At 43.2% G+C, this 61,479-nt stretch overlaps 2 protein-coding genes across 6 annotated transcripts; one reads left to right on the top strand and one right to left on the bottom strand.

Annotated features, from left to right (window-relative positions):
- Nucleotides 1–3,855: 3,855 nt before the first annotated feature.
- Nucleotides 3,856–12,515, bottom strand: ARRB2 (arrestin beta 2). 3 transcript variants are annotated; one of them, XM_039869615.1, is made up of 15 exons: nucleotides 12,363–12,490; nucleotides 9,452–9,482; nucleotides 8,790–8,850; nucleotides 8,633–8,677; nucleotides 8,216–8,412; nucleotides 7,873–7,932; nucleotides 7,388–7,455; nucleotides 7,132–7,267; nucleotides 6,814–6,898; nucleotides 6,459–6,531; nucleotides 6,035–6,172; nucleotides 5,052–5,135; nucleotides 4,877–4,956; nucleotides 4,705–4,759; nucleotides 3,856–4,410 (listed from the first exon to the last, which is right to left on the bottom strand). In XM_039869615.1, exons 1-15 carry the CDS (start codon nucleotides 12,383–12,385, stop codon nucleotides 4,317–4,319), a joined length of 1,230 nt encoding a protein of 409 aa, XP_039725549.1. In that variant the 5' UTR covers nucleotides 12,386–12,490; the 3' UTR covers nucleotides 3,856–4,316. The 3 variants fall into 3 exon arrangements, with proteins under 3 accessions (XP_039725549.1, XP_039725551.1, XP_039725550.1); XM_039869617.1 differs by lacking the exon at nucleotides 12,363–12,490 and adding an exon at nucleotides 11,638–11,665; XM_039869616.1 differs by lacking the exon at nucleotides 9,452–9,482 and having other exon boundaries at nucleotides 12,363–12,515.
- A 3,059-nt stretch (nucleotides 12,516–15,574) lies between these two features.
- PELP1 (proline, glutamate and leucine rich protein 1) lies at nucleotides 15,575–35,233 on the top strand. 3 transcript variants are annotated; one of them, XM_039869608.1, is made up of 17 exons: nucleotides 15,575–15,660; nucleotides 21,794–21,858; nucleotides 22,239–22,344; nucleotides 25,366–25,515; nucleotides 25,751–25,822; nucleotides 29,847–29,906; nucleotides 30,216–30,366; nucleotides 30,560–30,689; nucleotides 30,850–30,937; nucleotides 31,366–31,454; nucleotides 31,535–31,651; nucleotides 31,791–31,938; nucleotides 32,079–32,238; nucleotides 32,890–32,945; nucleotides 33,109–33,315; nucleotides 33,450–34,931; nucleotides 35,091–35,233. In XM_039869608.1, the coding sequence occupies exons 3-17, from the start codon at nucleotides 22,291–22,293 to the stop codon at nucleotides 35,181–35,183; spliced, it is 3,057 nt and encodes a 1,018-aa protein (XP_039725542.1). In that variant the 5' UTR covers nucleotides 15,575–15,660; nucleotides 21,794–21,858; nucleotides 22,239–22,290; the 3' UTR covers nucleotides 35,184–35,233. The 3 variants fall into 3 exon arrangements, with proteins under 3 accessions (XP_039725542.1, XP_039725541.1, XP_039725543.1); XM_039869607.1 differs by lacking the exon at nucleotides 15,575–15,660 and adding an exon at nucleotides 15,674–15,956; XM_039869609.1 differs by lacking the exons at nucleotides 15,575–15,660; nucleotides 21,794–21,858 and having other exon boundaries at nucleotides 25,330–25,515.
- The last annotated feature ends 26,246 nt before the right edge of the window (nucleotides 35,234–61,479 follow it).

The raw sequence follows: 61,479 nt of genomic DNA, 5'->3' as shown, positions 1-61,479 counted from the left end.
CAGATTAGAAGGCTCCTAGAGAGATTTCTTCAAGGAGATTAAAGAGCTGAACATCTGTTTTGTTTTGAATGAATTGAGAAGATATATAAACTTCTGCAAGAGAGTATAGGGCAGAATTAGTGGTAATTTCAGAGAATAAGCAGATTTTTAAATGACAGTTATTCAGGGAAAATAAAGTTGTGCAAGAAGAAAAAGATCCATATCACATGACTTAGCTATGAATAACGTTTGCATAAGCATAATGTAAATACAGAATATTGATCTAACCCAGTTGATATAATTCCTTTGGGTGTATGAGATGCAGGGGAGGAATGGAAAGTGACCTATGTGGGGCAGAGGGAAGAAAGGAAGCTCAGTTTTCACCTTACACGGATGGAAGCCAGTGGATGGTGCTTAAAGCAAAAATCAAGAAGTAGCAAAATAAGCATGTTGTTTGGAGATATGGAGGAAAATACCAAAGGAAACATCTAAAGGAGGTGAAAGCCGTTGCCTCTGAGAAGGAAATAGGAGAGGGAAAGGGTCTATTCTTTATTGTAATAGGCCTTGTAGTCCTATTTGACTCCTTAAACTATGTGCATATATAACTTTGAAAATAAAAACAATAAAAAAAGAGAGAGGAAATAGAGATATATTTTACTGAAAGAGACTTACTCATGTAGGAGTGTTTTTTCTTTGGTTTCCTTCCTTTCTCCCTCCTTCCTTCTCTCTCTTTCTCCCTTCCTTTCTTTAGCGGAAGAGACTTATGTGGGTTTCTTTACCATGGAGGAAGAACCAGTAGAGAGAAGCAGAGGTTAAGAGAGGGGAGTGGTTTGGTGAATCGCGGTCTCAGGAGGTAGGAGGGAAGCAATCTGCACAGGTGGAGGGATTAGCTTTGAACTGGAGAAGTCATCTTAACCTTGGTTGTCTAGGAGAACTGTTTTAGATGTCAGCATTTGTCGGTAGGAGGTGGGAAATTGAAATCATTCATCCCTCGTAGCTTAATCTCTGTGCAAAACAAGATGAAGTCACTATGAGCGTGAGGAAGGTTTGGAAAATTATTGAGTAGGATGGGAGCAGGAGAGGTAGGTGACCAGGGACATGGAGAGGGACAAAGGGTTATCAGGTATGAGGGCTGAGATTAGCTGAGATTAGAGACCGTAAGTTTGTAGTGGCTCCAAATTCGTACCCAGAACAGTGTTGGCACCTAGAATGTGTTCAAAAATATTTGAAGATTGAACGAATAAATATGATTGTGTGATTTTTCTCTGGCAGTGCTCAGCAGCCCAGTGTTGGAGTGTAGAAGGGTGGGGTGGTGACTGACAGAGCCAAGGGTAGGGTTTGAGAGCAGGTATTGTGAAAGGAGAATTGAGGGTGCTGATGAGATAGTGGCTGATATGATAATCTTGAAGTTTAGTCTGGAAAGAAAAGAAAGCATCAATTTGTGAGGAAACAGAAGGCCAAGAGCTTTGTGACAAATCAAGAAGCCATAAAAAACATGATTCTAATAGACTACATTAAAATAAAAAACTTATGAATTATTAAAAATACCATAAGTAAAATACTTTGAAACTAGAAGTGATGGTTACACAACATTGTAAATGTACCAAATGCTGCTGAATTTTACACTTCAAAATGGTTAACTTTATGTTATAGGAATTTGACCTCGTTGAAAAGAAAAAAAGCTATAAACAAATTCAAAAAGAACAAACTGGGAAAGATGTTTGCAAAATATATGACAAAAGGCTAATTTCTTTACTACATAAAGAGTCCTTAGAGTACATTAAGATGACATGAATGCAATAAATCCTGTTCATTCTCACTCCTAAACAAAGAAATGCAAATTAAAGCTAGGATGATACCATGTCACCTGCTTGATTGGCAGTGATCAAAAAGGCGTTCTTTGACCCACCAATTCGACTTTTAAGAATTTGCCCTACAGACATACTTTACATGGGCAAAAGGACATGTCTTTAAGCATAATTATTATAATGTTTGAATTAACGAAAGAGTGGACATCCTTCCTGCCCATTGATAGGAAACTGGTAAAAATAAATGGCATCTAGGCAATGGCGAGCTATGCAGCTCTTTAAAAGAATGAGGTAGATCTCTATGTATTGTTAAAGGAATGCTCTCCCAGCTGCAAAAAGCATGATGTAGAAGTGTTCATAGTATGCTACTATCTGTATTTAAAATAAGGAAGAAATATCGTCATATGAATATGACTAAGTCTGAAGAATATCTTTGGAAGAATAATCAAGGAACTGATGATGGAGGTTGCCTTGGGAATGAGAAATGAGAGGCTGGGGATCAGAGGCAGGAGGGAGCTTCCTTTTGACTGTTTGAATTTTCTTTATACCACGTGCATGTTTTACTTTCTTAAAATCATTAAAAAAAAAAAGCTAAAAGAGAAAAGGCGTTGTTTTATCAAAGTGTGTACTAATTCAAAATCCAGATTTCATGGATTCTTCCTAGGACTATTGAATCAGAATCTGGGAAGGTAGAGCCTCGGATTCTGTCTTTATCTTGCCTCCCAGAGGATTCTGATTCACCTGAAAAAGTTTGGAGATCCATGGGCCAAGAGATCAGAGGTCAAGAAACAGGTTTACAGGAGTCAGAGGGATGCTGCTTATTTCTCTACATGATAAAGACCAGGCAGGATATATAGGATAGGCTGCTTCTGTGGAGGGGTAAACAAGGTCATTGGCATTTTGGCAGCACTTAAAAGTAATGGATAAATAATGATTTAATTACAAGTCACGAGCCATAACATAGACTATAGGCTTGTATGGGCTGCCCATATGCCTTACCAGCCTCATCTGTAACTACTTTGCCTCTGGCTCTTTGTCGCAGTCCTTCTGGCCCCTGTTCCTTCTTGCCTTTACACATGGTGTTGCTATTGCTTGGAATGCTGGAACTCCTCCTTATCTTCCAGTTCTGTGCTCAAAGGTCAGCTTCCTCCAGGGAAATCTCCCCTTAACCCCAGCCTAGGTCAGAACTCCCTGTCTCATGTGTTCTCATAGCTCTTGTACTTCTCCTTTGGATCATAGATACTGTGATTAATTAGGGAATGATTTAATGTTTGTTTTCATCATGACTATGTCTCTATACTATACCTGGCACATAATTGGGACTTAACATAAAGATCATTTATGGAATGAATAAATGAGCCTTAAAAGAAAAAGGAGAGAAAGGCTGGGCTGCAGGACTGGGAATTGGTGGCAAAGGCGAGGAATGTCGGTAGAATGTTACTAACTTCCTCCAGCTCAGCCTGGGGCTTTGGCCAAGCCTCAAGGAGTCTCTGATGAATGTGAGTAGCAGCTGGATGAAGCTTCTTAGACTTGCCCACAGCAGCTTGACTCTCTCTGGCTGCCTAAAGCCTTGGCTTCTTTGTTAGAATGTAAATACCAGGCTCCACCTAGATGCTGTGTGGCTCCTGGTAAGGCCTGTAGCTGTAGTCCCACTGAGTCCAAGGAATGACTGCTTGAGCAACCAAAAGGAATGGTGGAAACAAACACACTAGGTCACAACAGGTCACTATGCAGTCATGTTTGTCAGCCGCAACAGGGAAGGGCCTGCCCTGCCTAGCTCCCAAGAGCTTCTAGTCTTTCAGGGACGTGGGTTATTGTTTCCCCTGTAAATGGATAAATCTACTTTGTGGCTATACCAAACTGTACCCTTGAGTTCGGTTTGACCAAATCAAGTTTCATTGTTCACTTTGGTACACAGGTATAGCTCATTCAATAAACACTGACAGCCTGTGGGCCAGGGGTCATGTGGGTGCAGAGAAGAGATTAGGTTCTTACCTACAAGCTAACAGACTCATAGATGAGCACACTGTATACTCCTTAAATGCTATACAGAAAACACACACACCCATGCCTATTAAAAGGTTTATTCTTTATGCTCAGAGACAAAGAAGTGGCCTTGTACCCCAAAGGGTCTCATCTTGAAGGAATGGGAGGTAGAGATAGTGACAGGAGGGGGTGTTGGTATAAGGTTGAATGTGGGAGTTTTTCCTACCCCCTTTTCCTACTATCACTCCTCTTTTCAGTGTCCCCCCCTCCAAAAAATTTAGGTATGAACACAGCTTGCCACCCATTAGGGGGTTGGGGAAGCACAGCCGTAATCAAAAAATTAATGCCCACGTTCAACAAGAGATGGGTCCAGTGCGTATCTGGTGGGAATAGGAGAGGGAGGGAAAGAAGGGGTTGGTTGAGGAAGCTGCTGGATGGAGGGGAAGGGAAAAAGGCTTGGACCTATCCCCAGTGGCAGCGGGGATCTTGGTCCTGCCCCTACCTCTCCCAGCACCATCCACTCCCTTCTTCTAGCCCCCCTTCCTAGCAGAACTGGTCATCGTAGTCTTCATCCTTTATCCCCTTCAGCCGAAGTCGGGCAAAGTCCTCAAACACAATGTCATCATCTGTGGCATAGCTTGGTGGGTGGTGGAAAGGAGGGGGTGAGGCAAGGGCTTCAGACTCTCTTCTTGACCTCCCATTCCCCTCCAGAGACCAAGGTGTTAGAGTGGCAATGGGACGGGAGGTTTTTTTCAGGAAGGGACAAAGAAGGGGCATAATAGGCAGCTCACAAGACTATCATCTCGATTCGGTGCTTCAACAATCCCTTCCCCAAAAGAAAAAAAAAATGGGATAGAGGGTAGATTTGAACGTTATAGGAATCTTTGTCCAAAGAGTCAAAAGTAGGAAAGGAAGGGGATGAGGCTCTTACTTGGTATCAAATTCAATGAGGTTGGTGTCCACGGGCACATCTGTTTCAGGAGCAGCTGAAGGGAGGAGAAAAGTGGGTGGGTGGGTGGGTGGGTGCCAGAAGGACCAACTTTTCTCCACTGGCCTGGCTTCAGGGCCTCCCTTTGGAGGCTTAGGGTGGGTGGTACGCTCACCTGACTGGGGTCTAGGGAGGGTGATGTGGTCATGGGGCTTGGGGTGCATAAGAACAAAAGGCAGCTCCACGGAGACATCCCTGGGGAGGGAAAGAAGCATCATGAAGAGCTGATGACAATGAAGAGCTGGAGGAAGCCACTGTGGGCCCATCCCAGGCTGCCCCACCATACTTACCCACCACGAGACACCACCAGCTTCACCTTGACCCTGTATGACACTAGGATCCCCAGCACCTCCTTGTTGGCACCCTCTTTCACACTGTAGCAAAGGAGAGAAGCTGGACCAGTGCTCATTGCCCTGTGCCCTATAGCCCACCCTTGGGGCTCCCATCAGGACCCTGAGTAGGACAACAAACTTACAACCAGCCCCAGTGGCTCCAGCAGCATAGGCTGTGCTGTTGTCATAGTAAAGTACCCCACACCAGTCCTCTGTGCAGAACCCTCCTGTAGCTTCGCATCCCTCTCACGGGAAAAGCTGAAGTCCTTGTGACCTAACAGACCTGTACTATCTTGCTCTCCATTAGCCCTCCGACTCCACCTCCTACTTTTCTCCTTGTAGTTCATTCTCATCACCTTGGCCTCCAAGTCTGCTATGTGGGGTCATGCAGTGTGTACCCTGTACAAAAGTGTCAGTGGGGGTGAAATCCAGCCCTTTGTGAAACCCTTTCTCCCGGGCTTCTCCTGCCCAAAGGCACAATGGCACCACAGAGGCCAGCAGCAGTTCTGTGGGCCTCCTCACACTTCCTCACACACCAGCCTAGTCCACCTCTGGGTCTTTGTGTTTGCAGCTTTCTCTGTCTGCAACACTCTTCCTGCATGTCTACACTGCCTACATTGCCTACTCACAATTCACCTCTATATTATACCCTGCCACCCTATTCAAAGTTAACAAACTCTACCCCTCTCTCTACTTTCTGTCTCCCTTCTCTGCCTCGCCTTTTCTCAACACTGGTCACTAAACAAGCACCCTATATATTTTACCTTTTATTTGATTTCTGTCTTCCCTTGCCTAAAATGTAAGAGACTTTTTGTCTCTTCTGTTCAGATAAGAGCCCTGGCACCTAGGACAGAGCCTGGAACGCAGCTGGCTCTGAATGAATGTTTCCTGGGCTGCAGGAGAACCCACCCACCCTGCCCCTTATCCAGCCCCACCCTCACATGGTGCTAGAAGCCAGGTTGGTGTCCTCATGCTTGAGCTTTCCATCCAGGGCAAGACCACGCTTCTCCCGGTTGTCGCTGAGCAGTGGGGTTACAGTGTATACCTTGCAAAACGTGGAACTGGGAGATACCTGGTCACTGGAGGATGGGGACAAGAGAATAAGACTCTTGGAAGGGCCAGGCTGGGCGAGGGGGCAGCTCCTACCCCCATCACTAGCCCCTTCTTTCTGGGCATAGATCACAAATGAGTAGGTTTTGGCTCAATCTGCTTGAGAATATTCACAGCTCAGAGCCACCCGACTGGAGGGAATGTGGCTCCTTTGAAAATGGAGATAGTTCAGGAAGTATTCCACCCTCACCTCACATTCTCCCAGGCCTACTCTTCTCCCCTGAAAATGGGACTGAGGGCTCTTCTGATACTCACTCTTGTTCAATCTGAGCCACGGGACACTTGTACTGAGCAGTGCTGAAGAGGCAGATGTCGGCATACTGTCTCACTGTGGGGTTGGGTCAAGCAACTTTGCATGGAGCTTAAGACCACCGTCCCACTCCAGACCACGTGGCAAAGGCCCCAGGCCCACACCACTCCCGCCCCCTGACCCACAGCCCTCCCTGTAGCAGTAAACACCTGGCCTGTATCTCATTCTGGGACAGCCTAAATTCTTTGAGCCCTGGTAGGTCTCCACCACTGGGGTATGTCCTTGGACCAAGATCATGCCAGAAGCTACATGTGCAGCAACTCCCTCCCCCAAAACCACCTTCCAACCCCCACCTCCTACCAGAGACTTTGATCTTCTTGACGGTCTTGGTGGAGTTGTTGGTGACATGGACATTGACATTGAGGGGCTCCCCGTGGTAATACAACTTTTGAGGGGAGGAGGGGACAAGTTAATTGGTTGTTTTAGTGGTCCCATTATCGGCATGCCCCTCACACAGACACATTGCTTGGCCTCCTCCCTTTAAACCCAAGCCCACAGCAACTTTCCATAGCCATCTAAGGCAACCTCCCTGAAAACACCATCTTGACATGTGGCTTCACCCCTCTCCCCAGGATCTGGCTTGTACTGTAGCGCCTGCATCACCCTTTCACACCCCACCTCCTTGTCCAGGGAAGCCTCAAGGTGCAGGGACCGGTCAGACATGAGGAAGTGGCGTGTGGTTTCAGCTGAAGGCTGGGGGCCGGGTTTCTCTGGGGCAAACTGAACCTTTCGAATTACCAGCCGAACAGAGTTCCTGGAGGGGGAGGGGTCAGTCCTCAGACACCAAAACACCCACTCCCACCTCCCACAGGGGCTGGGGCTCCTGGGATCAGGGAGGGAATGGGTAAACCACAGGGGAGATGGCATCCCTTACCTTTTGTGGCTTTTTTCTTCTAGTGATTTGGCACAGAAGGCTCGAATCTCAAAGTCTACCCCGCAGGCCTTGGGAGAGGGAGAAAAGGTCATGTCTTACACAAGGCCACTGCCACCATCACCACTCCCTTCCTTCCCTCTCCCCTGGTCTTGGGCAGGGGACTCTTGCCAAGATGGGTCTTGGTCTGAGGAGCATAGGCCCTGGCTCTTCCTCCTCTGCCTCTCTGAGACCTGGCACCTGGCAGAGACTTAGTCCTGGCTGTAGAAGGTGAGCCCCTGTACCCAGGTACATGCAGGTCAAGAGCAGGAGGTAGTGTCACATGTGAGCAGTGACTATCCCATACACACCCTATGTCCGCTGGGGATATTACCCTACCTTTTGTCCCATCCTGGCTTTTCTTCTACAGCCCACCCCATCTTAGGGGCCTCCAACTCTTGCTGGACCCTGCTCTGCCCCATGAGCCCTCAGAACCATTCCTCCTATACCTTCCCAGTGTCCTCTGGGCCTGGCTGCAGGGTGACGGAGCAGGGCAGATTCTGGGGTATCTGTGGTAGAGGAAAGGGGAGGCTTCAGTTCTCTCAGAAGCCCCCAAATCTTCCTCCCAATCTCAACTTAAGAGGCTAGAGAAGTCCTGGGGATGAGAAAGGAAGAAGGGGCCCAAGGGAGGAAGCAGAAAGGTAAGGGCTTCCTGAATGTTGGTAACCCTGAAGGGAGGTGAGTCTAGGGTCCTTCTTTACTGTTTCTTCCAGATCTGCCTGTAACAGGTACTTCACTCCCCAAACACAGTCCCAGACCCCTTGCCCTGCAGAAGATGGGAGGCATCCTCACTGTGAAAAAAAAGGGGTGGGCATGTTGGCCCAGCTTCCTCAGCAGCCGATCCTGCAGGCGGGTGGGGGGCCGGGGTGGATTGGGCATTGGGGGGAAGGCCTGGTAGGTGGCGATGAACAGGTCTTTGCGGAAGGACAAGCCCAGCACATCCAGGTCTTCGCGGCCATAGCGGAAGGCGCAGGTGAGGGTCACAAACACTGGCAAGGGAGGGCAAGGTGGGGTGGTCAGGAGGCCCTCTTCTCTACTCCCCCCAGTACCTAACAGCAGCTGCTGCTCCTCAGCAGCATAAGAGTTGCCTGAATCCTACTCCTGGCTTCTTCCTCAGCCCTCCATCCCTTTGGGGCCCCTGTCAATGCCAGCCCATCTCCCTTCCCCACCTCCTCACTCCCCTTGGACCCCTGGAATTAGGGCCAGTACCTTTGCGGTCCTTCAAGTAGTCAGGGTCCACAAGCACCACACCATCTAGGAAAGAGACACATGAACTCATTTCCCATTGGGGCCTCTCCTCTGTTGCTGGGCCCAGGAACTTCTTCCCCTATTGGGGGACGAGATGCCTCTTTCTGGGCATACTTACCTACAGGATCCACTTTGTCCAGGTGATCTACAAAGTCCCGCTTGCCCAAGTACACAGTGAGCTGAGGATAGAGAGGGTCACAGGGAAGATCGGGTAGGAGGGTGGGCGGGCATCAGAGCCTTACACGGGGTTTCCCTGCCCCTGGTCTTCCCAGGCTGGGCTGTTCAGCCTGGGTTCCTCCCAGTAGGGCTGGAAGGGGAAGGGTGGCGGGGATTCCCAGACTATCTAACCTTGAAGTTTTTTAGCTGTTCCCTAATATCTTTTCACACCTCTGCCCATCAGTTGGGTGTGTGTGTCGGTTTGTGGGTTGCTGCCAGTTGGGGAGGGGCTGTAGAAGGCCAGGCCTTCAAGGGGCTCTAGGGTAAAGTCTATAGCCTGGTGGGGCTGTTAACTGTTCCCAGCCCCAGGTACCCTGAGTTGTTGGTTTCTGAGAGGGCTATAGGCATGGGCTTCTGACCCTTCCCCCAGGCCTGTCCCCACCCAGCCCTTGTGGCTGGCTTAGGCGAAGCAGCCTTTGCCACAAGGGGCTTCAGGAGGGAAGGAAGTTGGCTTTTAGCTGTCACAGGAAGTGGGGAGCTAGAGGTTGGGGAACGTCTAAGGGCAAGCTGGGCCTTGTAAGGGCCCAGGGAGGGTCAGGAAGAAAAGCACTGTAGGAGACTCACCTTGCAGTTAGGGCTCGACTTCTTGAAGACCCTAACAAAACAGAAAGGGAAACCCCACTGCCTCCCTCAGACTCAGCAGGGACCCTGGTGCCAGGACCTTGTCCCTCCCCAGCCTGAGAGGCAGAGTTCCCCAGGATTCCTGTCTAGAGGCTTTGAGGCTTTGCCCAGCCCTATCCGTCCCACTTTTTCCCAGAAGGAAAGGTAACCACGAGTCCTTAATATTCCCAACATGGCAGCCCTGCCTCACTAGTTCCACTCCTCCCATGGCAATGGCCACTGGTTCCCAAAGGAACCACCCTGGGTCTTCCCAGAGGACCTCCTCTAGGGGGACCTGAATGGGCAGGTTGCAGTACTGTCTGTGTAAGATGTAACCTGCTTTCCATCTTCTCAGGTCTCCAGCTCCAAAGATAGCTGGGGTACTTGGAAGAGAAATGACCTCAGCCTTTGCCTCTAAAATGGTTTCTACTATGGGCACTACCTAAGTGTGACCCTACTCCAACTGTCCCCATCTCTGATTTCAGCAGCTTAAAAGCCTGTTTGTCTTTCAAGACCCAGTTCAGATATCACCTCCTTTAGAAAGCAGATGGAGCCCAGACTCCAGTCACTCCTTTTTTGGGGGGTTCCTGTCACACCTTGTTTATGTTTTACTTGTGGTGATATCATGCAAGGGCAGTTAGCTCTGTACCGTCTGCTGCACTAGATTGTGAGCATCAGAAGCCTTATTCATTTAGGCATCCCCAGCACAATGCCAGCCATGTGACAACGATGATGATGCTAACATTTACTGGGTGAATACTCCACACCCAGCACTGTTAAAAGCGTTTCATGTGTTAACTCATTTAATACTCTTAAGAACCCTTGATGGGGGTCTTAATATTCCTATTTTATAGGTGAGGAAACTGAGGCACATGGAAGATCAAGTATTTTACCTAAGGTCACAGTGTAAATGGTGGATAAACAGGCACTCTGGTTCTGAGTCCATGCTCTTAGTCACTGAACTATTATACTATCCTGCCTCTGTAACTGACATCAAGTTTGTTGAATTAAAGGGGAGTCATTTCATAGTTGCTGAAACAATCTAAGCCTGGACTAGAGCCATTGCTAGAAGGATAGAGAAGTGTCTGGCAACTCCAATGCTCTGGCCACTTGTGGGCTTGATCTTTGCTGTCCTTACAATCCACTCCCAATCCACTCTGCTTCAGCAGTGATGCCTGGGAAGGGTTCCCAGATAGAATCTGAAATTCTACTAAATGGCCCATGCCTCCTCCAACCACACCACCCGTTTTTGCTATAACAACTTCATTTTCCTCTTCTTCCCAGAAGGCCAAGCTATCCAAAGGCCACAAGGCAAAGGGTATGGAGGTCACCAGGAATCCCCATCCAATAAAGGAGAGTAAATATTGACATGGTGGCAGCTAGAATAAGCACTCCAACTCTTGTCCCAACTTGGTGGCTGACTGCTATGTCATCATCTAGCTCTCCTTCCTCTTTGCTCTGGTTTTCCTCTTTGTCTCAGTGTTTCTTTCTATTAGGAATCCTGGCAGAGGGCTGCAACAGCCATAATCAGTTGGCCAACTGGAGTGTGGCTTTGGTTGATTGCCCTGGAGCAGCTGCAGGGAACTTGCCCTCTGGATTCTAACCTAGCTAACCTGCCAGGCTAGGAAGGAGTAGCCTGTGTATCCTGAGGCTGGCCAAGGAGGTGGAGTGTGGGGTGACCAGGGAGGTGCCTAGTGAGAGGGGGGCACAGAAGGAGATGCCTCCTCACACTTCCTGCTATTCTTTCCATTTCCTGTGGCCCAGAATTTGATGAGGGTGGCGGGAATTGTGCCAAGTCAGCAGTCCCCCTTTGGTCCATCCTTCCTCCTCCCTGAACCACATAACGGAAATCAGGGGCCTCCCTCAAGTCAGTGACTTCCCCTTTCTCTGGGGTGTTTAACCCCTAATCCAGGACACCAATCGTTCCACTGATCATCTCTCCAATACTGGCTGACTTGGTCCTCAGAAGCTTATGTTCTCCTACTCTACGGGTGGGGAGTGGTGAGGCTGATATGAGACTATTTTGCAGGACAAGTGACAGCTCAGGACCAGGCCCCCATTCCTGATCCCCTGTGGATAGAGGCAAACATCCCCATTCTTTTCCTCTTGCTCCAGCTCCCCAGGGACTCAGGCATTCGCCCAATGCTCACTTGGGGGTGTTGGGTCACAACAGGAAGTGGATTTTGCTAGAGATCAAAAAAGAGAACTCGGGTGTCAGTGGAAGGAAGGAGCCTCGATTGCACAGAAAACATCCGGGGAGTGGATAGCGTGCCCAGAGCAGATACTGCCTCCCCTCACCCCCGGGGAACAGCGGTAAGGCCCAAGCTCGGGGAGGGTCCCTACGCACTCTGCTCCCCCAAGATGAGGCGGTTGCTCCTAGCAACCCCCGGGGAAGGAAGAAGTTTGGAAGCGGCGTACCAGGCCTTCAGGACAGGTTGGGGCAGCCCCACTGCCTGTGGGGTATTGGACAAAAGGCTTTACAGTGGCTAGGCACGAGTTGGGTGGGGGGCGGGAATCCCCCTCTCAGCATCCACCCTGCCCATACCCGACCTCTAGGGGCCGGCCACCTGCTCCTTCCTCCACCCCTGCATCGCAGCCTGCACCGGAGAACCCAGTGGTCCGGCCCCCACATCCCTGCGAGAACCCAGACGCTGGTTCCCCGATCCCCATCAACATTCGCTTTCTGCAGGGGCCCTGGCATGCGTCCCCCTCATTATCCTCGAGGACCTAGGCATGCGGCCCCAGATGGCTGCCCCCTAGGGACCCAGGCGTCCGGCTCTGGATTTTCTCTCCCCGTTGTCCTTGTCTGCAGACCGCGCTGGTACCCGCCGGGAGCAGCCGCCCACGTCTCGCCGCGTGGCCCCACCTCCCTTACCTGGTCCCGGGTTTCTCCCCCATGGTGCGCGCGCCAGCCGCCCGCAGCCCGCCGGGTTCGCGGCTCGCTCGCAGCCTCTTAGCCCGCTGCCAGGTCCCTGCTCCTCCCCGCGCCACTGCGCACGCGCACCCTCCTCTCTTTCTCCTCTTCCCCCTCCCCTCCGGCCCCCCCACCTCGGATCTTCGGGAACCAGGGCCAGATGCGTCAGCCCAGATCCCGCGCGCCGCCGCGCTGCCCGCCCACTCTTCACAAACACGCTTGGTGATTGGCTCCGCCTCCTCCCCTCCGCGCTCCAGCCCCACCCCTCAGGGGAGATCCTTCCCCGGCGCGCGCAGTCCCAACTCCCTGCTCTTCCCGCCCATCTCTCTGCCTCTCTTCAACCCTAGGAACTGATTGGGCATCCTTAAACGAAGGCGGCCGCCTTTCTGGAGATTGGAGCCCTCTGATTGGCTCCCTACATTCAGGGTCTCCTCCCTTTTGTTTGTTTTCTCAGCAGGGGCGGAGGCGATGGAGGTGGTGGAGGTGGTGGGGATGGTGGAATGAGCTCTAGCATGGTCTGGAAAGGAAGGTGAGGGGATGCGCACGTGGGTGATTGGATGAGCGGTTCCAGTTGCATGATGCTTGCTTTTGGTGCTTGCTGCCGCCTTTGGCCCATCCTCCCGCTTTATTGTGGTGTGTCAGCTCCCCCTGGTGTCTGTCTTTGATCTTTGCAGGGTTACTTTTCGTAATTTCTCTGACTACTCGCCTCCATCCAACTCATTGCAGCTTCCATCCATCCATCTGTCCATCCGTCCCTATTTTGTGCTTGTCACTGTGGTAGGCGATGGGAACACACATGAATTAACATAGCCCCTCTCTGCCTTCCTAGTAGAGTTGAAGTATTATGATCCCAGGAATGCTATCATGATGGTATGACTCAGAAGGCAAAGCAACTATCAGCATTTGGCTGGGGTGGGGGTGGGGGGAATGCAGGCTGTTCAGAGGAGGGGACATTTGAGGACAATCTTTCTGAATGGTGGACAGAAGATGGAAAGGGTATTTCAAAGAGTGAGAAAGTCGAGGTACATGTGTTCTGAAGTGTTTGTGGGATTAGACAATGAGAGAGATAAGGCTGTGGAGAAATATTAGAACAATGTGAAGGATTTTGTATAGCATGTGAAGGAATGAAATTAAGATCTTTCCCTGGAGGAGGGCATATGGATCCAGTAGTGTTTTTTTTTTTAAGTAAAAGAGTGGCATGATGAGGTTTCTCTTTAGGAAGATAATTCTGGTCTATGCAGAGGGTGGAGGGAGTGGAGCAAGGCTGTTGTAGACTAAAACTAGTTAAGGGGAGATGAACCATAGAGTGGAAGGAAGAAGAGGGGCCAGGCTGAAGAGTCATTTCTAGGGCAAAATTGACTAGACTTAGGAAGGATAATGGATGACATTTCAGATTTAAACAACTAAAGTATTTTTTCCTCTTCCATCTTTTTCCATATTCCCCCTGCTTTCCCCAAATGAACTAACTTCACACTCTCCCCTCCACTTTTTATGCAACAAAAAGCTATAGGCATGCAAGACAGTTTCTGAGATCATCTTTAAGGTTCAAACACAGGCCTTGCCCACCAGCTGCCACTCCCCACTCCTCAGTTCAATCAACACCTTTTAAGCTCATTCTTCATCCCTTTAAGATTTAAGCATTTCTTTTAGACTCATGAATCACTTTTGTCAAAAGGTCATGACCAGAAGGTGATGAGATCTGTATTGTTATATATCTAAAGTAATTTTGGAACTGAAAGGTAAGTGGTCTGCATGGAATGAAAATGACTGTCTTTAAAGGATATTAATAGAAAGACAACTTTAGAAAAATATTAAGGCTAGAAAGAATGAAAGAGACATACCATATTCTAAGTGAGAAAAAGCATCATTATAAAGATGTAATTTCTCTGAAAATTGTCTATAAATTTAACACCATATCAAAATAACAGTGGGACTTTCGTGTGCACAAAGATAATATAATAATTTGAATCTAATAAAATTCAAATCCAAGAGTTAAATCCAAGGGTCATCTTTTTTCCTCTTGTACTGCCCTCTTTTTAATCCTTCTTCAAGTCTTGGCATTCTGACTCGAAAATACAGTAATTCAGCTACTCTTGTCTTAATCACCATTCTCTAACACCTGGTCTATTATTATAGCCTCTTACAATGGCCTCTTTATTGCTCTCCTTGCTTCTCTCTTGGCTTTCTAGTCCCTTCTCCACGCAGCAACCAGAGTGGTCTTTTCAAATATATCAGTTCTTGTCACTCTCTGCTTAAAGCCTTTCAGTGCCTTCCAAATATGTGAAGGAAATCTCATATTTTCACCTTGGCCTGCTATAATCTACATGACTGATCCATAACCATCTCTCTGACCTCAACACACATTATATGTATCATTCTCCTCTTTATTCTTGAGCTAAACTAGCCTTCTTGCTATTCTCCAGCAAGCCCAATCCCACCTCACAGCCTTTGCACATGCTGCTACTTCTGTCTGGACAAACTTTCCTTTGACTCCATATGACTGATACCATCTTGCCACCCTCAGAGAGAACTTCTTTTTAAGAAGTCCCCAGTCCAATCCACATCACTTTGTCACATTACCCGGCTTAATTTTTTTTATGACTCATAGCAGTATCCAAAATTTACTTATTTTTTTATTGAGTATCTCTTGTCTAAAATACAAATCACATGAGTAGAGTCTTGTCTTCTTTACCATTCTCATCACTTAGAAGGATGCCTCACACAAAAAATGCTCAATAAATATTTGTTAATAGATGAATTAGTCGGATGAAAATGCCTGTTTTTAATTTTGACAGGAACTGGCAAAATGCCTTCTAGAAAAGCTGCATCCATTTACTTCCCTGCCAACAGTGTAGAATATTTCATCCCAATACTAGGTTTATTTATTTTTTTAAATTTGCAAGGCACGTGTGTTGTAACATTTCTGTAGTTGTAAATGTAGTTAAACTATGATTTCGTTAAAGGGCCAGTTCTTTAGATATCAGTGCTACATAGAGCGAAAAGTACCCGGAGACTCCGTTACTTTAACTGATAGCTTTCGGACTTCGGCGCCTTTTGTCCTGACCACGTTTTCTATAAGCGCTATTGGCCCGCCCCTGGCCCGGCCCACTGTTCAGCCCTAAGCACCGCACATCCTCACCCCAGCCCTCTAACCCGCGCATGCTCTTTTCTAGGTAGATGCTGGAGTCTAACTCGTTCGCTCAACGCGCAGGTTCACGGCCCCTTCCTCACGCCCCCACCCCATGAGGCGACAGTCGCGGTATGTTTGCGTCATCACGCCACGCCACCACTAGAGCCCCGGTGAAGATGGCGGCAGCCGTTCTTAGTGGGCCCTCTGCAGGCTCCGCGGCTGGGGTTCCCGGCGGGACCGGGGGTCTTTCGGCGGTGGGCTCGGTCCCGCGTCTCCGCCTGCTGCTGCTGGAGAGCGTGTCCGGGTTGCTGCAGCCGCGAGCGGGGTCCGCCATTGCTCCCGTGCATCCCCCAGTCCGTTCGGCCCCACATTTGCCCGGGCTCATGTGCCTGTTGCGGCTGCATGGGACGGTGGGCGGGGCCCAGGTGAGTCTGTGGCCCGCGTGCCCGCGGCTCTTGATGAAAGGTTGGCGTAGCACCTGTGCTCCAGATTCACGGTGAACTGCAGCAGCAGTAGAGAGGTGGAGGGAAGGCGAGCTGGAGACAGGGTATCCGGGTATTAGTCTGACGAGATGCACGCATTTTTCCTTTATCGGCCACACAAGTAGAAACTCAGAGGAGAGGATGAGCCTCATTTCTTTATTGCTATGCGATCTGTAGTCACACATGAATAGGTTCGATTCCAGGTCCTGTCACTCACTAGATCTTTGGTATTTAGCTTCTTTTTTCTCCGGCAGTATCTCTTTTTATCCTTCAGTATTTGGGCTTTCTTGCCTCTGGGCCTTTGCTTTTACTGTTCTCTACTTGAAATTGCTCCCTGTGCTGCCTGCCTCCAAAAATCTTTTCAATTCTCTGTTTATTTGTCTCTGCCTTTGGGAAACCTGTCTAAACCAGCTATGGTTAGCTAGCTGCTCTTTGTTACACCATATTGAAATTGTCAATTTATTCGTTTATACATACAGCCTCCCTCCACACCCACGTAATTTGGCTTTGATTTGTTTTATTGTGTGTGTGTAACTAAAAAAAAAAAAAAACTTAGGAAACTTCAGATTATACATAGCAGAGAAAATAGTATTTTGAACCACCCCACCCTATGTTGTTCCCATCACTCAATTTTAACAACATTTTACTAGTCTTGTTTCATTCCTACCGTCCCAACTCTGCCTCCCCGCTCCCACCGTAGCATTTTAAAGCAAAATCCCAGATCTCATTTCTCCTATAACTGCATGTGCTTTGAGGGACAGAGTGTTTTCTTCTGTCTTGTATCTCCAGCGCTTTATAGTGTCCCATTCCCCAGCCAGTAGCCAGTGATCTTTTAAAAAATATCAGTGAGATTATAGCATTCTCTTGCTTAAACCCATACAGTAACTTATCACTGCATGAGGCTCTACATGATGTGGTCTCTGTTTATCTCTTGACCTCATCTCATGTGACATCCTGCCTGTCTTAACTGTACTCCAGCCACCCAAGCTAATCTCTTCTGGACCATGCTGAGGCCACTGCTCATCAGTTCTTTGCTGGGAAAGTCATGGGAAGGTGAACTCATTTAGGTCTCAACTTACCTGTCACTATTTCAGAGGAGTCTTTCCTGACCACCCCTTAAAATAAAGTGGTATTTCCCATTCTAGTCATTCTTTCATATTATTCTGTTTTGTTTCTTCCCTAGCATTTATCACTACTCAAAAGAAATTAACTCATTATCTGTAATGTTCTCTCTTGTTCAGTTTAAATTCCATTATAATCAGTTCCTTGTTCCTCTCCCTTCATTGAGCTTGCCTGGCAATACCCTGTTTGTATTAAATCGAACTGTATGTTCTTGCCTGTACCTGCACAGCTCAGTATAGCTGGAGAAAAACATGTGTACTTCCTGACTGATCTCACTTTAAATTCATGGCATCTCACTTTAAATTCATGGCTATCATCATCTCAAGTGGACCCTTAGTGTTGCCTAGCAATCCTGTTACATTTCCACTTTCCTAGACAACTTCTGATTACTTCTCTCCATTCTTGCTCTTAGCTAATGACCTCACTTCCTATTTCACCGAGAAAGTATAAACAGTAAGATGAGAATTCTCATAGGCTCCCACCACCTTATCTTCTAGCTTTACTGCATCTATGCCCATATGCTCTGCCTTCCCTCCCACTACTAGGGATAAACTGGTCCATGCTCTTATTTAAGGCCAACTCTTTGCTTGTGCACCAGATCTGTCCCCTCTCTACTTAACACAAGTACATTGCTTCAGCAGTTCTCCCCCACTTCTCCATCATCAGATTTTCCCTCTCTTGGGTCATTTTTATCAGCACACAGCTCAAAGCTGCTTTAAAAAAATCCCCTCCAGCCCCTGCCTCATTTCTCTACTTCTCTTTATGGCAGAACTTGTTGTTTTTGATTCTTGTTTGTACTTGATGTCTTTGATTCTTTGATTCTTCTCCCATTTAAAAAAAAAAAATAACATTACTTTTAAATAATTTAAAATTTATAGAAAATTTGAAAGAATAGTTCAAAGAATTTCTGTATTATACCCTTCATTCACATTCCCCAAATGTTAACACTTTAAGTGCATGTTTGTTTTATCATTCTCTATATTTTTTCTGGGTCCATGTAGTAGTAACTTGCAGATATAACACCTTTTGCCTCTAAATACTTCAGTATTTCCTTAAAAACAGGACATTCCTTTACATAACCACATTCTATCAAAATCAGAAAATTAACATTGATATAATACATTATTTAATCTATGAATCATTTAAGTTTTGTAAATTGTGCTAAACATGCCTTTTATAGCAAAAGAAAAGTTTCTAGTCCATGAGTCAGTGTAGGATCATTGCATTTATTTGTCCTGTCTCTTTAGTCTTCTTTACTCTGAAGTAGTTCCTCAGTCTTTGTCTTAACGATCTTGACATTTTTCAAGGTTACAGAATAGTTATTTTATAGGATATCCCCCAGTTTGGTTTGTCTGCTGTTTCCTGTTGATTCAATTCAGGTTGTTCATTTTTGGCAGTAATACTACAGAAACGACATGACATTCTTGGTACATCATATCAGGAGGCACCTAATATTTCTTTGTCCCATTCATTACTGGCAGTGTTAACTTTGATCACTGGCTGAAGTTGATATCTGCAAGGTTTCTTCACTGCAAAGTTACAGTTTTTCTTTTTGTAATTAATACATGACCTGTGAGGAGATACATAAAATGCCTTGTGTCTTGTCAACCTTTTACCCACTTGTTTGAGCATCCATTAAAGATTCTTCTCTGAATGACTTATTGCTATAATGTTGTCCTATAGAACTCATTCCATTTAGGCTTTCAACTTAACTATTTCACTGAAACACCCCATTGTTGAGTCATATGGTAATTCTTGAAGATCACCAGTGACCATCAAGATATTTAGTGCAAAGGTCAAATTTGGGTCCTCATATTACTTGACATATCTGTAGCATTTGATAGAGTTGGTAACTCCTTCCTTCTTGTAGAATTTTCTTTACTTGGCTTCTGGGATATCACTCTCTTGATTTTTTTCTTACCATACTAGTCACTCGTTGCTAGTCATCTTTAGTGGTTCTTCCTCACTTCTCTGACCTCTAAATGTTTGAGTGCCCAAGAACCCAGTCCTTGTACTGCTTTTTTCACTCCTTTGGTGAGCTGACCCAGCTTTGTGATTGACAACTCCCAAATTCATACTCTAACCAAGATTTATCCTATCACCAGACTCATCTACCCAACGTCTCTTGGGCATCTTCATTTTGATGTTAAATAGACATCCCTGATTTTAACATCTGAAACTGAACTCTTGATTCTAACCCCACAAAACTGCTCCTCTTGCAGTATTCCTCTTCTTAGTAAATGACTAGTTGCTCAAGTTATCTCTGCCTTTATCTCCTATCCATATCCAGTTCGTTGTCAAATCCTGTTGGCTCTACCTTCAGAATATATCCAGAATTTGATGCTTTGTATCCCCACAATTCCCACTCTCTCTAAGCCACATCATGTCTCTCTTGGAATATTACAATAGCCTCCTACTTCTGTCTGTTTCTGCCTTCTCAGCAAGGCAACTCAAGTGTCGCTGATGTGTTTTAAAAAATAAATCAGTCAGACAATACCTCTGCCTCATTCCCCTGTTCCCCCGTGACTTTTAGTCAGAGTAAAAGTTAGCAGTTGCTTATATGGCTCTACAAGGTCTGTCTCTGCCATCAGAACCTTTATTTTTTTATTAGTCCTCCTTCTCTTGCTTATATTTCTCCAGTGACAGTTCACTTCCTGTCAGTCTTCAGATATGCCTTTGTTCTTTTTCTTTTTTTATTTCTTTTTTATTTTTATTATTTATTATTTATTCCTGCAGCACCTGGTTTTCCTAGGTGGTTTCCCATCCAAGTACTAACCAGGCCCGACCCTGTTTAGCTTTTGAGATCAGACATCGGGCTCGTTCACGGTGGCATGGCCATAGACCATGGGCAGTGACTTCACTGGGGTACGAACCCAGGACCTTCTGTGTGTAAAGCAGACGTGCTAACCGCTATACACTATGGAACCACGTCCCCTTTGTTCTTTTTCTGTCCTCTGCCTGGAACGTTTTTTTTGTTGTTGTTGTTATCAGTATGCCTTTTTTTTTTTAAAGCAGCTTTATTAAGATGTAATTCACATACTATACAATTCATCCATTTAAAGTGTACAGTTCAGTGGTTTTTAGTATTTTAGTGGAGTTATGCAACCATCATCACTATCAGTTTTGGAACATTTTCATCACTCCAAAAGGAAACTTACCTATTGACAGTCATTCCCCATTTCGCCCATCCCCTCTCTGCCCTTCAGACCTAGGCAACCACTTATCTACTTTTTGTCTTTGCAGATTTGCCTACTTTGACCAGTTCACATAAATGAATCATATAATATATGGCTTTTTGGGTCTGGCTTCTTTCACTTAACATAATGTTTTAAGGTTCATCCATGTCTCAGAACATCATTACTTTTTATGTCCAAATAAAATTCCACTGTATGCATGTACTACATTTGTTTATCCATTCATCAGTAGATGGACATTTGGGTTTACACTTTCTGGCTATTATGAATAATGATGCTTGAACATTCATGTACAAGTTCTTGTGAGAATATATGTTTTCATTTCTCTTGGGCATATACCTAGAGTAGAATTGCTGGGTCATATGGGTAACTCTATGTGTAACCTTTTGAGGACTGCTAGACTATTTTCCAAAGTGGCTACATCATTTTACATTCTTATCAACAGTGTATGAGGGTGTCTGTTTCTTGCTCTCACTTTCTTTTAGGTCTTTTGCTCAAATTGCCTTTTTAGAGAGGGCTTTTATGCCTACTGTACATAAAATACTGTCTCCCCTATTTCAGCCATTCTTTCCCTTCCTTAGTCTGCTTTATTCTTCCCCATGGCACTTAGCACCATCCAACATACTGTTTATTATTTGGTCATATGTCTATTTTCTGTCTTCTCTAACATGGAATAGAAGCTCCCTGTATCTAAAACAATATCTCACATGAAGTAAATGTTAAATAAATATTGACTAAATGAATGAACATTTCCCTTCATGAGAGCAGGGACCTCATTTTAAATTTTACTTACGTATTAGCTCTGCATACCTTCACTTAACTCAATGCATAATATGTGTTTGTTGAAAGAATGAGAGATGAGTACTGTTAGGGTGACATAGGGGCCCTAAGAGGAGTCTGACCATTTAGGGGATGGAGAGGTTACTTGTGGGAGCAGTTCTCAGAATATGAGAGGAGAGGGTTGGAAAGAGGCCATGATTGTCTAGGGCCATGTTGACATTCTTAACAGCTCTAAGAAAGCCAGGGACGGAGGGGAATTTGTGTGAGAGTGAAGGAAGAAGGGTAACAGATGAGTTCATTGTCCATTCAGTAAGGATTTATGGATATCTCTTCTTTGCTAGTCCTGCTCAGGGATACACGGGTGAAACAGACCCATTTTTGAGGTCTGGTAGCTGGAATGAGTTGGGCTGTCCTCTGCATAGCAGTAATTTGTTGGTGGAAAGTGAGAGAAGGGGTCAGGCAAGATGTAACTTGAGGAAAGGCTGTGGGACAGGCTGCTGTGTATGCCACCTACTGAAAATAGAGCAAAGGCTGAAGGCCTCTATAGAGGAATGGTCTTTGGGCCTCAAAGGAGGTGTGACTTTAGAAGAAGCTTCATAGATGCCAGGACAGGCAAAGGCTTGGAGAAATTCTGCATCTTTAGCCTCCTGTTCCTGACTTACTTCCCTGTTTTCTTTCCTCCAGAATCTTTCAGCTGTTGGGGCGTTGGTGGGTCTCAGTAATGCACGTCTTGGTTCGATCAAAACTCGGTAAGTCTTTAATCCTATTTTTCCTCCAGGGAGATGTTCTCTTAGGAAGTGAGCTATATATCTGTCCATCCATTTTCACAGCCCCATGGATTCCAGAGATTCTCCATTCCTAAGAGGTTGGAGTGTCATTCTTTTCATGAGCTCACTTGAGTTGAACCCCACCTATTCCAGTCTCAAGTTTCCTATGCCCCGCCTAGAATTACCCCTTTCCTTCTTTTATTGCTACCTTCATCTCAGTCCAAGTCTTGTAAGTATTTCAGAAGTTAGAAACCATAGTGACCTGGAGGTGAAGTCTTGCTATAGTCCAGTGAGAGTAAAAGAGCGGTAAATAGCTTTTTCTGAAGTCTCCCACCCACTTGTTATCATTCACTTCTTATAAGGTTTGAGGGCCTCTGTCTGCTGTCCCTGCTGGTAGGGGAGAGCTCCACGGAGATGTTCCAGCAGCACTGTGTCTCTTGGCTTCGGAGCATTCAGCAGGTCTTGCAGGTAAGGATTCAGCTGCTGCCCCGACCCAACCCCCCAACCATCCCTTATTCTCCATTCTGCATGTGGTATATTCTTTGCTGCTTGGACATTAGTTCAGAGGACAACGTAATTAGAAGCAGTTTCCTGATAGAGAGGATAGCTTCAAATACAAATCCTTTTTAACTTTTTGATGTTTTATCTACTGGGTTATTTTAACTCACGTTACCTTTCACACATTGTAACTTCCGACTGTTTTATTTTTCATTAGCTTTTCTAATTAGTGACATCTCTAAAATTCCTTTTTCTAAGTGTTTGATTTTTTTTTGCCTATACCTTTCTTTTAACATTTTATTTTTTTTTCTACTTTTACATTCTTTGATAACATCTTCATTTAGTTCTTGAAGCATATTCTGAGGACATGTGGCAGGCTGTGTGCTAAGCTCTGGGGAGGCAGTGGTAAAATGGACTTGGACCTTGCTTTCAGGGTGCTTAGAGTCTAGCGCAGGGTTTGGGAAACTTTCTGTGAAATAAATGTTTATAGATAGTAAATGTTTATGGTTTTGTGAACCATATATGGTTTCTGTTGCCTGTTGTTTCTTCCTTTGTTAGTTTTCTAACCCTTCAAAAATGTGTTCTTACATGGTCTACAAGCTACATTTTTAGTGTATAGGCCATGAAAAACAGGCACCCACAAACCATAGTTTGCTGCTCTTTGTTCTAGTGGAAGAGACTTTAATTGAATAATTATACAGATGAGTGTGCAATGATAAACTGAGGTAGGTGCTATGGAGGTAAAGACTATAGTCCTTTGAGAACATGTAACAAGAGAATCTGACCCAGACTGGGGTGGTGTGGGTTGTTGTGATTGGGGTCAGTGGTTCAGAGAGGGCTTTTCTGAACTGACGAGGATTAAATTGGGCTAAGAATGTGTTCTAAGTATGTGAAAGCTCAGAGAGAAGAGGAGTTTGGTCCATTTGAAGAACTGTAAGCAAACTGATGTGGCTAGGGCTGATGACATATGACTTGGGAGGTGGATAGATGGGAATCATTTGTGGCGTTGTAGGCATGCTAAGGAGTTTGGTTTTTATTCTTGGAATAGTGGGAGATCATGGAAGGTTTTAAGTAGGGCTGAGGAAGAGGTGGGGCATGATCAAATTTTCATTTGAAAATATCACTTTGGCTGCTCTATGGAGAAAGGATTAGAAAGGAGCCAGAATGGAAGCAGAAACACCGCATAGAAGGCTACTAAAGTAACCTAGGAGAACATCCAGAGTAGCTTGGACTAGGGTAGTAGTAGTAGAAATGAGTTCGAGAATGATTTAGAGGCAAAGTGGACAGGTCTTGATAATGGAGTATGGTCAGGGAGAAGATGTATCTAGGTAGACTTCTGGAGTTCAGAACATCGAAGACAGTCAAGGTTCAGGGTGAGGTGTGAAAATCCCATAAGTTTGGCCTTGGGAATTCAGTAGAAGTCTTCTTAGTAAGCATACGCCTGGTCTGGTGTGAGTGGACATGGCCAGGTGTCTTGAGTGTAACCTCGAGGGTTCATGGGGGCACTTCAGTCATTATGTTTTACAAAGGGGAAGAATCTCCAGCATTTACATGGCAGTTGGAGATGAGGATGAGGATGAGATGATCAAGACGAGTACTTATGTGGAGCGCATTTTAAGGCACTCCACATTTAATGATCAGGTAGAAGATGATGCGCTTACAAAGGAAAATGAAACAGAGCAGCAGAAAGGAGACAACCAGGATTGTAGGTTGGATGGAATCCATGGGAAGAGGGAGGACTCCTTTTTGTTTATGCTCCCCTAAGGTGGAACAAGACAAGGACTGAAAATTGTTTATCAGATTTAGTAACTCAAGGGTTAAGACCGTAATCAAAGTGGAGGAGTCTACACAGAAGCCAGATAGCCTGGAATGAGAAGTGAGTAGGAGAAGGAATGGAAATAGGGAAGAAAGGCAATCCTTTCAAAATGTTTGGCTCTACTAGTAAGGGAGAGAAATAACAGGATGAGTAGAGGATGGGCTTAAAAGAAGATTTTTAAGATGAGAAAGATGAGCATGTATAAATGTCAGTGGGAAGAGTCCATTTAAGAGAGATTGGCTAGAAATACAGGAGAAAGGGAGCTAGTTAATAGTGTAGGGTTATGAGAGGGAAGGGGATAGTCTCTAGTGGAGGGATTGTCTTGGATAGAATGGGACCTACCTCCTTGAGTGTGACAAGAGGAAGGAAAGAGAAGGTAGGTGAAGATGAAGATTGAATTTTCAGGTTTGGTAGTGGGAAGCTGAGGGAGTGCTCATCCTTGGGCTTCAGTTTTCTCTGTGAAGTTGCAGATCTGGTTATACAGAGGTGATCGTGTTGGGAGAAGGTTTGAGTAGCAGAGAGAATTAACCTGAGATAAATGCAGTAAGATTATTGGAGAGTGTTGAAGGCCCATTTGTAGTTGGTATGCTTACGTATTCTTACTTTCTTAATACGCATTATTTGTCTCTCTGACACATGGCCTCCTCTGATCTAGCAGGAGATATGTGCTGAATGCTTTTTCCATAGATACGTGTTAATTTTCTAGGCAAGTCCTAAACCCAAACCATTTTTTCTTTGTGAGTTCCAGGGTAGGTTTGAGCTAGCTTGAAGAGATGGGGTAATTTTGTTGTGGCTGAGACTTTTTTTTCCATTCTGAGTGAGCTCTTCTCCATTCCATTCTTGGGAAATATGTTTATGGGAAACTCAAGCTCTTGAGATCTTCCAGTTAGATCTTTAAGGTGTGGCTTTGTTATTTTTTCTACCCCCCCAAACAAATTCCTAGGACCCCAAATACCCCTAATACTAAAATGTAAACACATGTCCTTTCTGTAGACAAATATGTTACTTTTGGATACTCCATATCTCTAACGCACTCTATTCCTAGTGGATCTGATGGTAATATTGATATTAACTGTGGTGTTTCTCAAAAGCCCATGTTGTCATACCTTTTGTTCCTCCTCCTCTTGGTGACCATGAAGGTGAGGTTAGAAGCATGGGGTGTTGTTGCTCTTTAGTCTCAGGACCCACCCCCCACAATGGAGTTGGCCGTGGCTGTTCTGAGGGACCTGCTCCGATATGCAGCCCAACTTCCTACCCTCTTCCGGGACATCTCCATGAACCACCTGCCTGGCCTTCTTACCTCCCTGCTGGGCCTCAGACCAGAGGTGAGACCCCTCCCCAGTCCCCCTGTCTTTGACTCCTCTCAGTGCCCGCCTCGCTCAGACTACTTGGGTTAGAAAATGTGATGGGCAGTGATTGGGGAATAGGTTCAAAGAAGTGAGAAGAGGGCAAGGCCAAAGAAAAAAATGTATAGAGAAGGGACCTTGAGGGGTAGTAGGGTGGAGACGGTGTCTATGGGGATATTGGGCTCTCACCTTTCTTTCTGTTTTTTTTCCACAGTGTGAGCTCTCAGCACTGGAGGGGATGAAGGCATGTATGACCTATTTTCCTCGGGCTTGTGGGTCTCTCAAAGTAAGTATTCGTGGAAATTCCTCTTGCTCCCGACTAAAGCGTTTTAGCTGTCTTAATTCAGATTCCATTGCCGAGGTTTCCAAGCACCTGCTGTCTGTTCTGTTACCAGTCTCCACAGCTATACTTATCCCACCTTGTAGCACTTTACATGCATTATCTCATTTTAATCCTCACAGATGAAGAAATTGCAATTAAGTAACTCACCTAAGATCAATAGAGATGGGAACTTATATCTGATGCCAAAGCCTGAGCTCTTAACCATGGACTTTTTCCTCTTTTTTCCCTGCCTTCTCTGTACCTCTAGAGTGCCCTGCCTGTTTTTCTACCACTCTATCATACTTTAATCCTAAAGCTCTTGTGATTCCTGCAGGAAGCCTTCCTGATTTATTCTTTGTAACAACTTCACCAACATGTCTCTTTCCTGACGAAACTCCCTCTGTCACTTCCTCACCCTTTTCCCCAAGCTGACATGACGGCTACAAGGGGTCTGTCCAGCAGAGCCTTATTAGGTCAGACAGGTAGGGTGTCTGTGGGTCAGGTGAGGGAGGAGGTCAGTGAAAGGATTAGTTTTATTTTCAAGGAGATATAATAACAGATATGAATAAATTCTGCCAAAGCAGTAACAATTAAAGGGCCTTTATAATTGGCACGTCTATTGTTTGCAGCATAATTGGGTGCCAGCTAGTACCTAAGAACAAATGGTGTGTTCTCCTGTAGATTAAATAAAATATTCTCTTGTTTTGTTATACTCATCATTGCTTGACAAACCATTGGGCATCCCCTTACTCAGATGGAAGCACAAATCTATATAGAAAACTGGAATTAGCAGCAAATTAATAATTATTTGTATAACTGATGTGATTAACTATATCATCCATCAGTGTTATCAGTTAAAGAGTTTATCATTCAAATTATCTCGAAAGTAAGATTTCATGGTTCTATGACCAACTCAAGAAAGTAAAAGAAAGGAAAAGGGAACTTAGTAAGTAGGTACCCACAACGTGCCAGGTACTCTTCTGAGTGTCTGAGATGTGTCCTTTCATTTTATCGTTACAGTAATTATGTGGAGTTGGTATCACCGAACTAAACAGAAGAAACAGGCCCAGAGGGGTTTAACTAATTTACCCAAGGTTGTGTATCTGGTAGCTATAAAACCAGGGTGTCACTCAGATCTGTTTGCCCTTAAAGCTCATGTTTTTTCCACTTAACCAAACTCCCTGGAAGCTTTTAAGAACATAGGCAGGACTGGCAGATAGCTTTTAACACAAACACCAGCTCTGATTAATTATTAGTGGCTTGAGAATGATTGTGAGCCAGATGCAGAGCTCCGTGGGCACATATGCTGTGATCTGGGGATGCTGTCTGCAGTGGCTTTAGTAACTGGTTACTTGCACTATCTGAAAAGTCCCTGAGCAGATGATGTTTCTCATTGAACATGGGGTCATGTCATTGTTGATTCTTTGTTTTTATATGAATGCCACTAATGAACTGTAGGTCATAGAATCTTTGGGTAGGCAGGGCAAGACTTTTGTCAAGAAGGTATTTGGAGTAACATGGATTTTACTAAAATTTGGAAAAGGTTTTTTTTTTTTTTAACTAAAGTTTTACTAAGTTTAGTAAAATCTGCCTTCTGAAATGTTCACTGTGAGTAGTGGTCAGGAGAATTAATCTATAATTCACAACGTTTGGTTGGACATGTAGTTTTTGAAGTTATGGCCTGCATTTTGAGCATCCTTTTCAGACTAAACAACAAAACTTTCATATGATGTTAACAGGGTATGTATGTCTTTATTTCTCTAAGAATGTAGTGTCATCTGGAGAACGTCCAGCTGTCGAGGATTTTGGCTTTATCTTTTGCCAACACGTCAGATAAGAATCTGTTTTGTGCAAAGGCCCCAGCGGCAATTTGTACTTGGAAAATCTGGCAGACCAGTGCTTAAGAAACTGCAAATTGCCATTTTGGAGTGTTATCTGTTCTCTGTCCCATCCCCCAGAAGCTACCAGGGCAGTTGTAATCTCCAAACTCAGGATTACTCGCAAACAATGTATCTTAAGCATTCTGAGTCCATGAAGTCATTCTTTAGAGGCTTTACTTCTTCTTGCCAAATTGATTAGTAGCATGCATGCACACACATGATTGCCCTTCAGATAAAATGCCAAATAAGCCATTGCTTTAGTTTGCTTTGTGGATCACCTGGGTAGACCTATAGTCAGAGCCATGTCCCTATACTCTACTTTATTGCAGTCACACAGCCAAACTTCTGTTGGCCTTACCCCAGCTTTTGGAGCCAGAGTCTCAATAAAAATGTGAGCGGTTAGTTGGCCAAAAGTGCTGAGTGCCACTATAGTTGGGGCATTGGCAACTCTCTAAGAAATCTCATTCTTGGAAAAACTCGTGAATGAGGAGACCTGTGGGTGGTTACTGTTTTGGGGTTGAAGTGCTCTGAGTTCTACTACATCAGGCATGAAAGCGATGTCCAAGTCCCAAGGGAAATGGTTCCTGGTCTTCTCCTATCTTGCCATTAGCTGTAACAGTACTTGTCTCATGGTCAGTAAGAATCCTGAAGTGTAATGTGGGCAACTAAATGATTATGCCACAGGGTACGTGGGAGGGAGTCCTTAGAAGATTGGTTTCTGAACCACACACTGACAGGCTTCTGTTCCTGCTTTGTTCCTGTAAGACCCCTGCCATAGGCCTGGTGCCACTGCCGATTTGTCTTCTGGAAGTTTACTTTGTGCATGTGATGCCCCTGCCCCCTGGATAAAGTCCATCTTCGTTAGGCTGGGATTTAAGGCCTCAAGCTGCTTCTCCATGGTGTCTTCTGGGTCTGTAGCTTCCCTCAGTGTTCCTCTTTCTCTGTTCTCATGGGGATTCTCCCTTTTCTTCTAAGTCCAGCTTAGTTCTACCCTCCCAAATCTTGCCTGCTAGCATCAGTCCCTTTTAACCCTCCCTCTTTCCCCGACTTGGTACAGTGCCATTGTGGTTCCAGATTGTTGTTTTCTACACGCTTGTCTTCTGGACTAACTCACATTCCACAGAAGGTGGAAATCCCATCTCATTCCTTTTTATAGGTCCGCTTCAGTGTTCTTATCCTTTTTTATGCCGTGGACACCTTCTCAGAGTGTTTTTAAATTTAAGAAATACGTGGAATTATAAAGGAAACCGATTCAGTTGAAGTATATATTTTAAAAACTTGTGATAGAGTAGTATGTCCTCCTTCATTAATGTATCAAATAACAAGGTCTAGCAGCAGGTCTTACAACTACTGAATTTCAGATTAGTGATACATGTGGATATTTCAGATACCTATTATAATGTGAAATGAAAATGAATGACTTCTACTGCTAACAGTCAGAGGTTCTGCTAATACTACTGTGGCTTTTTGTTAACATTTCTAATTGGAAGAATTACTATGTTTCACTTATAGGTTAGTGAAAATAACATAATTTCCCCCCCATCTATTTCATAGGCCCCTTTGATTCTACCCCCAAATAAATTGTGGCCCAGGTTAAATACTCCTGTGCTAGTGCCTTCACGTGGTTGGCAGAGTAAATGTTTGCTGATATTCCTGAGATGTGCTGCCTTAATTCTGCCCTGTGGTCTTCCCTTCTGCCTTGACCTTGGCCTGCCCTCACACCTCTGGTTAGTGTTTCAACTCCCAACTTGGACCCGTCTTGTCTAAACTGGTGGAGAGTTGGGCATGGGATTGCTGCTTTTCAGTACTCTTTGTCCTTCTGGTTTGAGGGAGATGACTATCATTTTTCAGAAATTGGCAGCAGAGAGCCCATTGTCTGTGGGGCATGGGCCAGACCCTTTCCCCACCAAATAGGCTAAGGATGAGAGCTGACATTCAGGGTATCTTCCTACCAAGAAAGCATGTCTGTTCCCAGGTGTGATGTCCTCTAGAGTGCAAGGAAGAAAAAGGCCATGGCTTAGATTCTGCTGCTGGGAATGGACAGGGTGCATGTCTCTGGCCCTTGGAGCTGACCCACTAGCTTTTTCCTCTGTTTTCCCCTAACTCAGGGCAAGTTGGCGTCTTTTTTCCTATCTCGAGTGGATGCCTTGAGCCCTCAGCTCCAGCAGGTAAAGGGAAAGGAGGGGGATGGAGAGCCTGGGGATCTGAGTTGGAGCTTCTCTTATCTCTCATTCATAGCATTTCTCTAATTACTGCTTTTTGACTATGTTGCCACTTCCTTCTCTGTTAACATACAAAAGGTACACAAGGCATGACTTCTGCCACTGTGTTTCCATCTGTGTCTTTCTGCCTCATTGTCTCTTTTTGTTTTCCCTAAGAGCTCTCTGCGATCTTCATCTTTCTTGGCCTTGGTGGGGCTGGGGGATTCTGGCTGGGCTGATTCTCATCTGACCAGGTTTCTGACCTTTCTTCTGCAGTTGGCCTGTGAGTGTTATTCGCAGGTGCCCTCTCTAGGGGCTGGCTTTTCCCAGGGCCTGAAGCACACTGAGAGCTGGGAGCAGGAGCTACACAGCCTGCTGGCCTCACTGCACAGCCTGCTGGGGGCCCTGTATGAGGGAGCCGAACCAGGTAGGGACAATGGCTGGTAGTGGCAGAGTGGTTGGGGAATGTGGCAGGAGAGAACCAGGAGGGTGGCTCAGCGAGGAAGGGTAGTTAATTTCTAGGCAGAATGGATTAGAATATAGGTGGATCATCCACCACAAATGAAAAAGGAGGGAATAGAAGAAAGCCCTAGAATGTGAAGGTGGTTGTTTCTGTCTAGCTCCCATGCAGTATGAAGGCCCTGGAGTGGAGATGCTGCTTTCCCCCTCAGAAGATGGTGATGCCCATATCCTCCTCCGGCTTTGGCAGAGGTTTTCTGGACTGGCCCGCTGCCTGGGGCTCATGCTTAGGTGTGTGAGTGAGTGTTGGAGGGAGCATGGGTCTGGAGCAGGAGGCAGGAGGGGTTGAGATGGGGGTGTTACCTTTATTACGAGGTAGGAGATTGAGAGTGGGTGTGGAGTCACACTGGGGAACCTATGCTGAGGGTCTCCCTGCTCTGATTCTCTTTAGCTCTGAGTTTGGGGCTCCTGTGTCCGTCCCCGTGCAGGAAATCCTGGATGTCATCTGCCGGACCCTGAGCATCAGTGCCAAGAATATTGTAAGTATGTTCTCTGTTCATAGTCCTTCTTCAGGACCCAGGGCAGCCAGGAAAGTAGTGTGGAATCTGAAGCTCCCAAAATGATGTCATCCCTGAAGTTGTCCTAGACAGCTCCTTACTTTTATCCCTGGGGCTTCTCCCAATACACATGCGAGTCAAGAGTGGATTCACTCACATAGTGCTTCCCTAGGGAAGGGCGAACTAGGGGGCCAGCAGGGCTGTTGTTGAGAGGTTCAGCCATTCTTCCCCTCATCCTCCTCCCAGGGTCTGTTTTACAGGGTGTGGATTTGGTTTTGTTGGGAGAGCTGGGGTTGAAGTTTCTTATCTGTGTGTGTACATATATTTAGTCACATCTACTTTGTCTCCATTTTATTCTGTGTATTGCACTTTATTCCCCCACTTCTTACTTTCGCCAACTTCTTATGCAGAGCTTACTTGGAGATGGTCCCCTGCGGTTGCTGCTGCTGCCTTCTATCCACCTGGAAGCCTTGGACCTGCTCTCTGCACTCATCCTCGCGTGAGTGGGACTGGGCAGAGTGTGGTGAAGGGACCGAGACATGGTGAGAATGGGGGTCATTGTCATATCTTCACCCCCAGGTGTAGAGGCCGGCTCTTGCGCTTTGGTGCCCTGATCAGCCGCCTGCTTCCTCAGGTCCTCAATGCCTGGAGCATTGGTAGAGATTCCCTCTCTCCAGGCCAGGAAAAGCCTTACAGGTGACCATTAGGATGGGAATAAAGAGGAGAGAAGATGGGTGGGCTGGGGGTCTCCAGGGGCTGGGAGTACCGAGGGAGGAGAGGCAAGATTTGATGTGTTGACTCCCCTTCCACAAGCTGTCCTTTGCTCTCTGCACAGCGCCATGCGGACTAAGGTATATGCTATATTAGAGCTGTGGGTACAGGTGTGTGGTGCCTCAGCAGGAGTGCTTCAGGGAGGAGCCTCAGGAGAGGCCCTGCTCACCCACCTACTCAGTGACATCTCCCCGTCAGCTGATACCCTTAAGGTGAGGCTTCTGTTTACCCTCTCCTCTGCCAAGACTCTCCTCTTATGCCCCTTGTCCAAATGAGCCTCTTCACCAAACACCATCTCCTGACTCTGTGCTGCCTTCTTGTGAATGTGATTTATGTTTCCCTCTACCACCAGCTGCGCAGTCCCAGGGGGAGCCCTGATGGGGGTTTACAGATGGGGAAGCCCAGTGCCCCCAAGAAGCTAAAGCTGGATGTGGGGGAGGCTATGGCCCCACCCAGCCACCGGAAGGGGGATAGCAATGCCAACAGCGATGTGTGTGCAGCTGCACTGAGAGGTGGGTGAGGCCTGTACCCCACACCCTTGGGGTGCTGGGATGGCTTGGAGTGATATTCCAAAACCAGTCATTGAAGTGGAGGGTGTAGATAAAATGCAGAACCAGCTAAAATCCTGCAGAGAGGCCAAATGAAGGAGCAGAAGCAGCCTTGCACCTAACTACCAAGGCCAGGGGCAGAATCTTGGATCCTGCTGTTAGATAGATGGTTCTGGCTGTTTTCACTTCTGCCCTCTCCCACCCCTGCCTCAGGGTCTCATGTCTTGTTTGTATATCTTCTCTGTGTGCAAGGTATCCGTGCCTTGTGGAATTTACATTCTAAGACAGGCGGCTCAGTGGGGTTTCTTGCTTCCAACAAATTGCTAATCTAGAAGCAGAAATAGAGTTGATTACTGTGCAGTTAATGAGTAACTTTCCTTTGGGTCCCCTTTATTTTACTGCTTACCACTCCACCTGATGTTAAGAGGAGAGCCAACGCTCCCCAAATATATCAATGCACATTTGGAGAATACAGACTTAGAGCAGTAAAGTGACTTGCCTGAGTTAGGCGGGGCCAGAGCTGGGTGCTCGCTCACTTTGGGCTGTGTGCTACAGAAACCCTTCCTCTCGGTCCTGTTAGTAGCCTGCCTCTTACACACCATTCTCCTTCCTCAGGCCTCAGCCAGACCATCCTCATGTGCGGGCCTCTCATCAAGGAGGAGACTCACAGGGTTAGTGGAGCCTCGTCCCCATGGAGAATGGGGAGGGGCCACTGCCTATCCATATTGAGGGCCGTGCCCCCCTAGGGGGTCCATTTCAACCTGGGAGGAATCCCTTGGAGAAGGGTTGGGTAGACTCAGTGGTGTCTCTACATGTACCCTGTGTCCTTTTCAGAGACTTCATGATCTGGTCCTACCCCTGGTCATGGGTGTCCAACAGGGTGAGGTCCTAGGCAGCTCCCCATATACCAGCTCCTGCTGCCGCCGTGAACTCTATCACTTGCTGCTAGCTCTGCTGCTGGCACCTTCTCCTCGCTGCCCACCTCCTCTCGCCTGTGCCCTGCAAGCCTTCTCCCTTGGCCAGAGAGAAGACAGCCTTGAGGTAACTGCTGCCTAGGGCTGAGTGTACCTGTTTGGTTTCTGGTTCTCTTGTTTCTGATGCTGGTGGGCTCTCCTTTCTGGTGCCATGTAACCCTGTATTCCTAATGCTAACACTTCTTTTTCTTCCTTTCTCAGGTCTCTTCTTTTTGCTCTGAGGCCCTGGTGACCTGTGCAGCTTTGACCCATCCCCGAGTTCCTCCTCTGCAGTCCATGGGCCCCACCTGCCCTACCCCTGCTCCAGTTCCCCCTCCTGAGGCTCCATCTCCATTTAGGGCCCCACCCTTCCATCCCCCTGGCCCCATGCCCTCAGCAGGCCCCATGCCCTCAGCAGGCCCCGTGCCCTCAGTGGGCTCTGTGCCCTCAGTGGGCTCCATGCCCTCAGCAGGCCCCATGCCCTCAGCAGGCCCCATGCCTCCAACACGCCCTGGACCTCCAGCCACAGCCAACCACTTAGGCCTCTCTGTCCCAGGCCTGGTGTCTCTACCCCCCCGGCTCCTTCCTGGTCCTGAGAACCACCGGGCAGGCTCAAATGAGGACCCCATCCTTGCCCCTAGTGGCACTCCTCCACCTACTATACCCCCAGATGAAACTTTTGGGGGGAGAGTTCCCAGGCCAGCATTTGTCCACTATGATAAGGAGGAGGCATCCGATGTGGAGATCTCCTTGGAAAGCGACTCTGATGACAGTGTGGTGATTGTGCCTGAGGGGCTGCTGCCCCTGCCTCCTCCACCCCCCTCAGGCACCACCCCACCCCCTGTCACCCCTGCTGGGCCACCAACAGCCTCCCCTCCTCTACCAACCCAAGAGGAGCCTGAAGAGCTTCCTGTAGCCCCGGGGCCTCTCCCTCCACCCCCACCACCTCCTGTTCCAGCCCCTGTGACACTCGCACCACCTCAGTTGGTCCCTGAAGGGACTCCTGGTGGGGGAGGACCCCCAGCCCTGGAAGAAGATCTGACAGTTATTAATATCAACAGCAGTGATGAGGAGGAGGAGGAGGAAGAAGAGGAGGATGAAGAGGAAGAAGAGGAGGAAGATTTTGAGGAAGAAGAAGAGGATGAAGAAGAATATTTTGAAGAAGAAGAAGAAGAGGAAGAAGAGTTTGAGGAGGAATATGAGGAAGAGGAAGGTGAGCTAGAGGAAGATGAGGAGGAGGACGAGGAAGAGGAAGAAGAGCTGGAGGAGGTAGAAGAGTTGGAGTTTGGCTCAGCAGGAGGGGAGATAGAGGAAGGGGGACCTCCACCCCCTAACCTGCCTCCAGCTCTACCCCCTGTCGAGTCCCCCAAGTTGCACCCAGAGCCGGAACCAGAGCCTGAGCCTGAACCAGAACCCGGGCTGCTGCTAGAAGTAGAGGAGCCGGGGGCTGAGGAGGAGCATGGAGCCGAGACTGCACCCTCACTGGCCCCTGAGGTGCTTCCCTCCCAAGAGGAGCTGGAGAGGGAAGCAGAGAGCCCCCCAGCAGGGCCTCCTCAGGAGCTTATTGAAGAGGAGCCCTGTGCTCCCCCAGCCCTGCTGGAAGAGGGGACTGAGGTGGGGGGTGACAAGGTACCACCCCCACCAGAGACATCTGCAGCAGAAGAAATGCAGACGGAGACGGAGGCGACAGCTCTCCAGGAAAAGGTGAGTGGGCCAGGCAGGGTTGGCAGCTCTCACAGGGAGGGCCAGGCAGGGAGAAGGGGTTGCAGTTGCTTGTGTTGGGGAAGAGGTTTGTCCTCAGCCTTACCCACTCTTCTGTGTATGTGTGTGTGACTGTTTTGAATCTTACTTTGTCCCTAAAAGGAGCAGGATGACACAGCTGCCATGCTGGCTGACTTCATCGATTGTCCCCCTGATGACGAGAAGCTACCACCTGCCACAGAGCCTGATTCCTAGCCCTCTCCTACACTCCTCGTTTCCAATAAAGTTATGTCCTTGGATATTGACCGCTGCTTCTGCCTTTTGCCGCAACCATGTCCCCACCTAGAAGCCTCACTGTGGGGCTTTTCAAGATATCCATGGTACTCCATAGTTGCTGTCTGTTGTCGCCATTGTCCAGAGGAGGAACCACTGACTTACAGCGGTAATGGACTTTCCTGTTGCTCAGCAAGTTGGCACCAGTATTTTAAAAATTTTGCACTTTGCTCTTGCTAATGCTAAATATGTGCTGGGTTGCCTGTGTGGTTGACTGTAGGGAGTAAGAGATGTGGTGTTTTTGAGTTTGTCATCCAGGTGTGGGAATGCGTGGGAAATTTATGGGATTAAGTGTTCTAGTAAGGGAACTTGTGAACAACATACACACAGCCCCTTGGTCTGAAAGAGCAGGCTGAGTGATTATAATGGAAGTTAAGATTATGAAAGATAAGAGTTTAGTCATTGAAGTCTTTGAAATTTAAACCTTGGTGTCCCAAATTAAAGGGGCATCCACAGTAGGTCTAGGGGCTGGGCTCTATTCCGAGGCTGGTCCTTCCACTGACAACATCCCAGTCCCCCTGTCACCCTATCCCCCAACACTTCCCTGGCAAGAATTTGACAAGCTCACCCCAGGCCTTCTTACCCGCTCTTGAGATTTGGACATTAACTAGCCAGTGTCTGATCCTTTTAAGATCTTCTGTTTATTCTAGGCCTTGCTGGGATGCATGTGTGAGCATGAACCTAGAGGTGTGCACATGAGAGGGTATCGAAATTTATGGGCTTGATTGAGATGCCCCATGCTTTTTTCACTCAGTCTATTGAAGGATAAACATAAGTGCCTTGGAAATGCAGAAAAAGGAGTGACTTCCCAACTGCGTGTATCCTGAAGGACCTCTGAAGAGTGACATTTGAGCTCATTTTGGGACACTTAGTAGGTTTAAAAAAATTTTCCCCTAACTTATTATTTTCAAAATTTTCAAACCTGCAGAAGTTGGAAGAATTGTACAGAATATAACCTTTGCATAGATTCATCAATATTTTCCCATGTTAGTTTTTATCTCTGTAACATCTGTATCTACATAGAGATATATTAACATATGCACATATATGTAGTCAGTACATATCTATATGTGTACAGATTTCTTTTTTTGTAGGAACGCATAAAAAGTAAGTTGCAGACATTATGGCCCTTTACCTCTAGATTCTTCAACATTATCTCTTAAGATTAAGGACGTTTTTCTACGTGATCACAATACCACTATCGAACTTAAGAAAAGTCACAGTAACAATATTGTATATACTGTATTTTGATATTTGAATTTCCTATTTATCCCTAAAATGTCTTTGATAGCCTTTTTTCCCCCTCTGATTTAAGTTCAAGAGCGTTTGGTTATTTTTTTTAAAGCGGAGAGGGCCATGTAAGACTTAAGGATCCCTGCAAGAACAGGTGCAGAGGTGTGAAAACTGCAGTAGTGATTTTTCAAAAATGGAAAGAAACTGAATTCCGGAAACTAGATAGAAAATTGACATTGACCCTGAGGAATAGGGTAGAACAGAAATTTTTAAAATTTAATTTGTATTGTGAGTAGATAATATATTCACATGGTTCAGAACTCAAGAGGTACAGAAGATCTGTTGAAGTCTTCTCACCCTGTCCTCCAGTCACCCAGATTTTCTACCCAGAGCAACCAGTATGATCAGTTTTTATTTTTTCTTCCAGAGATAATGTATACATATGTAAGCAATTATATGTAAAAATCCTTCCCTTTATTTTTCACACAATGGTAGTATGTTATCACTTAATATGAATCATTTAATTTCACTAAGTCATGGGATTTATTCATTCAACAAGTATTGAGTACCAGTTATGTACTTGGCCCTGTTTTCTCAATATATATTTTTTGAAGTAATAATGGGCCCACAGGAGGTTGCAAAGATAGTACAGATAGGGAGGGAGTGACAAGACCTCTTATCCCAATTCCCCCAATGGTTACATATTACACGATTATAGTACAAAATAAAAACCAGGAATTTGATGTTGGTAAAGGTATAGGCACTGTTTCTATAAGCTAGAAATAGAGTAGTGAACAAAACACAAAAATCCCTGTTTTGCCCTTAATGGGGTTTAAATTCTGTATGTTGTGTGTGGGGTAGATGGATAAGTACAATGGATGTTGGATGGTAACAAGTGCAGTGGGAAAGCAAGGAAAGGGGATTAGCTTTATGTCGGTCTGTTTTTTCAACATTTTTATGAAAAATTTCAAACTAAGAAAAGCTGAAGATTATACAGAGAATACCACATTTGTGTGTGTATGTGTGTGTCCATGCAATTTTAAGTAGGATGGTCAAGGAAGGTCTGGCTGAGGTGACAGTGAATAGAGATGGAGTTGTGGGAGAAAGCAGTGTGGCTTCTCAGGGAAGTTTTCTAGGGTACAGCAAAGAAAATGTTGTGAGGCAGGAGCATTCTTGAAGTGTTGAAGGAAAGCAGGGAGGCCAGTGGGGTTGAAAAAGAGAAGAGGTCAGAGAAATAATGGGGTGTAGGAATGAAGAAATGGTGACATATGACTTATGGCTTCTACTCTGAAGTAGGACATCCCTGGAGGGTATTGAGCAGACTTGGCATAATGTGGTTTATATTTTAACAGGACCTGACTACTCTTGGGAACTAGATAGAAGGGAGTGAGGATCCTAGCAGAGATATCACTTAGCAATCTAATTCAGCCAGGAGAGATGATGATGTCTTGAGCCAAGTGGTGGGGAAATGGCTTGATTCTAGATAATTTTTGAAGGTAGGCTTGACAGAATTTGAAGATGATTCTATTTTAGTTCATAGGGAGCTTCCTCTTTTTTTTTTTTTCTTTTTAATAGCTGCCTCAAATTTCATTATACTATAATTTACTTAACCAGTCCCTGACCAGTTCCCTATCTTTCACTGCCACAAAACATGGGAACATGTACATGTATACAAATGACATGTGCATATGTCATTTTGCACATAAGTATCTGTAGGATAAATTCCTATAAGTAGAACTGCTGAGTCCTTTCTTGGATGTTGTATCAATTTTGCTCCACCAGGAATATGAGTATTTTCCAAACCTTTGCAGTGTATGTTAAACTTTGTTATCTTTGCCAATATGTTAGAAAGAAAATGGCACATCAGTGTGTTTTAATTTATATTTCTCTCATGAGAGAGTTTGAGCTCTTTTTTTCTATGTTTAAGATCTCTTTGAATTTCCTTTTCTGTGAAATATCCATATGCTTTGCCTATTCAATTGTTTATTTCCTTATTTAATGACTTTTTATATATTAGGAAAATTTGCCCTTTGTCTATATATAGAGTTGCCATTTTTTTTTTGACAGTTTGCTTTTGTCGTTTGCTTACGGTGGTTTTTACCATGCTGAAAACTTTTATTAATTGAATTTATCAGTCTTTTTAAACTCCTGGGTTTTGAGTGATGTTTTTAAAAAGCCTTCACCATTCTGAGATTGTTAGAAAATGCTAGCATTTTTTTTCTAGTATTTTATGATGCCATGCTTTTCTGGTTTTAGTTTTTATATTTAAATCTTTCTTCCATTTGGAACTTATCCTAGTGTAAGGCATGAGGTACAGATCTGACTTTACTATTTGGTCTAAATGTCACTAAACAATCCATTTTTTCCTGATTTGAAATGCCACCTTGGTTATATTCTAAATTCCTGTATGTATTTGTGTTTATTTCTTGACCATTGATCTGTCTGTGTATACTTATTTATTGTGGCTTTGTGATATAGTATCTGATGGGAAGAGTAGGTCATTAAGGCAGGTTTTTACTTGGCCTTGGGAAAAAAGAATTGCTAGGAGCAGAATGGGTTCACAGTTCAGAATAGGGTCTGTCATACTAGTCTTTCTGGATTTCTGGATTGATAATTGTGGAAATGGGAGAGTACTTGCCTTTACAAGCTCTCCAACAGTCTCGTAATATGAGAATGTTGGCTAAATGTTAGGATAGTTAATAAATTATTCAAGTAGTTAATAACCATATCCAAAGGTTAATAGGTCAGGGTTATTCTGGAGATTTCTTGGGGTGTGTTCCAGACCTTGTTCAAAATCACTGTAAGTAACTTGGATGTAGATTTCTTTAATAAATTTTTAGGAGACACAAGCTAGCGTATATTTGGAATTGTCTGACAAGGATTTTTAAAAAGGATTTTTAGGAATGCTAGCGTATATTTGGAATTGTCTGACAAGGATTTTTAAAAAGTGTGATAGAATTTCATAGAGATCAGAATATGGTTCTGTCTTTGGGCTCAAACAATTGCGTAGTATAGGAAGAAGATGTGGTTTAGCCAGAAAAGGGGGGGTTCAGGGATGGGGGGTACTTCTTCAGGTTACTTAAGAGCTGGAGCTGGGGCAGGTAGTGATTAAAAGAGGCATGGAGATGTGGTTGGATGGGTTTGTGGAGGGCCTGGAAAGCTGTGCTCAGGAGTTTGGGCTTTGTTTTCTAGGTAGCAGGGATTCCTTTCGAGTTTAACCTTGAGGAAGTTTAACCTTGTGACTAGTTCTATTTTCCATCAGCTTTGGCGTGCTGTGGAGGAGAGCTGGAGCCCGAGAGATCAGAGTGGAAATGTGCACTGGTCTAAGTGGAGCTTGGTGAAGTGTGACTGGCAGTAGCCTTGGCGTGGATGGGGAGGTCAGACTTCCCTGACATCTCAGGGTGCCCTTGGTCTGCTGTCTGGGGCAGGGCTTCCAGGTAGTCGTGAATGCTTCAGTTTTGGGGAGCCTTGCTAAAGGCTGGCTGGGTCTCTCCTGGGAGCAGTCTCTAAGTCTGCTTTTCCCCAGGAAGAACTGGCTGCTTGGCCCAGGCTTTTAGTCTGCTGTTGTCACTCAGTACAATATATTGGTGTGTCCTTATTGCTTATAGTCACCTGGGGCTTTGGAAGAGTAGATAGCTGAAAACTGTAGACAGTCCCTCAAAGGACAGGGCTAGTAGCCTAGATTGGAGTAGTTTTGGGTTTATTGAGCACTTATGGTGTACAAGCAGTGTACCAGGCACAGGGGAAATAATACATTAATCAAGATCTTTCTCTCGTCTATGGCTATGCTACCCTGAACAAGCCTGATCCCGTCTGATCTCAGAAGCTACCTTCGTTAGTACTTGGATGGGAGACCACCTAGGAAGACCAAGTATTTTTTACGCTGTAAGCGTTAAAAAAAAAATAAGGGTTTGTAAGCTGACAAGGTCCTTGCAATCTATGAGGTAAACCAAGGGTTGCCTCGCCTAAAAAAAAGATCTTTCTCTAAAGAAATTCAGAGTCTGGCAGTAATGTATAACATTTTGAGTGAGCAGTACCTCTAGAAATGCAGGCAGCTGGATATATGGAGCTTGGAACTCAGGAGCGGTTTCATGGCTGCAGAGAGAGATGAGACGGGGCAAGGCACCCAGAGAATATGATTGGAATGAAAAGAGAAATAGGCTGAGTATGAAACCCAGATAACACCAACATTTTAGGAGGCAAGAGGTGCCTTTAAAGGAGAGTGAAGAGAACTTAGAGCGGGCAGTGTCTTAGAAAATAAGAGCTTCAGACAGGAGGCAGGAACCTCAGCGCTGTTGAAAAATGGCCATGGGATTTGTCAGCAATCTGGGCTCAGGGAGAGCAATCTCAGTGGTGGGCGCAGAACCTGGTGGGAGAGTTGGGAGGCGAGTCAATGTGAAGAGCAATACTCTGCATGTGAAGAGAGGTGAGAAGGATGGGTTGGCGAGGACACAGGCCCAGGCTCTGCATCATCTCCAGCTCCACCCAGGGGCTGTGGCCAACCTGCTGCCTCTGCAGCATGCCCTTCCTGCTTCCTGGAGTGTTTGCTGAATGGTTTCTGTCTGGTGGAGAGGGGCCACTCCTCAGCCTCTCCTCAGCCTTGAATATGGTTTCTGTTAAAACCTCTGGGGAGAGGCAGCTCTCCCCAGACAGAGGTCAGGCTCTGGGCACTGGCCACCTTTAACAGGCAGATATTTGACGTTTTCAGAGAGGCTTTAGTTGGCCATCCTGTTGAAAATCACTCCTGCCCCCTATCTCCCATTATTAAGCCCTTTACCTTGTTTCCTCCCTTTGTAGCACTAATTACCACCTGATAATATGATTTAATATGAATTTGTTTAGAGTTTGTCTCCTCCCAATAGAATGTAAGCACCATGAGAGCAGAGACTTTATTTTTGGTTATTCTAGTGCTGAATCTCCAGTCCAAAGTTCCTGGTTCATAGTAGGGGCTAAGTACTGAATGAATGAACAAATGAATGGCTGAATGAATAACTGAGGAGGAATCCCTGCTGTGCCTTGGCAGGTGTCACAAACTTGGATAAGTGTGGTCCTACCTCAGTCCTTTGATGAGCCAAAAGTAGGTGATAAGCAGGCCTTACTCACACCTTGATAAGCTTTGTGAGAGATGGGAGGCTCCCTCTCCCACTGATGGAGGAAGTGGAGAATCTGAGTTCAGCAGTTTAGCCTGTTGGGCTGTCACCAAGCTGTTCTTCCCTTAACCATCTGAAAGGGTTACCCAGCGTTTGTCTCACACAGTGTCTGGTTCAGACCTCTCCCTCTTAAAAGACTGAATGCAACAAAAGAATGGGCTGGGGCTGTAGTGTGCCCTGGAACTGCATCACCCCCTGCCCCTTGAAAGCCAAGGAGACTTTTTTCCAGGTACCTTTTTTAAAAAAAAATTTTATTATTAGTTTCAAGTATACAGTACATTGCTTAGACATTTATATAGTTTATGAAACGATCTCCTTGCTTACTCTTTCTCCCCTTTGGCTCTACTCTAGTCATTACATTAATTCTGAATGCATTCCCTACACTGTGCTTCTCATCCCCATGACCATCTATCAATTACTAATTTGTACTTCTTTAACCCTATACTGCTTTCTCCTAGCACCCCCCGCAACCCCCTCCCCTCTGGCTGTCACCATATTGTGTCAAGGAGACTTTGAGGGGCAGCTCTCAGAGCACAGACCCTGTGGAGCCCACAGGGTGCCACTTCTCTGGCCTTTGTCTCCCAAGGGTCACATTGATCTCCAGCCTGTGTACCTGGTTCACTCTCTCATTTAGTCTCAACCTGCCTGGGTCTAGGTAGAAATCTGTTTTTAAAGTCTGGATGGAGTGACCTCCTTCCAACCTGCCCAGTGGGTTTCCCTAAATATTTACTCATGTGTAGCACCCTCTGGACAGGGGTTGTGTGTTAGGCATTCTTTTCTCCCTGTGGTTTTTAGAAAATGCTTGGCCTAGAGGAGTTATTAGTAAATGGTAAGTAAATGAAATGTACCTGTGTGTGATCCAGAGTAAGAGGAAGCTGCTTGTTTTCTGTCCTTCGTGATTATACTTGGACTCCCTGATCTCATGCTGTTCTCATGTTTCCCATTACTTAATTCAGTTTTGCCCCAGATTTCTTCACCTCTGATTACTTCCAGTCTATCATATCCTTTGCTTTTCCAGCTCCCATATGGTAGCATAGTGCTTAAGCCACATTTACACTTTGATTATTTTAGTCCATGTCAACCAGCCTTGAGGTTACTTGTTTTTATTTGTTATACTCCACCTACCATCTGTTTATCTGTCCAAACAGTGAGCCATTCCTTCACTCACTGCTTCTGCAGCACGTGTATAGTACTTACTGTAGGCCACACATTATGCTAGGTGCTAGAGGTAACAAAAATGAAAACTGTCTCCAAGGATATCTGTCTCCTGGGAAAGAAAAAGGTAAATAGATAAATACAATGCAGGGAAATTGTTATATTATTATAGAATATAATGGGAGCTCGAAAAGAGAGCTGTTGGGCCTGTGAAAAGGTGGTGACAGTGGGGAGACCAAATGGTATCAGAAGGGCTTCAGAGAGAGCAGTGTCTGTTGTCTGGGCAGTCTGGGGGACTTCAACAATCCTAAATGACTAGAACCAAGAGGCAGGACACTTTGACATTCACACTGTAACAAAGTTTTTATTTTAGAGAACTTTTATGAATTTATTTGAGCCAAACATGATAATTGCCAGGAAGCAAAAATCTCAACTAATAGAGGAAATACTTCCCAAAGTGTTTTGGTTTTTAAAAAAATTTTAAGCTCCTAACTTAAACATTTTTTAAAATCTTTAGCAGAGTTAACAATAGACAAAAGACACTCATATACCTTTCACTTAGACTAATTGAATGTTGATACTTTGCCACATTTGCTTTCTCTATATCTGTATTATTTTTCTTGTATCATTTGAGGATAAGTTCTATCATTATAAAACTTTACCCTTAAATACTTCCACATCCCTAAATATTTATACAGTATTTCTTAAGATTAATGACATTCTCTTGTACAATCATGATTTGTCAGTCAAGAAATTTAACAATTGAGAATACTATTATGTAATATGTTGCCCATATTCAGATTTCCTCAGTTGTCTTACATCTGTTATAGCTGTTTGTGAATTTCAGCTTTTTAATGCCATCAAGTTCCAGGTACCCCCTGACCTGAACTCTGTCTCTTGTCCCATTCCTGAGCCTCATTCCTTTCCTGACCCTCACCTATGTCCATTCATGGCCCTTAGTTGGATCTCTATGTCATGGGCCACCTCTGCTAATTCCTGCTTAGTTATTATAGCATTAGATTCTAGAATTAGCATTTACTTTCCTTTTCCTTTCTTTCCAACCAAAAGCATGAATAATCCCAACTAACGAGATTTATAACTTTTAACTAAGAAGACACCTGTTAAACAAGAATGCCATGAACTCCAGGCTGTGGCAGGATTGATGGACTATCAGGCTCCTATGAAGCATCTCTGTCCTCTCATCTGACCACACATAGTCCTGAAGGGAGGGGCCCTTGACCACTGGAATGCAGCCACCCACACCCACACACATATATGCGTGCACACACACACGTACCTGAGTGTTAATGCTTGTATCACTTCAATTTCCTCAGAACTCTGAGGCTGGCACCCAAAAGACCTTTGAATTTATGGGTCAAGCTGAATAGGTGTTAGAATTGCTTTTGTAACAACATAGTCGGCACTCATATTTTTGTGCAATGAATGAAACATAAATAAAGGAATGGTTGGGGAAGCTAGGAGTTGACTGAACAGCAGGCAGCAGGAAAAGGGAGTTTGGGATTTGTTATAGCTATGTTGCTATTAATTGGCATTGCAAGTGAGTAGGAGAAAACAGTAAGATAAACTAATATCGAGCAGAGAGGATTTAAGGGGAAAATTCATCCTATATCTTTTATTGGGAGGAAGAAGGGAGAAGATGCAAGAGGACCAATTTGGAGGCTGATACAGTGGTCCAGGTGGACTGCAGTTAGCAGATCCTGAGTATATGGGCTAGATATTGAGAATGGGCACTCGAAGAGGTACATTTTCTCTAACTGCCTGGCAGCAGTGAAGATTGCAGCAAAGTTAGCAAGCCCCGAGTTTCTCATACTAAGAGGAGCTGCATTGTGAAAGAACCTTACCTCCACCCCCTTGAATGCTTGGATGGGACTTTCCTGTTTTAGAACCAAGCTGCCTCAGAACACTGAATGGTCCCCTTCAGGAAACACCTGACCCACTGATGTGTCCGGGAGCGACCAGCAGGAGGCGCACCAGACTTGGAAACATGCATTGTTGAGAGCGAAGCGAATCTTGCTTGCTTTCTCCAACTCAAATAGCAGAAACGGAATCACGCTGGAAATAATAATCATATCTGCATTTCCTAAACAGCTACTATGAAAAAGGTGTATGTAATTAAAGTAAACATTCATAAATTTGTTCATTCATGCGTTCATTCTTGAGACATACTTCCTGCTTCACTCTAGATTGATTGTTCTGTAGACCTATTTGTTATTCTGAAACTTCCCTTCATCATCTTTGGGAATTCCTTTTGCCTTTCCTGTTTCCTGGATCCATGCCTTCCTCTTTCTTGCCTTATTTCCTTATTTCAGTAAAGCACATCCTCCAGTAGTTTGAGAAAGTGTGCATAGCAGATAAAATGGTTTTACTTCTTGTGAAACCGGAGAACAACCACGTATGGGGCTCCTGCTGCCTGCTCCGCTCAGCCAATAGGCCCACACAAGGGCTGGGATATTTAGAATAAGCGTTCATTGTAAGAGCACCCGTGATCCGAGAAGGCAGCAAGTTAACACTTTCAAAACTGCCTTCCTTTCTTAGTTTGTGCCTTCCTTTCTCAGTCTGGCTTAGGTACTTAAGGGAAAACTTGGGCATTATTCCAGGGGCTGCATGACAGTGTGTATGTGTGTGTGTGTGTGTGGGGGGGCAATCTGTTATGATTCATGGAACTGTTCCTATGGCAACGTGATCCTCTCGTGACCTTAGCAACCCAGGAACAAAGATGAGAGTAGCCTGGAAAGAATGCTAGACCAGAAGGATTGTGATCAGTAAACATAAAGGCATTAATCATTAGTTCCAGGGCAACTTTCTGTGGCAGGGGACATTTCAAGATGTTTTAAACTGCTGGAGACAATCTATTGTTAAGCGATAGGGCAAGGAAAAGTGAAGCCAGGGATGCTATGAGGCCTCTACGAGGGAGGTCCCAACTGGGCCCTTTTTCACTTGCTTGTCTGAAAATAACTTTATCCTCATATTTGATTGACAATTTAGCCGGGTATGGGGGTCAGATACTATTTTCCCTCAAATTCTTGTAAGTATTTCCCCATATTTTTCTAGTTTCCAGTGTTGCCATTGAGATATTTGATGCCATTTGGACTCACTTTGTATGTGACCTATTTTTTTTTTTTTAATTCTCTCTAGAAGCGTTAAAAATTTTTTCTTTGTCTCCAGCATTCTGAAATTTAACAGTGGGGTGCACTGGACTGACTACGTGTTTATGTTCATTTTGCTGACACTTGACAGATTGTAACAATCTGGAACTAATAATCTCGGTTCTAGAAAATTTTATTTATTTAATGTTTTCCTCACCTTCTCTTCCCCCCACCCTTTTTCTCATTCAGGAAATATTTGTCTTTTTTGTTTCCTTTTTTTGTGTCATGGCTGCAATATCTTCTTTTATCTCTCTTTTAATGTTATTGATAATTTCAAATTAAGTTTTCTTCAGCTCTCTCTTATCTCTCTTCTCCACAAGTTCCCCTTTTGTTTGGTCTCTCTATTTCACATTAGAAGCTTTCCTCAAACATCTGGTGATGCTTGACTATCTTTCATATTTAGAGTAAGGCTGTATGAGATGCTCACTGGAAACTTTGTGTACATAAGTGGGACTTTACTACTAGAGGGCTTTGCTGAGGCTGATTAGGTGGAGATCTGATTATTTCATGGGAGGACCTCAAACATCTGTAGATCATTTCACTTGGTCATAATCAGTTTCCCCAAACAGGAATCCTTTTATCTCTTGTTTATCTCAGCCTGGCTGCTGGTGTTAAATACATAAATCCACAAGAATAAAGACAGCAGGAGATGAGATGTCAACAAATTTTGTCATTTGAAGCTTGGATGGGTGAGGAGCTGGGAATTCCTCTGTCCAGTAGTTTGTTTTCAGCATAAAATTACACTTTGACTTTCAGCCTTGCATGGTTTTCCTAGAAAGTAAACTTATACTTTTCCTCCAGGGCTGGGCAGAGGTATTTTATTTGTCTGGTTGTGAAGACTGGGGAAAGAGACCTGCTGCCTTTAAAGATTTTCAGTGAATTCTCTAGTCCTACTCTGCACTCGTGTCTTCAGGGGTAACTGGTGCCTTCAGTTTCTGAGTCTTTTCAGGATTATGTGTCAGGAATTAGCTCACTTGTTGGAGTTTTATAACCTCAACTCTGCCCCTGCTCCCTGCATTTGTTTTTCATCTTTTTCTAATCTATTAAGGCTGTTAGCATCTTATTGCTTCCAGGTGACAAAATTTGTTGATATCTCTCATCTTGCAGTTGTCACGTCTCATGCTGTCTTTATTCTTGTGGGTTTATATGTTTAAAAAAATTCCTTTACTGTCAGCATAGTGAGGCTTTAGGAGGGGGATGGAGATAAAAGTATGTTTGGTTGTTTATTCTTTTATCAGAAGCGTCTGCAATATCTCTTAGGACTGAGAAGTAATGCCCTCATCCTGGTTATAAAGGCAGGCTTTCTCGGGAAAAGTATAGAGTGGATAGATCTATCATTTGGGGAATAAAAAATGGCAGATGCCAAACTTTTGTGTGTTTATTTTGTGTGTTCTGTGCTCTATGTTTGAGGTTTTAAGGACCTCTCAACCCTAGTCCTTGCCCCATCCTTGAGCTATACTCTGCTCTTCGCCATGGAGAGGGAGGTGCACTGGTCAAGAATGCTCCAATTCTTCTTAGGACCCCTCCCTTCTGTGCTCATGGACCATATATTAGAGGAATCACACTGGGGGTGTGCTTCAGCTCAGTCTGAGTCTCGTGAGAACTAAAGTGGGAACTAGCTGGTTCTTGAGAAACAAGGTCGTTAGAAGCAGCAAGATAAAACTTTCCTAACAGTTGAAGTGTGATGTTGCCTACAAGATTGTGGTCAAGATTAAAGGAAACAGCTCTGTAGCAGGCCACTGTTTAGTGTGGGCTTGTTAGGTATCTCCCTTTGGATGTAGTCATTCTTCAGTAGCATCTAGATCCTTATGGAATGGAATGCAATCTTCTGTGCATTAAACCCAAAGGCACCATCATAAATCAGTGGCAGAGCTATCCCAGTCAGTTAAGCTGGTGTGCTTTTTTCCAATCCCTGAATAGAAAATCCTAAAGTTGTGAATGTGTTAGAAATGCTTCTGGCATGGGCTCCATTTCTCTCCTTATAGCATTTCAGGTAATGAAATTTGTCAAACATCCTGATGAATGTTTGATCTGACACACTCTTGTTCTTTAGGCTCCTCAGTCTTCAGTTAGAACATTTACAACGTTTACATTTGCTTTTCTTAATCTGGTCTCTTAGAGTTTTATGGCTCAGGTTATCTTATATTGAACTTGACATGTTTCCAAAGTTCCAATCATGATCTTATAGGTGGGTTTGGGTGGTTCAAACTTCTTACTTAATCTTTTGCTATTACATCCACACCCTATATTAAGTCTAAAGTGAATAAACTGGAATGAAAATATCTAATTCCTTGTAAATCATTTGCATGATTAAGTATCATTTTTCAAGTGATAACACGTCACCTGAAACTTCAGTAGAAAATTTTCTAGCTGCCAATTCTTTTCTCAGGTTCTGGAGTTTCCAAAAAACTGTATCTCCCTTTCCAAGTCTCTAATCCATTTCTCAGAAACTTTGTTTTCATAATACATTATAGCTACGTTTGAGCTTATTATATTATCACTTCCAAATAACCAAAAATGCTCTACATTTAACCATTTCATTTAAAGACAAAATTAGGAAGACAAAACCAAAATAAAATAAATTTCCCTCACTTGTTGAATTCTTTCTTTGCAGTGTTTAATATTTTAGTCAATCTATTTCTGTAAACATTAAGGTGTCAATGCTTATTGATTTACTCAACCTATTGTTTGTTTTTAATTAAAAATCATTCAAGAGTTTTCTACAAAACATTTTTCTTTTATAATAATTTTCTAGGCTTTACTCCCATATAAAATACTTGGGATTTAAAAGGAATTCCGGAGTTCTGAAATTAATGGCATCTTTCTTATCCCCACCCAGCTAATGGACAGCGTGGTTGCACAAAGGCCGGAGCCATGGTTGTCTGCAGCCCACAGGCTTCAGGTTTTCCTATATATTTCCTTGAAAATCTGATGTCACATTGACTGAAAAAGAATCAAGAGCTTTGGGAAGTTGTGGATCCTAGAGAGCCTTGAAAGCTCCTCATAATCAACTGACCATGGAAGCCCATTGTATTGCTGCTGGAAGTCCATGGGGCAATCAAATGACAAACTGCCACTCCTTTCCTTTTGAGAAGCACTCTCTGAATCCACTGGACACATTTCTACACACACCAGACTATGGAAGCCAGGTTTCTGCTCTATTTTGAGTTTTCCTATATTTTTGGATTCTGAATGAAGAATTTTATTTTGTTTCAAAGTTAGCCCAACAATATTCACATAGTTCTAAAAATTGTCATGTTGTTAAATTGAATTTTGCCTATTGATTTAAAAAATATCTATGCACCTGATTGTTTCTTTTTAAATGTATGGTGATTTTTAAATTAGATTGTTTTTTGTAATAAAATACAGGGTCAGGTCATTTTCTTTTTGCAATCTCTTTATCTCTTTTTCTGTCAAGAGATGCAATCATTAGTATCAGCTTTAACTCTCAGTTTAACATCTCATAGCTGAATAGTTAACTTTCTTTTAATTTTGAAAGATTTTGAGCTAAAAATATCTTGAATTTCAAACAATGAATGTATTTTCTCACCATAAAAATTAAGAGAGGGAAAGTGTCAATAACTATGCTGACATTATTAATTTATCTGTTTATTTATTCATTTTTTGGTTTATCTGTAGCCTAGAAGTCTGCTGAAACCTCCTACTTCTCGTGTTTTAGGTTGTAATTCCTTGAACCATCCCCCAAATTCTAAGGTTTAGTTATGTTCAAAGTTCTTAATCTTTCTTTTAAAACCTGTGGGCTCGTAGTCTCAGTGTACCTTTTTAAGTAATTCCCTACAAGTGTGCTGGCTGGAAAATTACTGCTTGGCTATCGCCCATGGGAACATAACGCTGTAACAATAAGCTTTCTGCTTCTGTACCTCCGCTTGCACAACCAACCTGTGGGTTGACAGTAAAAAGAAGAAAAATAGACTTGTGTGTTCAAACAGGATGAAGAATGGGGGTTTAGGGCTTAAAAACCCTGTACCTCTACATTTCGGGACTGCTTGGTTTGGGGTCTGCATACCCTTGGCAGACCCAGCTGGCTGAATAAAGAGTGCGTTTCCTATAACTCACTGATTTCTGGTGGTCCGTGTGTCTGTTGGGGGCTGGTGGCTACACTACAACACAAGGAATTCAGCTGTCAAAAGAATAAAATCTTCACCCCTTTACCCTATTACATTCTCTTCTGAAAAAATATCTTCTCTCACTGCAAAATTACTACACAAATTCTTTCTCTGAGAGGTAGATGAGGAGAAGACAGAACACAGTATTTACTTGTGACCCCTGGACCTTATCTGACTCAACCCAATGCTCCCCTTTTTTCCTCTTAAAGAGTTGGATAGGCTCATTTTGGGGTATTATTTCTGGTTCTTCCTGGTTGTTTAAAGATAGGTTAAAAAATTTCAACTCTTTTCTCCATGATGTCTCCTCCGCAAAATCTATACTACCCCATCAGCATACATCTCTGATGTTGGTATATTTGTTGATGTTGGAGACTTGAAAAAATCAGTTGAAGGGTGACCTGAAGAACTAAGAGTTAGTAGTATATCCAGCTTTTTTTTTTAAAACCACATTTGATTTGCTAGGGGTGCCACCTATATCTTGACATCCATAAAGCAGAACACAATTGGTTGGACAAATGTTCTGTTTGTCCCCCATATGGTTCTGTCTCCTATAAGCCAAGGGCTGGTGGTCCCTGTTAACCCTTTTTGCTACAAGGACTGGGGTAGCTCTTCTCTTCAGGTTTTCTCTTCCTTCTTGTCCTGGGCTTCTGCTCGTTTGTTCCAATAATCTACTGTGATAATGAATCATCCCAAAACTTAGTGATTTAAAATATTAATAATCATTTTATTATCTTAAAACATTAACTTAGTGATTTAAAACATCAACTTAGTGACTTAAACATGAACTTAATGACTTTAACTTAGTGGCTTAAAACATTAACAATAATTTTTTTAATATACATTTTTTATTTTTCAATTACAGTTGACATGATATATTAGTTTCAGGTGTATGACATAGTGATTAGACATTTATATAATTTATGAAGTGATCCCCCAGATTATCCTATTAGTAACTATGTATACATTATACATAGTTATTACAATATTATTGACTATATTCCTTATGCTGTACTTTATATCTTTGACTATTTTGTAATCCCTTCCCCTTTTTTCACTCAATCCCCGCCCCTCGCCCATCTGGCAACCATCAAAGTGTTCTTTGTATCTATGAGTCTGTTTCTTTTTTTGTTCATTTATTTTGTTTTTTTTAGATTCCACATACAGTTGAAATCATATGACATTTGTCTTTCTCTGTTGACTTACTCCACTTAGCACAATACCCTCTAGATCCATCCATGTTGTTGCAGATGGTAAGATTTCATTCTTTTTTTATGGCTGAGTAACATTTCATTGTATATATGTATCACCTCTTCTTTATCTTTTCATCCATCGATGGACATCAGGTTCCCTCCATATCTTGACTTGTAAATCACGCTTCAATGAACACATGGATTCACGTGTTCCTTCAAATAATGTTTTGGGTTTCTTCAGATAAATGTCCAGAAGTGGGATCACTGGGTCCTCCTTTGTCTGTTATTATACCCTTTGTTTTAAAGACTATTTTGTCTGGTATAAGTATTGCTACCCCAGCTTTTTTGTTTGTTTCTGTTTTCATAAAATATCTTTTTTCATCCTTTTACTTTCGATCTGAAGGGAATCTCTTGCAGGCAGCATAGGTAAGGGTCTTTTTTCTTATCCATTCAGCCACCTTATCTTTTGATTGAAGCACCTAATCCATTTACTTTTAAAGTAATTATTGATAGATATGTAGTTGTTACCATTTTATTTTTCATATTTTTTTATCTTTTTTCCTTTTTTCTTCTTAAAGGAGTCCTTCCAACATTTCCTATAATGTTGGCTTGGAGGTGATTAACTCCTTTCACTTTTACTTGTCTGGGAAACTCTTTATCTGTCCTTCAATTCTAAATGATAGCTTTGCTGGGTAGAGTAATCTTGGTTGTACTTTAACAATCATTTTATCATTATCTTTCACATTTCTGGTGGTTGACGGGGCTCAGCTGTTCCTCTCACTTGTTTGTATTGTTTCTGTTCCTTTTAGTTCAAGCTCACATAAATATATATTTATTTAAAAACATTGTGGGTACTCTATGTATAAATTATAATCCAATCTATTAGACAAATATCTCTATATAAATCTCTTTGCAATAATCTCTTCTTTAGCTTGGACTCCTTGTCCTTAAGATTCTTAAAAGTCCTGTTGTCTTAATAGAGAAATTTTGCTAGACATACCCTTAAGATTCTTAAAAAGGCTTTGTCTGTTTGAAGCACCACCTTAAATCTTTCTAAAGCTTTAACAAATAATTTTATAGTTATACTTTTGGCTTAAGTTTTAGACCATGTTTTTTTTTTAAATGCCTTGGATTTGATCTCTGCCCAGAAACCATTTCATAATTTTGGCATTGTTAATCATCTGTGGTGACTAAGAATAAGAAACAGCTTTATTTTGGACTCAGAAAGTCCTTGATCATTCATATGTAACATTTCATTTTTCGTTTACCTCTTTCCTCTTGCATTTTATCATAGGCAGCGAGAAGTCAGGTGGTACTTTCAATATTTTGACAAGAGATTTCCTTAGATCTTTGAGTTTATTAAATATGTTTCCACTTTTCATGTTGTTGCAAGAAACAAAGTTTCCACTATTACATAATGAGACCACATACATAACAAAATTTCCTGTGCATACATAATTTTCCCTCCCAGTTTCTTACTTTAAGTCCTCACTAACATCCTCTTTGAGGCCCTTTAGACTTCTGCCCAACACCTGGTCCTAAAGCCAATGGCACATATTTTTGGTTTTCGTTTCAGCAGCACCCCATTCTTGCGCCCAACATCTGTTCTGGATACCTATTGCTAGTAACAAATCATCACCAAATTTAGAGGCTTAACATATTGACAATAATTTTAGTAATAGCTCTAATGGTTCTGGGGGTTACCTAGGTGAGGCTGTTCTTACTTGGGATCTCTCATGTGCTTATAGTCAGGTTGTGATAGAATTGAAGTCATCTTGAAGGCTTCCTTATTCACATTCCTGGTGACTGATGTAATTATCAGCTGGAACTCCTACATGTGGCCTCACCATGTGGCTTGGGTTTCCTCACAGCATGGTGGTTGCTTTCAAAGAGAACAGGTGGAAGACATATTATTAAAATTTAACAATGACTTCTGAGAAGCCCAATACAGCCTGTCTTTCCCGCTGATTACAACTAAAAACTCTGAACAAAATGCAAAATGCAACAAAGTACCTGAAGAGTCTGTAAAGTTAATAATAGCATATAGATTGGGAGGGGAGCCAAAACTTGAATCCAGTCCTGAGATTCAAAGGGCCCATTTGACTGCATGCATCTAAGCCAAACAAGACATGAGCAAGAGAGTAGAGCAAAGAGTAAAAATTTATATAAGGAATTAGTGCCTAGTCCAGAGATGCAGGTGAGCTAGAGCTCTCAAAAACCTGGTTCCCTGATGGCCTCTAGTGCCTGGGTTATCCAAGGGAAAAATCATTAATCATGGTTACTATAGGATTTGGGGTTGTGGACTCTACTGATTAGTCGGGGCTAAGGTAGAGGGCAATTGATCATAGTATTAGGTCTTGATGTCAGTCATGGCACTGTTCTGTCTGGTTTCCGGGGGATTTGATCTGTGGGGTTGTTCTGCTTTCATGAGTCTGGAGCCGAATCGTAATAGAGGCCAAGCTATTATCTTTGTTTGACTAAAACCTTATTCTAGTTTGAGGTTTAGTAATTGTATCTCGGTCATAGTTGACACACCTGAAGCTTTATTCTTAAGTGAGTTTGGCACTTACCAGAACCTACTGTACTAACAGCTTAATGATTAAGGGAGTGGACATATGGTATGTGTACAGGTAGAAGGGTCATAGTGAATCATAGTGAGTCAGAGTTCTATAAAACTAAACAAAGCTAGCTTGAATTAAAGCAAAACACATGCTAAAGAAATGAAATTGATGTACAGTTACAAGATGACTTAGATATTGATATTATCAGATATTATTAGACAAACTTTAAAGCAGCTATTATAACTATGTTCCTTGGTAAAGGTATTGAATGGAGAGATCGATATTCTTGGCAGAATAGAAACTTTTAGAAGTAAAAAAATGTAATAACTAAAATAAAAAAATTCACTGCATTAGCTCAACAGTGGAATAGGGATAACAGGAAACAGTCAATGAACAATCAGACATTTTTTAGTGTGGGGAGTCACTTATGGACATGTGAAATCGTATAACAAGGAACAAGGATATTTGTGTACTTGGCAACAATGTAAGAAGTTGAGATTGTAAAGCGCTGGGAAAAACCAGGAGGTAACTGTTCACATAGCAATCACTGCAAATTCTTTGCTACAGTTTAGCAGAGAGTTCTGAGTTGTGAGAACATCATTGTTCTACTAGATAAGTAATCTGGCTAACCTTGTTTCTTGACTACCGTCTTTCTTATTGTAATGCTATAAATAGTGTGTTCTAAATAAACTCGGGGACACAGCTTGAATCTGTGCTCCCTCCTGCAATTCTGTCTGTCTTCTTTCTTTTCCTCAGTCCATGCTCCCCCTTTCAGGTACCCTCAGTTACTTCGTCGGCTGGCTCCGACAAGTGGTGCCTGAACAGGGACCTGAAAATGGGGGATAACAGCTAGGACGTGCAGCGGAGTAAGGTGTGTGCACACGGAATCTGAGGGGCCTAAGAGTCCTGTAGGCGGCCAACCGTAAGTATGCAGGAGTATTGTAATATAGAAACTGAAACAGAAACTTAAAGAAGTAAAAATGGGCCAAGGAAATAGCCGGCTGCTTTTTGTACATATGCTTAAGAATATGCTTAGAGTAAGAGGGGCCAAAGTGGGCCAGCAACAATTAACTAAGTTTTTGCAATTTGTAGAAGAAGTATGTCCCTGGTTTCCGGAAGAAGGGACTGTAGATTTAGAAACCTGGAAAAGGGTAGGACAAAAGTTACAAGACTATTATGATGCCTATAGGCCGAGTAAAGTGCCAGTAGATACTTCTGGATTATGGACATTGATAAGGGATTGCTTAGATCCCAGACACGAGAGAACTCAATGGCAGGAACAAGGCAAGGATGCTTTTACTGGCCCTGAGGCTCCACCTAATCCTGATATTGCACCCGCTGCTCCACCGCCTCCTTTTACTTCCCTCTTTTTTGATGAGAATGAGGAACCTTTAGATCCAGGAGATACTGCTCAGTTAGAGGATGAGACAGCTAAATATCATGAGGAAGAAGAGGTTGAACAATTAAAACAGAAATTGACTAATTTGTCTTTGCAGATGCAAAAGCTGGCCATGGGGCCTCAGCCCTTAAAAGTGCCAATTTTTAAAGTTCCTCAGGATCCACCGAGGTCAGGGGTAAGGCTGACTCCAACTATAATTGCAGGCTTAGATCCCCCTCCTGTGAGTTTTGCCCCTGTTGGACCAACTTGCACACCCCTTTGGATTAATCAGAAACCAATGCCTCAAACAGGGTTGCAACAAGGGCTGCAGCAGGCTGCTTCACGGCTTTTAGGGAACCTGGAAGCCAGTTCTCTGCTGGTAAAACAGCTGGCTTATGAAAATGCAAATTCTGCCTATCAAACAACAATCAGACCCTTTAGAAAGAAAGAAGACTTAAGTGATTATGTTAGGTTGTGTTTTGACATAGGGCTGTCATACACGAAGGGACTTGCTGTGGCTGCTGCCCTGCCGGGAAAGTCCATGCGGGAAATGTTATCCAACTAGTCGAACAAACATGGCAAAAAGATGCCGTGATGCCCTCAAAAATCAAAAAATCAAATAAAAAAGGGGGAGACCTACCCAGTTTCTCCAAAATTCTTTCTGATGCTCAAAAAACTGAATTTCTGATGCTCAAAACTAATCGACATGGCCCCGACCAGATATTAATATGGGGACGAGGGCATGTTTGTGTTTTTCCACAGGATGTAAAGAATGCCAGGTGGTTGCCAGAGAGGTTGATCCGTTTCACCGCTCCATCAGACACCCGGCGGGATGACCCTAACCTTGATCTTGCTGAGCCTGGCGATGACAGCTGAAGGTGCAGTTTACTGGACATACTTTCCTGACCCACCTCTCTTACATCCGATCATATAGCAAGGACCAGATGTCATTGTGAAAGTGAACAACACATCGCTGCTGGACATGCCATCTATGAGGAGGGTGATTGGATTAATTGTTGCAGGAATACTTGCTATTGTATCTGTTATAGCTACTGCTGCCACCGCTAAGGTGGCTCTTACACAAACTGTACAAACTGCTCATTATGTCAATGATTTGTCTAGAAATGTTACTTTAGCCTTGGGAACACAGAAAAATATAGATAGAAAATTAGAACAAAAGTTAGATGCTCTGTATAAGACAGTGGAATACCTGGGTGATGAGGTCCAGGGTCTAAAAATTAGATCTCAACTAGAATATCATGTAAAATATCATTGGATCTGTGTCACATCTAGACCAGTCATGACTGGGATCGAGTAAAATATCATTTAAAAGGCATATGGCACAATGCTATTGTATCCTTAGATTTAATTAACCTGCATAAAGAAATACAAGGACTTAAAAATGCTAAACCTCTGCAATTTGATGCTGAAAAATTGGCCACTTAATTTTTGGATCACCTTAAGGGCCTTGTCCCCTCATGATCTTCCTTCTATCAGCTAGCTGCTTCTGTCTTGACTATAGGAGCCTATGTAATTGTTGTTTTGTGCCTGCTTCCTTCTCTACTAAAATACTTCATTGGTGCCATGATAAAACTTCAGGCCAACCTACATCATGTAAGGCTTTGATATATGGCTTGAAAGATAGACATCTCCCTCCCGCGGGGGCTGGTAGTCAAAGACGGGTAAGACTCTCTCAGAGACTGGACAACCTAAGACAGGGCGTGCATGATGGAATGCACGTACCGATGACGGGTAAGAGTTCTGAGTTGTGAGAACATCATTGTTCTACTAGATAAGTAATCTAGCTAACCTTGTTTCTTGACTACCGTCTTTCTTATTGTAATGCTATAAATAGTGTGTTCTAAATAAACTCGGGGACACAGCTTGAATCTGTGCTCCCTCCTGCAATTCTGTCTGTCTTCTTTCTTTTCCTCAGTCCATGCTCCCCTTTTCAGGTACCCTCAATTACTTTGTCGGCTGGCTTCCAACATTTTAGTCTAATGAACATAGAGAAAAAAAGAATTAAAAAACAATAAACAGAGCCTCAGTGACCTGTGGGAAAATATCAAAAGGTCTAATATTTATGTCATTAAAGTCTTAGAAAGAAGGAGAAAATAAATTTGGTGCAAAAAATACCTTTGAAGAAATAATGGATAAAAACTCTCCGAATTTAGTGAAAGACACATATTTACAGATTCAAAAAGCTCAGCAAACCCCAAGATGAACTCAATAGAACTGTGCACAGACAACAATCAGATTTTTAAAGATCAAAGATTAAGAAAACCCTCTTTATGGTAGCCAGAAAATTCATATAGGAGAGCTACAATTCAAATGACTGGATTTCTCATCAGAAACAGAGAAGCCAGAAGACAATTGAATGACATCTTTAAAGTCTTTAAAGAAAAATACTGTCATCCCAGAATTCTATTTCCAGTGGAAAAAAAGTCCTTCAGAAGTAATAGCAAAATGAAGATATACTTATGCAAAGGGAAACTATGAGACTATATTGCCATCAGACCTGCTCTCCAAGAAATGGTAAAGGAAGTTTCTTTAAGCTGAAAGAAAATAATACCAGAGGGAAACTTGTAACTTCAGGAATAAGGAAGAACACCACAAATAAATGGTACATATCTAGATAATATATTTAATAGTTTTTCTCTTCTTCAGTTATTTAAAATATGCATTAAGTGTTTAAAGCAAAACCTAGTACATTGTCTGGTTGGGTGTTCCGTATATATAGGTGTAGTATATATGACAAGTATAATACAAAAGGGGATGAAGGGACTTATATGGTTGTAAGCCTTATACATTTTACTTCAAATGGTAAAAATATTAATCTAAGTAGATTGCGAAAGGTTAGGTATGTATATCATAATCCCTAGAACACCTCCTGAAAAAAAATGTAAAATGTTATAGCCCAAAAGCCAACAGGTAAATTAAAATGCAATACTAAAAAATATCAGATGACCCAAAACAGTAGATGAAAAAGGGATAAAAAAGGGACATAGAACTGAGAGAACAAAAAAACCCCCATAATAAAATGGTAGACTTGAATCTACTTATAATAATGATATCAAATGTAAATGGGTTAAACACACCAATTAAAGACAGATGATCAGATTAGATTAAAAAAGGCCCAAGTACATTCTGTTTATAAAACATCCACTTTAAAAATAATGATATAAATAGGTTAAACATAAAACAATTGAAAAATCTATTCAATGAAAATACTAATGGCTATATTAATATTAGATAAACTAGATTTCATAACAAGCAATGCTATTAGAAATAAAGAGAGACTTTACAGAATGAAAAAAAGGTCATTCCAACAAGAATTTATAACAATCTTAAATGTATATGCACTTAAGAACAAAGATTCAAAATACATGAAGAAACTGATAGAACTTATAACATAAGAAACATCCAAACCTGTAGAGAATTTTTATGAATTTATTTGAACCAAAACTGATGACAATTGCTGGGAAGCAAGATCTCAAATGCTTCTGTGAATGGCAGTTTGCAGCTCCTTTTATGTATCTGAAATTAAGGAAGGAATGTAAGGAAGTTTACATGAAGTGGGGAGGAGGAAGCAAGCTGGGGATTGAATACAGATAAATTAAGATTATGTGCTCTCTTGAGAGTAGTCAAGCCTTCCAGGAGTATTACTTCTGGCGTTTCAAAGGTATTCTCCCCTAGATGTACAAGAACAATAGACAGGACTTGCTTAAAAACCTTTCTCTAAAGAAGTTATAGGCTTGGGGCATGACTATCCACCGTGACCTGCCCAGTTAGGAATTTATAATTTGTTACAGTATCTTTTTTATAGTTCACAAAACTAAAAGGAGAAATAGACAAATTCACAATTATACTTAGAAAGTTAAAAACTATTCTCTCAGTAATCAACAGAACATGCAGACAAAAATCAGCAAGAATTTAGTAAACCTGAACAACACTATTAACCACCTTGACCTAATTGACACTATAGAACACTCTACTGACTCAGCATCAGAATAATACTTTTCAAGTACACATGGAAAATCCACCAAGAGAGGCTATATTTTGGGCCATGAAGGAAACTTAAATTTAAATTTAAAATAATAGAAAACCATACAAAATATGTCTCTGACCATAATGAAATTAAATTGGAAATCAGCAACAGGAAGATATCTGAAAAATTCCCCAAGTATTTGGAAAGTAAACAACACATTTTAAATAACTGATGAGTCAAAGAAAAATATCTCAATGGAAATAAGAGAATATTTTAAACTGAATGAAAATACAACATATCAATATTTGTGGGAGACAGCTAAAGCAGTGCTTGGAGGTGTTGGTTATTAGTAATTGTTTAACAACAAGCTCTCTGATTGGGGCGGAATATCCCTAATTTATAGTATTTTCTGATTTCTGTGGTGTAAGTACTCCTACCCCAGCCGATTTCAAGGTACCGAGATGACATAATTGAACACAAGGCTGGGAAGAGGCACAATTGACAGTTACAAATTGCTTCAAGCTGGCTCTAGGTTACCACTGCCTAAAGAGAAACTATAGCATTAAATGCTTGTATTAGAAAAGATAAAAGCTCTCAAATCAAAATCTAAGCTTTGCCTTTAGAAAATGAAAAAGAAGAGCAGACTAAACCAAAGCTAGCAGAAAGAAGGAAATAATAAAGATAAAAGCAGAAATCAGTTGAACAAACAGAAAAAAAGAGGTCAGTGAAACCAAGAGCTGGTTCTTCGAGAAGATCAATAAAATTAATAAACTTATAGTCAGGATCAAGAGAAAAAGGGACAAGTGATGAATTACCAATACCAGAAATGAAAATGGAGACATCACTATAGACTCTACTCAAATTAAAAGGATAAGAGAATAATGTGAACAATTCTACAATATATTTGACAATGCAGATGAAATGGACTAATTACTTGAAAGACTTAAACTATCCAAGCTCACTCAAGAAGAAATAGGTAACTTGAGTAATTCTGTATAAAGGAAGAGTCCTGGACCCAGTTCCAATGTGGAGTCAGGGGAGGGCTTTTCCACACCAATAATTCTGACACCTTTACGGCTCTTATCACTTAGAAAATTCCAGGGGTTTTAGGAACTCTGTGCCAGAAATGGAAAAAAAGACCAAATATATAGTTCCTATTAAAAATTACAAAATCACATAAATCTATTAAAGAAATTGAATTTATAGTTAAAAGCCTTCTGTGGGTGAAAACGAGGTTCTACAGAAAGTAACTTCACAAGGTGATCTGATCATAAATTCCTAACTGGGCAGGTCACAGTGGGTAGTCATGCCTCAGGCCTATAATTTCCCTAGTAAAAGGTTATCTTTGCCTTAAGCTAGCCCTGACCATTGTTTCTGTGCACCTAGGTTAACACACCTTTGAAATACCTCTTTTCAGACCTATCCTTTTAATAAGTGACCACTCTTTCAGACCCCTCAAGAGAGCACATAATCTTTTTCTTCCTTTTTAATTTTTCAATTGTAGTTGGCATACAATATTATATTAGTTTCAGGTATACAACATAGTGATTAGACATCTGTATATCTCATGAAGTGATAACCCCAATAAATCTAGTACCCATCTGACAGTGTACATAGTTATTACAATATTATTGGCTATATTTCTTATGATATCCTTTCTATCTCCATGACTATTTTGTAACTACCATTTTGTATTTCTTAATCCCTTCCCCTTTTATCACCTACTCCCCCAACCCCCCCTCATATGGTAACCCTCAAAATATTCTATGTATCTATGAATTTGTTTCTTTTTTTGTTTGTTTATTTATTTTGCTCTTTAGATTCCACATGTATGTGAAATCATATGGCATTTGTCTTTCTCTGACTTACTCCACTCATCACAATACCATCTAGGTCCACCATGAAATATCTTTTTCCGTCTCATTACTTTTAGTCTGTGTGTCTTTTAATCTGAAGTGAATCTCTTGTAGGCAGCATGTAAGGGTCTTGTTTTCTTATCCATTCAACCACCTTATCTTTTGATTGGAGTATTTAATTCTTTTTCATTTGAAGTTCTTATTGATAAATATGTATTGCCATTCTTTATTTAGACTTTTGATACATATTTTTTTTCTTCTTTTCAAAGAAGTCCCTCCAACATATCCTGTAATACTGGCTTGGTGATGAACTCCTTTAGCTTTTTCTTGTCTAGGAAGCTCTTTATTCAATTCCAAATGATAGCTTTGCTGGGTAGAGTAATCTTGGCTGAAGGTCTGGCTTTTCATCCCTT

Source organism: Pteropus medius, unplaced genomic scaffold (genome assembly GCF_902729225.1).
Source record: "Pteropus medius unplaced genomic scaffold, Ma_sr-lr_union100, whole genome shotgun sequence".
Lineage (NCBI taxonomy): Eukaryota > Metazoa > Chordata > Mammalia > Chiroptera > Pteropodidae > Pteropus > Pteropus medius.
Note: the sequence above shows the minus strand (reverse complement) of the source record. Positions and strands in the feature narration are given on the sequence as shown.

Coding starts and splice junctions, on each gene's coding strand:
- ARRB2 (XM_039869615.1), bottom strand. CDS start 12,385: ATGGGGGAGAAACCCGGGACCAG. Junction 9,483..12,362: donor GGGGAGAAACCCGGGACCAG/GTAAGGGAGGTG, acceptor CTGTTTTGTTAG/GGTCTTCAAGAAGTCGAGCC. Junction 8,413..8,632: donor CTACTTGAAGGACCGCAAAG/GTACTGGCCCTA, acceptor CTCCCTTGCCAG/TGTTTGTGACCCTCACCTGC.
- PELP1 (XM_039869607.1), top strand. CDS start 15,708: ATGGCGGCAGCCGTTCTTAGTGGGCCCTCTGCAGGCTCCGCGGCTGGG. Junction 21,859..22,238: donor CTTGGTTCGATCAAAACTCG/GTAAGTCTTTAA, acceptor ACTTCTTATAAG/GTTTGAGGGCCTCTGTCTGC. Junction 30,938..31,365: donor GCATCAGTGCCAAGAATATT/GTAAGTATGTTC, acceptor CTTCTTATGCAG/AGCTTACTTGGAGATGGTCC.